This window comes from Triticum urartu, chromosome 6A (genome assembly GCF_056163025.1).
Source record: "Triticum urartu cultivar PI428250 chromosome 6A, HENAU_Tu73, whole genome shotgun sequence".
Lineage (NCBI taxonomy): Eukaryota > Viridiplantae > Streptophyta > Magnoliopsida > Poales > Poaceae > Triticum > Triticum urartu.
In genome coordinates, this window is record NC_141878.1 from 14,230,501 (window position 1) to 14,299,149 (window position 68,649).

Sequence of the window (68,649 nt, forward strand, 5' to 3'; positions counted from 1 at the left end):
GTGTTACTTCTCTTGCTTGCTTGTTTGTTGTTATTGCATCATATAGGTTGCTCACCTAGTTGCACATCTAGACAACCTACTTTGATGCAAAGTTTAATTTGGTAGAGAAAAGTTTAAAATTGTTAGTTGCCTATTCACACCCCCCCCCCCCCCCCCCCCCTCTAGTCAACCATATCGATCCTTTCAAATATGCTTGTCGCAAAGAAATTACATGGTTCCAGCAAAATCAGATTATGGTTCTAGCAAAAAAACATAAATGCAGCAAAGGGTTGTAGCAAAAACATGGTTAGTTCCAGCAAAATCAGAGCATGGTTGTAGCAAAAATCGATTGGAAAAACAAACATTGTCATGGAGATGGATGTAGCAAAAATCAATAAAACACCGGTAGTAACAAAAGCAAAAACGAATGTAGCAAAATGGTTCGCTGGTTCCAACAAAAATCACCGTGGTAACAGATTTTGGGGAGGGAGGGTGGGGGTGAGTGGGTGGTAGCAAAAATATGGGTTGGTTCAAGCAAAATTACATGGTTGTAGCAAAAATCTGATGCAGCGGCCATGGAGAGCAGCGCAACCAGTTGCGGGCGGCCATGGCAACGAGCATTGATTGCAACACCGTCGTGATTGCAGCCCGCTCAGCTCCGGCCATTGTTCCGTTGTATTATAAGAAGGTAGTTGCCTAGTTAATAAAAATCGATGGAAATAAACTACCCAATCACAACGACATGGTTAATCTGAAGTCGAACACACGCTACAACAAGTGACAAACGTCAACATCATCGTCATCGCTCTCAACGAACGGGATTTGTCATAGGTTGCCAACAATGAAAAAAAAACTTAGAAATGGCACCAGGCCGTCGCTAGAGTGTGACATAAAACAAAAAAAAAGCTTCAAATTCAGCAGAAGACACACAATTCAGTCGTCACCTTCATTGTGGCCGCACAAGGGCCACACCAGGAGATTTGTATGCTCTGCCCTGGCAAGAGGACATTGGTCTCCAGATGATGTCGGCCAAAAGGGGAGGGGCACCTAGATGATGCCTCTAGGCACGCGCTCGGGGAATTCTTTTTTACAGGTACTACCAACCAGATGATGGTCACCAATGTTAATGAATCAGCATGGTCTTAACTGTTCCTCCAACAGAAACAGAGCAGGTTTTACACATAGTTTCTAACCATCTTCAGATAGGGTTCGAAAAAGCCCAGCCATTACACGATCATCTCATCTTCCTCAGCTCCCAGACTGCTGCCAACTTCCCCAGCTAGCGACGCTTGATTGGACGGCGACACTGATCTTCCCCCGCCGTCTTAATAGAGAGTCGAGTAATCTCGCGTGCCACGGCTGAAACCATTTCTCTCCTCCAGCGATCATGTAAGCTTGCGTCTGCAGCGGTATAATCCAGCCTGACCGCAGCAGTGCCTTCGGCCCCTTGCGTTTGTATTGCCAGATCTCAGAGCATCCTCAGAATCAATACTATGAATGATACATTGCTGCATCATCCTCAAGTCTTAGGAAGAGTGCATATTTAACTTGTTCCCACCCTAAATATCAATTACCACTCCACACTTGTACTGCAGAAATTGCTCAGGGTTTCAATAAGGTATGCAGCCACAGCCTGGAAATCGCAGAAAAAAGGGAATAAACTTCAGCGCATACCTAGTCAAAGGAGGTGTCAACTTGTCATGAGGAAGTGCAAGTGCATGTCAATGCCCACAGGAGCCTACAAAGCATGGAAGCAGAGCATAATGTGGAAGCCTGGCCGCGGTCTGCATGAAGCATAACAAGCAAATGGAGGGTGAATAACAACATAGCTTTATTCGTACCAGTTAGCTTGCTGAACTTTATTCATAACTGCCCTCTGCTTGCGTCCATACACCAAATTCCTTACACATAAAAAGCTCTATTATGACTGTTTCCGTTAAAGGAAAGCTCTGGTAAGACCAAAAGAAAGGACAAACTATATATTAGTCTGAGTAAATCACCATCAATTAGCTAGCGGCTTTAAATTCCACATCTAATTGCTTACATGGCAAATATATGGATGGAAAACAGAGAAATATGTTTGTTTACATTCGATTATCAACTCCAGAAAAAAGTGATGGCATGCATGGTTGACTCAATAAAACTGTATAGATGAAGATGAAAACACATAATTCACATACTGCATAGCGCCTCGATCATTTGTGGCTTTCTATTAAAATAATAAGCAATTGCAGCACTAGCTGGTGCTAAATTCAACCATCGACTGAACAGCAGCTTCTTTGCCCAAATATTTTCAATAACCCATTCTTCGGCAACAGTGCTCATAGAGGTGGAGTAAAAGCAAAGACCATTTGATAACACTAGAAGTTTCCCTGTGTACAAAAGAAAGTTTAGAGCACAAGTTCCTATCCCAGAGTAAGCGAAAAAGAAAATGTTCTAGTGTGAAAGTAAATTATCATGCAAGTATCAGGTTCAGAAGGATTGCACAACTTGTAAAATTCAGAAGGAGAAAGGCATCATCAACACTTGAATAAATACTTGTAACTGAAGGAAGTCTCAGGCATCATCAACTAACAGAGCCTTCAGAATCATGTGTAGTATAGCAAATCCCCAGCCACCATGCTTGGCTGATCTCCTGAAAGAAGAAGAAAGAACTAAGCATCTATATCTAGTTTCATCACTTCTTCTCAAGAAAGTAAGAAAGCCACATCAATCTACAACATTCAGTAAATCAGTCATGCTTGCCCAGCCAATTCTTACTCAAGGAAACTACTTTAAAAAGAATCATACTCACTTGGCAAGTCACCTCGTTCCTTAATAGACCCCTTCCCCTCGCCTTAATTGCATTAATATTATTTGTATAATTCCCACAGGCTAAACTAGGCACTAGAGAAGAGACACACAACTGATCTTCATTTCAAATCAGAGCTCTGCGCCAATAATAGCATGTGCCCATCTCCTTTGTGTTACTGCAAGCACACAGCTGAGATCTCATTTATTCCAATTTCTACAGCCTAACATATGTTCACCATCCTCTCCTCACACATCTTGATTCTTAATTTGAGGTAGACAAGCATGTCTACAATTTCTGTGTTTGCAATTCTCCAAGATTCTTTAACTACGCTGACAATCTGACAGCTAGTACTTGCATGCCTAGACTGAGATTTAACTGAAAAAAGTGTACGAAAAGATGACATTCACTGTAACTGAGAAAAAAATACTGCATTCTCTTAAATGTTAAGACCAAGCTTGGTTAAGATATCATCTCTGGTACCATCTCTTTGCTAAGGTAACAATCTTCGACATCTTCATTCTCTTTTCTCCAATTCCTGCCTACATGTCTTCAGAAGAGATTGTAACCAACACAACTGAAGCAAATATAGAAGAGCATCTAAAAATGCAAAAATATAAAACAGAGGATGGTACATAAGATCCCTACAAAAATATGCCAAGGCATAAAGATCTCCTAGCATCTATATAAATAGTGCTAATATGGAATAAAAATAGTTAACAAGTATGGCAGAGAATAACATGGTAATGTCATGACCCTTTTTAAGATTACCTTAACATAAGTTCCTTCATAGTGTATGAAATGCACTCTGTTTTTCGGAACCATACCATACAAGCATCATTTTGTGTATCCGCTACAAATACAAGGGTCTTTGAAATATCTGTTAAGTAGTGCTAGATGGGTGGGCTGCCAACAAAATGCTACTAGCCAACTACTGAAGTATTCAGTTTTGACAAAAGACGCTCCGAGGAAAAGCATCAGCGAGTAGCCATCCAAGAATATAAGAGAAAAATAAACGAAAAAACTGATACAAACTACTAGTAAACAATGACCTGCTTTCACAACAGTTAATATCTTACAAACAAAGCTACTGCAGGAAGAATGAAGAGTTTCAGCTTAGAGGAAGCAAATAAACAGACTAGATCAAAACTGCAACCTCAACAGTGACTAACACGTTAATTCCAGATTTGTTTCCACCAAAAAAGATGTTTAACGAATTTTGGGGCTTCATATCATCTTCATGGCAAAAAAGAGAACCTTTTTTCATGGAAAGATAGATTGACTCAGGATTGCATTGAAAGCTGAAATGGCAATTGAGAACATAAACATATAAGGCATGCAGATATACTCTTCATTAATATATTTGAAAGCATTTGCAGAATGCCCTGACAATATGACATCACAATGAACAGGTGAATGCCCTGATGTCACACTCTCTTAGTTCTTCTCTACCAAATCATGTAATGGACATACAAGCACTCTAAAATGAAATTATCAGTTTCATCCAGGATTGGCGACACTTAATTAACATGTACCAGACATACTATAGCAGACAAACAACAACATCTAGTTAGGCATAGAACACTGAGACGAAAATTACCAGCTCACTGCACGTAGACATACGTAGTTACAAATTCACATAGCCCATTATTGGTCTTGTAAATCTGAAACTAGAAGGCACTTCCCTTACAACTGGCAGCATAGGTTTTGGCAAGGTGGGGGCAGCTTCCTTGTATGGGCATACCAACTTTTCCATGAAATTTTTCCCAGTAACCAAGACTGCTGAATAGTAGTTCCACTCGCGCTCTAGCAATCCATTTTCCTGCTTCTTGGTTCATGTAAATGTGAATGTAGCAGGCACCTGCCCTGTGCAAGCAGCTGCATAGTCTTCAGCAAGGTGAGGTGCAGCTTGATTGTGAGGGCATATGAACTTCTCGACAAATACCTTCTCGCGGACCACCACCATACTATAGTAGTCTCTGTCATGATTTAGCAATCCACTTTCCTTAAGAAACCTCATAACATAGTAGCGGGGCCTGAGCCGTCCCTCCAGGCTGCAAGTGAGCATAGCGGGACGATGAGCAATGTAGGCCGGCTCCAACCCCACCTCAGAGATCAGGAAGTCTGACATACGCTGCAGCACGCCATTTGATCTTGTCAGCAAAACCGGAGCCTTGGACACAGCAATGCCAACCTCGGTATCTGACCACCTAAGTGTCCTCTTCAAGTAGTCCACTTTGGCAGCGATCTTGTCCTCGCTGAAGCATGAGACAGTGTGCAGCGCTTGCCTGAACATTCCAGAGTCACGGGGCACACCTAGACGTTCGGTGCACGCAACCATCGCCAGGACACGCCCTGGTTTGGCGCTAATCATCCTTGGCTCACGGATGAACAGCTTAGCAACATCGCTAGCACCTAGCCCGCACTCTGCTAGGAGCTTGACATTGGGCTTGACCACCCTCTCGAGGTGGGAGCCGAGGAAGCCAGAGCAGTGTTTGAGGGGCCGGAGCAAGTTGTCAATGGAGCCGAAGAGCGGCAGGTAGTACTCTAGCTTGGAGACGACGGATGTGTGGCGGAAGTTGCCGGGGGCGAGCGAGACGAGGCGCGCGATCTTACGGTGTGACAGGCCGAGCCCGGTGAGCCCAGCGACGACGGGGGCCAGGGTTCTCTCCACGCCGGCGCAGAGGAACCGCGGGTCCTTGGCGACGACGGCCGCGACATCAGCGCCGGAGAGGCCGAGGCCGGCGAGGAAGGAGAGGACGGCGTCGGGGTTGGCGGGGGACTTGAGGTGGGGGAGCTTGGCGGAGGCCTTGAGTGCCTGGGCACGGGTGAGGCCGCAGGTGGAGACGAGGTACTCCTCCACGGCGAAGCTAGGGTTCGGGGAAACGGCGGGCGCGGCGGTGGCGGCGGCGGAGAGCAGGCGGTGGAGGGAGAGGAGTGGGGAGGTGGAAGGAGAGGGCGCGCCGGAGAGGAGATGGGAGAGGACGCGCTGCCGGAGGAGGAGCATGACGCCGCGACGGCGGCGGCGGCGGTGGGGAATTCGAGTGGCGTTGGACGTGGGGTATTCGAGTGGTGGACGGGGATTCTGAAATGAAACTGAACTTGGCTGAGCTCCATTCAATCCCTGCCACTCAAATAACATCCAACGGCCTATTTCCAACCACACAACACCAGAACCCAAAATAACTTCCCAAGATTGTTTTCACAGTATGGAATATGGATAGATACACGGCGCGTTTAAAATGTTACAAAAAATTGTTCCACGACAGTTTAAAAAAAAAGTTGTTCCACAACTAGAATATCGAACAAACATAATTCATGGCATTTTTTTGGGCCGACAAGCGAGACGGAAGTTCCACGGTGGTAGAGAGTTAGCTGCTTAATAAGGAAAATGATGACGAAAAACCACTCCCGGTCCACAACGGAACAGGGGAAATTCAGACCCGAACACACGTTGAAGAAACGACAAACATCGACACCAGGACAACATCAACGTATTCGCTTTCGAAAAAAATCCAAAGAACCCCATAGTAGCGGCAATTTTTTGACCTACGATGAAAAAGGAAGCTCCGACTTCAATAGAAGAACACAAACCACCACTTAGTATCGTCATTATTGTCACACAAGAGCCATGTGAAGGAGATCTGGGCGGGCACCATAGCAACTAAACAAATCTATACGACATAAGCCAACTCACGAGTGGCAGGGGGGGGGGGGGGGCTCCTGTGCTGCTAAGGGAGCGACCCACGAAGCATCACCATTTGGAAGATCTGGATGGATATGAGGTTTTCCTACAAGGCTCGCGGACTAGGGATAGAGTGTCATGAACCCAACGAATAATATTTTTTCATTTATCATTAACTTTTTTGCTTCAAATTTTGTATAATTATTACACTATATAGATTTGGAAATAGGGAAACGGGAATAGTGGTACAATACAAAAAGAAACATTATATAGTTAGTACATTAAATCTTTTCGGCTGGAAGGTTTTCTTCTACAAAGCCCCATACGTCACTAGTAGAAAAGGGCCATTTGTCCTGATTCTAGAGGGACTAAAAGGCCGTTCACGTGGCCTCTGTCTGGAGCTCCATCTTTAGTCCCGGTTGGTAACACCAACCGGTACTAAAGGTATTTTTACGGAAAAATTGAATTTTTTTATTTTTTTTCAATTTCTGAATTATTTTTCCAATTTAATCTCTAATCACCCCTCGTCACTGCTCTATTTAACCTCTAATCTCTAATCACCCCTCATCATTCCAAATTATCTAACTTCCCCGCCGCTTACCCATCCTCTCATTACTCCAACCTGAGCACGCTTAACTTTCGGGTTCTATTCCCCCTTGTTTTCAAGTCTGCACTTGTTGTTTTTCTGACAATAGTAAGATGTCAATCCTATTAACTCTCAGGAGTTTAGCTTGAGCATGAAGTCACACGTTTCACTGTTTGAGTTTGAAACTATTATTCTAAAAAACAATAATTATTTAGTAACACAAATATTTCTTAAATAAGTAGTTTGACCAGATTTGACCAAAATTCAAAAAAATGAAATAATTATTTAGTAACACTAATATTTCTTGAATAAGTAGTTTGACCATAGTTTGACCATAGTTTGACCAGATTTGACCAAAATTCAAAAAACTGTAATAATTATTTAGTAACACTAATATTTTTGAATAATTATTTAGTAACACTAATACTTCCTGAATAAGTAGTTTGACCAGATTTAACTAAAATTCAAAAAAACTGAAATTTGAGCATAACTTTTTTTTCCTTTTAGAGTTTGAGGATTTAAAAATTTTGCAAACAGGCCTACGGCTGTCAAAATCGGATGCGGATTTTTGTGTAGAGCATTTTGATATATTATACGTTTTTTTCGACATCATATGCAAAAGTTATAGCAGTTTTACTTTTTCATGGCACTTTTTGCAAAACATATCCAAATTTAAGTTTTTTATTTTTCTAACTAGTAGGTGTAGTAACATAACTACATCTCAAAGAATTTTATTTTTTGAAGTTTTTATCATTTTCTTTTGCTTTTTACCAAACTGAAAAGACGATCGGGGCGGGGGGGGGGGGGGGGGGGTAGAGTATGAAAATGGGACCTTTAGTCCCGGTTCGTGTCCCAAACCGGGACTAAATGTCTAATCTTTAGTCCCGGTTTGAGATACGAACCGGGACTAAAGGGCATCGCACCCTTTAGTCCTGGTTCGTGTCTCAAACCGGGACTAAAGGGCTCATTTGAACCGGGACTAATGCCTTTAACCGCATGAACCGGGACCAATGCTCACATTAGTCCCGGTTCATGAATGTACCGAGACTAATGGGCTTATCTGGCCCGAATGAAAGCCTTATTTTCTACTAGTGCATGCCACCCGTCATCGAATTAAAATACAAACATGATATACACTCAACTTCAAAAATCAAGCAAACCAGGCATAGCTCAGATGGTTAGATTCGGCATGGTGGAACCGTCCAACCGGGGTTGAAGTCCTACACTTGGTATTGGTGCTCGCATGTTTATTGAATTTATTTCTGGTGTTCCGGCAGTGTTCATTCAGTGGAAGGAAACAGTTCCGTCAATTACGAGGCGCTTGTGATGACTTCGTCAATCTTAGGATGTTGTGCCATCTCAATATCTCAGAGATGCTCATAGAGATAGGGCATGTATGTGCGTTCATAGGGATGAGTATACATGAGCATCTGCGGTTGTAGTGTGTTAAAAAACCCTCCAAAAATCAAATACAAATTTGAATATTTAATGGATACAAATTCGTTTCTCTTTTTGTACAGATACCAACAACCATACAATGTTCCTCCAACAGAAATGAAACCCACCAGACAACAGCCAGCAGGCAGATAGGGTTCGAAAAAAGGCCCAGCCGTTACATCTTCATCTCATCTTCCTCACCTCCCAAACCGCTGACAACTGACCCCAGATAGCGGCGCTTGATTGTACGACGCTGATCTTCCCCTGCCATCTTCAGAGTGCGTCGAGTAAGCTCGCGCCGCCATGGCTGAAACTTGAAACCAGATCAAGCAACCTTGCGTCTGCGGCGGTGCAATCCAGCCCAACTTCAGCGGTGCCTCCAGTCCTTTGCTATCATATATTGCCGGATCTCAGACCATCCACAGAATCAGTACCGTTGCTCTCATATTGCTGCATCGTTCTCTCATCAGTAGTCCTACCAAAAAGTGCATATTTAACTTGTTCCTGCTTCTCATTTATCTGAGAGAAACCAGGGAAACAAAAGCCTCTCCAAGTAGAATTAGGCGGCAAAGTATTTATCTCCTACTGCAGAAACTGCTCAGGGTTTCAGAAAGGTATGCAGCCACAGCCTGAAAATCACACAAAAAAGGGTGTAAACATACGTAGTAGAGCTTAACATAAGCAAGAAAAACAACACCTAGTCAAAAAGGTGTTTACTTGTTATGAGGAAATTGAAAAAGAAGTGCAGGTTAATGCCGCACAAAGCATGGAAGCAAAACATAATGTGCACAAAAATTGTTAAATATGCCGATAGATTAAGTAACCATGCACATCGGAGGGCGAATAACATGCATACTTATACTTAGTTAGCTTGCTGAACTTTGTTCCTACACATAAAAGGCTCTTTTAAGTCTGTTTCCATTAAAGAAAAGCTCTAGTAAGACCAACAGAGGAAGGCGAACTAAATATTAGTCTGAGTAAACTACCATCAATTAGCTAGCGGCTTTGAATTCCACATCTAACTGCTTACATGTCTTAACTGCTTACATGGCATAAATCTTAACGGAAAACAGAGAAATTTGTTTTTACATCTGATTATCAACTCCAAACTTGTTTTTTATGGAATGTTGACTTAATAAAAATCAAGGGTTACATAGCTCCTTGAGCATTTGCAGCTTTTCTATAAAAATAATAAGAAATTGCACACTGAGCAGCAGCTTCGTTGCCCACATATTTCAATAACCCACTCCGCAGCAGTGCTCATAGAGGTAGAGTAAAAACAAAGACCATTTTATAACACCAGAAGTTTCCCAATGTACAAAAGAAAAGTTCAGAGCACGACTTCCTATCCTAGAGCAGTCCAAAAGAAAAACATGTTCTAGTGTGGATGCAAATTATCATGAAGTATCAAGTTCAGTGTTGATACTTGAGCAGAAACTAACACCATTTAGCTTTTCCCAAACAGGACACCAAATTTTCACTGTATTTGGCTCGATATGGCTTGCTAAACAACATTTGTTTATTACCCTGATTTTGGCTGCAACTAAGTTAATTGTGTAAGTCAACTCACTGCTTATTTTGCCTTATTCACATTTTCAAGTAGAATTAACATATACCAAGTTTAGTCTGAACATTTGCTGAAGTCTCAAAAGGACACAGTAATTACAAGAAGTGAGTTTACAACATACAGTCTCTAGGACAATACAAGAAGGATTGCATAACTTGCAAAATTCAGTAGGAGAAAGGTAGAGTAAAATCAGGGCAAATCAATTAGCTCATTCCACATCTAATTGCTTACATCCAATTATCAACTCCGGTTTTTTTTTATGGAATGCATGGTTGACTTAATAAAATTCACTGGTTACATAGCTCCTTGAGCATTTGCGGCTTTTCTATTAAAAATAATAAGAAATTGCAAACTTTAGCTGGTACTAAATTCAACTGTTGACTGAGCAGCAGCTTTGCTGCCCAAATATTCAATAACCCATTCCGCAGCAGTGCTCATAGAGGTAGAGTAAAATTAAAGACCATTTTAAAACACAAGAAGTTTCCCAGTGTACAAAAGAAAAGTTCAGAGCACAACTTCCAATCCTGTTGCAGTGCAAAAGAAAAACATGTTCTAGTCGGAACATTTGCTAATGATGACTCGAAAGCAATAGCAATTACACAACCATAGAACAATACATGCACCAAGGGTAACATATCTAGAGTTTAATACAATCTCTAGGACCCTACGAGAAGGATTGCATAACTTGCAAAATTCAGAATGCGTCAGGTTATAAATACTTGTTAATGAAGGAAGCTGCAGGGCATCATCAACTAACAAAGCCTTCAGAATCACGTGTAATATAGCAAAGGCCCAGCCACCATACATGGTCGATCTCCTGGAAAGAAGAAAGAACTATGCATCTATATCCAGTTTCATCACATCTTCTCCTGGAAGGAAGAAAGCACCATCAATTTATAACATTCAGTAAATTAGTCAGTATGCTCCTCTTTATTGCCCAGCCAATTCTTACTTGAGGAAAGTACCGTTTTATCAATTCATAATCACCTGGCAAGTCACCTCTTTCATCAAACGACCCCTTCTCCTCACCTTCATTGCATTGAGACACACAACTGATCTTCATTTCAAATCATAGCTCTTTGCCAATAATAGGATGTGCCCATGTCCTTTGTGTTACTGCAAGCACACAGCCGAGATATCATTTCTTCCGATTTCCACAGCCTAACATCAGGAACATACAAATAAATGTGCACCATCCTCTCCTCACAGACACTTGATTCTTAGTTGAGGAACACCAGCTTGTCTACAATTTCTGTGTTCAAAATTCTGCAACATTCTATAACTACACTATATCTGACAGATGGTACATGCGTGCCTAAACTGAGATTTAACTTAAAAGAGAAGAGATGGCATTCAGTATAACTGAGAAAAATACTGCATTACCTTAAATGTTAATATCAAGCTTGGTTAAGATATCATCTCTGTCTGGGACAATCTCTTTTGGCTAAGGTAATAGTATTCGACATCTTCATTCTCTTTTCCCCAATTCCAGCCTACATGTCTTCAGAAGAGATTGTAACCAACACAACTAAAGCAAATATAAAAGTGCATCTAAAAATTCAAAATATAAAACAGAGGATGGTACATAAGATCCACCTCACTATCCCTAAAAATATATGTCAATGGATAAAGGTGACTGCATATATATAAATAGTGCTAATATGGATTAAATTAGTTAACAGGTATGGCAGAGATTAACATGGTAATGCCATGACCCTTTTGGAGATTACCTTAACATAAGTTCCTTCATAGTGTATGAAATGCCCTCTGTTTTTCGGCACCATACCATACAAGCATCAATTTGTGTCTTCGGTACAAATACAAGGGCCTTCGAAATATCCGTTACGTAGTGTGGGCTGTCAACAAATGCTACCGGCCAACTACTGAAGTATTCAGTTTTGACATCAGATGCTCCTATAAAAAGTATCAGCAAGTAGGCTATCCAAGAATATAAGACAAAAATAAATGAAAAAACTGATACAAAGTACTAATAAACGATGACCTGATTTCACAACAGTTAATATCTTGTAAACAAAACTACTGCAGGAAGAATGAAGAGTTTCAGCTTAGAAGAACTAGAGGGAGCAACCAAAAGACTAGATCAAAACTGCAACCTCAGCAGTGACTAACACGTTAATTCCAGATTTGTTCCCACGAAAAAGGACATTCAGCCAATTTTGGGACTTCAGATCATTTTCATGGCAAAAATTAGAACCTTTTTTTCATGGAAAGATAGATTGACCCAGGATTAAGCTGCAATGGCAATTGAGAACATAAACATATAGGGCCTGCAGATATACTCTTCATTAATATATTTGAAAGCATTTGACAATATGACATCAAGATGGACAGGTTAATTGCAGTGTAATTCTTTCTTCTGTACTAAATGATGCAATGGACATACAAGGGCTCACGATAAAATTATCAGTTTCATTCAGGCCCAGCGACGCTAAATTAGCATGTACCTGGCCCAGCGATGCTAAATTGGCATGTACTCCCTCCGTTCCGAATTACTTGTCTTGGATTTGTCTAGATACGGATGTATCTAGACTCATTTTAGCGCTAGATACCTCCGTATCTAGACAAATCTAAGACAAGTAATTCGGAACGGAGGGAGTAGCAGACAACCAACATCCACTCAGGCAATGAACGCAGACAGAGATTACCAGCTCACTACACATAGTGTAAACATTTTTGTGCCATAAGTTACGAATTCTCATGTAACTCTGATATTAGAAGGCACTTCCCTACAAGTTTGAGCATAGTCTTCGGCGAGGTGGGGGCAGCTTCCTTGTGAGGGCATACAAACTTTTCCATGAAAATCTTCTCAGTCACCAAGACTGCTGGATAGCAGTTCCACTCGCGCTCTAGCAATCTATGTTCCTGCTTGTTGGTTCATGTAAATATGAATCTCGAAGGCACTCTGCCTCTGCAAGCGGTTGCATAGTCTTCAGCAAGGTGCGGTGCAGCTTCCTTGTGAGGGCATACGAACTTCTCCAAGAATAGCTTTTCGGTGACCTTGACAATTGTATTATAGCTTAGGTCACGCTTGAGCAATCTATTTTCCTTGAGAAACTTCATAACATAGTAACGGGGTCTTAGCCGGACCTCCACGCCAAGAACGAGCATATTCGGCCGATGAGCAATGTAGGCTGGCCCAAGCCCCGCCTCAGAGATAAGGAACTCGGACCTGCGCTGTAGCATCTTCTTTGAACTCCTCAGAAGAGACGGGGCCTTGGACACCGCAATGCCGACCTCGGCATCTGACCACCTAAACGTCTTCTTCAAGTAGTCCACTCTGGCAGCAATCTTCTCCTCAGGGTCGGCCAATAGATATATGGGGCCCTGGGGCAAGACAGCAATAAGGGCCCCTGTTTACTCAAAATCTCAAAATATTTTATATTTCAAAGGCAAAGTAATATCCAGTACATAGCTTCTTAATTTGGACTCTAAAACTGATAGTACAATTTAATTTATCGATCAAGTGAACTAATGAAATGATGTAGTTCGGCAGAAGCTCGCTTTCCACAATAGCTTGTATTCCTAAATTTGAATGGAGACTTCATTTGTCAGCTGGTTGTTCTTCAACACTTGCTATGGCCAATTGATTCTAGGGGATCTCTAGAAGAACTACCAGGTCTGAAAATTTTGCCAAGTGATCCTTTTAGGGATTTTACCTCTTTTGATTTTTTCTCTTCCTTTTGTTACTACCAAATAAATACTTTCCAGAGGACATGTCAATAAACAAGAACAAGCAGCATAAAATGATTAAAACGGGGAAGAAAAGGCACCTGAATGTGGATGTAGGTGGCCAAATCAGCAGATCCACAGGTTGAAGTCAGCACGAACGAGAACACAACACCATGAACTGAATAATTTGCCCCCCTTCTCTAGTTCAGGAGCTCCCCTAATCTCCTAACTGCCGAGCACTCACACTTAGATCCACTGAAGTCTGAAGAGTATAAAATAAGAAGAAGAGATGTGGAGTCGTTGGAGGGCACATCTACTTAATTGAAAGGAGGAACAGGATTATGAGGAGGAGGAAAAGAAGAACATGTACTATCTCCAAGTCTCCAACATCTAGCTAATGGGGAACGAGCAGAACATAGAAGAAGGAAGGACAGCCCGATTTGTGCCTTTAGTCCCCACTAATGGCCGGCGGCGATCTAGGAATCGGAGGCGCTCGGAACGGCGGCGATCTAGGAATCGGAGACGCTCAGGAACGGCGGCGCTATTTTCGAAGTATGGGATTTGGGGTAGAGGAGACGAGGAGCACGGGAAAGAGCGACGCTGAGCGAGCCCTCTTTACTCTCGTTGTTTTTCTGGGCTTCCTAGTACTATAGAGGAAATAATAATTGGGCTGGGGCCCCTGCCTGCCGGGGGCCCAGGGCGGGCGCCCCGTTTGCCCGGCCTATGGGCCGGCCCTGCTTCTCCTCGCTGAAGTATGAGACAGCCTGCAGCGCTTGCCTGAACATCCGAGATCCACGGGGCACACCTATACCTTCGGCGCACGCAACCATCGCCAGGACACACTCTGGTTTGGAGCTCTGCAACATTGGTACACGGGTGAGCAGCTTGGCAATGTCACGAGCACCTAGCCCGCATTCTCTCAGGAGCTTGACATTTGGCTTGACCGCCGTCTCGAGGTCAGAGTCGAGGAGGCCGGAGCCGTGTTTGAGCGGCCGGAGCAAGTTGTCAATGGAGCCGAAGAGCGGCAGGTAGTACTCTAGCTTGGAGACGACGGATGTGTGGCGGAAGTTGCCGGGGGCGAGCGAGACGAGGCGCGCGATCTTACGGTGTGACAGGCCGAGCCCGGTGAGCCCAGCGACGACGGGGGCCAGGGTTCTCTCCATGCCGGCGCAGAGGAACCGCGGGTCCTTGGCGACGAGGGCGGCGACGTCGGCGGCGGAGAGGCCGAGGCCGGAGAGGAAGGCGAGGACGGCATCGGGATTAGAGGGGAACTTGAGGTGGGGGATCTTGGCGGAGCCGCTGAGTGCCTGGGCTCGGGTGAGGCCGCAGGCGTCGACAAGGTAGTCCTTGACGGCGAAGGCGGGGCTTGCCGGAGTGGGCGGCACCGGCGCCGTGGTTGAGAGGAGGCGGGGGAGAGAGGAGATGGGAGAGGCGGATCGGGAAGAGAGGAGGTGGCTGAGGATGCATCTGCGGAGTCGGAGCATGGCGGCGGCGGCGGCGCCGGGGTTAGCTTTCCGGCGGTGGGGGCGGCGGGTTCAGTGCGCACATGCGTGAGATTGGTGTGCTGCTGCCTTCGTTCCTCAAACGAGACTTGCCTGCTTCCCGTCGTGTGCCCATCCGTACTTCCGTCTACGTGGCTTGATTTGATTGGAACAAAATAAGGCTCGGCCTCACCCCCTTAAAATCAGGGGTAGATGATTAGATTAGAAAGAAAAAAGAAAAAAAGACAACCGTAGAATTAAGTGGGAGCATGGATGGGAGCACGGGGAAGGAGCAGGCAAGCCTCGTCCGAGGAACGAAGGCAGCAAAGCACACCAATCTCACGCATGTGCGCACTGAACTCGTTCCTCTGCATCAACGTCATCCAAAATTCCACAAGTTGTGAAATTTACCAGGGAAAACAATGTAAGTAGTATCTTTCGAGCTTCATATTTTTTCAGAAAAAAGAATCATAAACTAAATTCCATTTGTTTTGTCCTTCGTACCGTTAATATACAGTCGAGCCAAATATCAGATGTCCACCACCACCAGCCGCGATGGGCAAGAAGGCACATGTGGAGAAGACTCAGCGTGGTTGTTGCTCGGCGACTGCTGTTGAGCCTTCGTCCCCTCTACGTAACCATGATGTCTATAATGGACGTTGCGTCAAGGATGAGCCACGGTCTTCATCGCTTCGCCAGCCGGCCATCCAATGATGCCCGCCCCTCTCCGTCTAAGTCGCACGCCCCTCTTGGACCACTAGTTCCTAAATCGTAGGTCGCGCAACTCGACATCATCGTTTGATAGCTCCAAACCCCTCATCCCGATCGATTGGCGTTGTGCCTCCTTCGCGAAAACACTAGTGGCGTCGGACTAGGTCCTCGCCAACCTCGGCCGAGGACCGCTTGAAGACCATATCAAAGAGGGACACCTGTCACTGGAGCCGGACCAGCCATGAGCTATTCTAACTCGGCGTCGCAGAGTCGGAGCATGACACCTACGCCAAGCATGACACCTACGCCAGCCAGAGGCTGGGCGGCTTGGGTGCGAGCGCGTCACCGTGGCTGGCCGGTCCTTTGCAAACGCCCTAACGATGACAACAACGACATGCCAAGTGGCCTCGACGGGCATGCCAAAGAGGTTACCGTGCACTGTTTAATTTAATTTTAGTTTATACTTAAATTGGGGTAGTTTGCATGTAATTTCAATAGCTTGTGTATAATATATCATACTTTGTTAAAATTCATCCTTTTGATTTTGGTTGGGGCAGGGGGAGGGGGGCATTTGAGGGAGATGGCTTCTATTCGGTCACACCCCCATTTCAAAGATGTGAAATTTGCGTGAGATTTGAAAACAAAAGTAGTCTAAAACATCCAAACACACCTTTGAAATGGAATCACCTTGCAATTCCAAGCTCGGCACCGTCATCTATATGTGTTATAATTCATCATATTTGTTTGAAATTTAACCTATAATTTTTTTTCAATTTGTGATATTTAATATTTTTTTTGTATACTTAGGACATGGGTAATAGATTTGACGTTGTGATTTTTTTAAACAAAAATGACATTGTATTTTTTTTGTTTCATGCATGATCACTAGTAGAAAACAGGGCTATGGTCCAGGCCGGCTCAGCCCATTAGTCCCGGTTCAGTGTAGAACCGGGACTAATGTGGGCATTGGTCCCGGTTCGTGAGCCCAGGGGGCCGGCCGGGCCACGTGGGCCATTGGTCCCGGTTCGTCTGGACCTTTTGGTCCCGATTGGTGGGACGAACCGGGACCAATGGGCCTCGCTCCTGGCCCACCACCATTGGTCCCGGTTGGTGGCCTGAACCGGGACCAAAGGCTCCCCTTTAGTCCCGGTTCTTACCACAAACCGGGACCAATGAGGTGCCTATATATACCCTCGCCCGCGAGCAGAGCACTCCAGTGCTCTGTTTTTCTCTGGCCGGCGAGGGGAGGGGTTTGTGGTGCTCTAGCTCACCTCCTATGCACATGAGGTGTTTGATGGAATGCTCGAGCCACACTACTTAAACTTTCTCCTCTCGAAGCTCGACCTCCAAGCTCCATTTTCCTCGAGATTTGTCTAGATTTAGCGGTCCGTCACGCCCCGTCCCCGTCTTCACCGCCGTCGATCACCCGCGCTGATCTCATCACCGACACCACCGTGGTGAGCCTCTTGTTCTTATCTTCTTTCTGAAAGGAAAAATATTCTTACTTGTCTGTTTAGATAGATACTTGTATCATTTTCTTACATTTATTATTGCATCTTATATAGTGCGATGGTTTTGGTATCCGCCCCCGTCGGCCCTCGTCCTGTCTATGATTCGGATTTGGTATGTATATTATCTTCATAACTATTGGTTCATTTATTGTTTATGAAAATTATGCCGACCAACGTGACATAGATTTTATTTATCTAGGATGTATGTGAATCGGAAATGCCAACCGACCCTATTGTCGAGAGGTTAAATTTAGTTGAAGAAGAAAACAATTTGTTGAAGGAAAAAATAAAAAAAATTGAGGAGGAGAAGATGATATTGGAGTTGCATGTTGCGGATGTCGTCGATGATCACAAGATCAAGATGGATGCAATGCGCTTGAAGATTAGAAAGATTAGAAAATATGCCATTCATACCGAGGCTTGGTATCATTATGCCGTTGGATCAATTGTTACCTTGGTTGCGATTATGATCGCATTTGTTTTCGCATTGAAATGTTTTACATAGTTTCAATGTATGGTTTAATTAATTAGATGCTCTGGAGAGCTATATGTTGTTAGATGAGAACTATGTATGCACTTTGGTTTTAATGTGATGATGAACTTCTATTAATTTGGACACTTAATTATATATAATGCACGCAGATGAACCGGCAATGGATGTACGGTGACAGACACACCCGCGAGTACATTAAGGGCGTGCATGAGTTTCTCGATGCGGCTGAGGCAAACAAGCAGAATGATTTTATGTGTTGTCCATGCACTGAATGTGGGAATACAAGGTCTTACTCTAACCGGAAAATCCTTCACTCCCACCTGCTTTACAAGGGTTTCATGCCACACTATAATGTTTGGACGAGGCACGGAGAAATAGGGGTTATGATGGAAGACAGCGAAGAAGAAGAGTACGATGACAACTATGTGCCCCCTGAATACGGTGATGCTGCAACGGGGGGAGCTGGTGAAGATCAAGAGGAACCAGACGATGTGCCCAATGATGCTGCCACGGGTGAAGCTGCTGAAGATCAAGAGGAACCATACGATGTGCCCGATGATGATGATCTCCGCCGGGTCATTGTCGATGCAAGGACGCAATGCATTAGTCAAAAGGAGAAGCTGAAGTTCGATCGCATGTTAGAGGATCACAAAAAAGGGTTATACCCCAATTGCGAAGATGGCAACACAAAGCTCGGTACCGTACTGGAATTGCTGCAGTGGAAGGCAGAGAATGCTGTGGCTGACAAAGGATTTGAGAAGCTACTGAAAATATTGAAGAAGAAGCTTCCAAACGATAACGAATTGCCCGACAGTACATACGCAGCAAAGAAGGTCGTATGCCCTCTAGGATTGGAGGTGGAGAAGATACATGCATGCCCTAATGACTGCATCCTCTACCGCGGTGCATACAAGGATCTGAACGCATGCCCGGTATGCGGTGCGTTGCGGTATAAGATCAGACGAGATGACCCTGGTGATGTTGACGGCGAGCCCCCCAGGAAGAGGGTTCCTGCGAAGGTGATGTGGTATGCTCCTATAATACCACGGTTGAAACGTCTGTTCAGAAACGAAGAGCATGCCAAGTTGATGCAATGGCACAGTGAGAACCGAAAGAAAGATGGGAAGTTGAGAGCACCCGCTGACGGGTCGCAGTGGAGAAAAATCGAGAGAAAGTACTGGGATGAGTTTGCAAAGGACCCAAGGAATGTATGGTTTGCTTTAAGCGCGGATGGCATTAATCCTTTCGGGGAGCAGAGCAGCAATCACAACACCTGGCCCGTGACTCTATGTATGTATAACCTTCCTCCTTGGATGTGCATGAAGCGGAAGTTCATTATGATGCCAGTTCTCATCCAAGGCCCTAAGCAACCCGGCAACGAAATTGATGTATACCTAAGGCCATTAGTTGAAGAACTTTTACAGCTGTGGAATGGAAACGGTGTACGTACGTGGGATGAGCACAGACAGGAGGAATTTTTAACCTTAAGGCGTTGCTGTTCGTGACCATCAACGATTGGCCCGCTCTCAGTAACCTTTCAGGACAGACAAACAAAGGATACCACGCATGCACACACTGTTTAGATGACACTGAAAGTATATACCTGGACAAATGCAGGAAGAATGTGTACCTGGGCCATCGTTGATTTCTTCCGACCAACCATCAATGTCGAAAGAAAGGCAAGCATTTCAAAGGCGAGGCAGATCACCGGAAGAAGCCCGCCATGCGCACCGGTGTTCACGTGCTTGCTATGGTCAATGATTTACACTACGTAATCTTTGGAAAGGGTCCCGGTGGACTAGCTGTTCCGAATGACGCTGAGGGACACACACCCATGTGGAAGAAGAAATCTATATTTTGGGACCTACCCTACTGGAAAGACCTAGAGGTCCGCTCCTCAATCGACGTGATGCACGTGACGAAGAACCTTTGCGTGAACCTGCTAGGCTTCTTGGGCGTGTATGGGAAGACAAAAGATACACCCGAGGCACGAGAGGACCTGCAACGTTTGCACGAAAAAGACGGCATGCCTCCGAAGCAGTATAAAGGTCCTGCCAGCTACGTTCTTACGAAAGAAGAGAAAGAAATCTTCTTTGAATGCCTGCTCAGTATGAAGGTCACGACTGGCTTCTCGTCGAATATAAAGGGAATAATAAATATGCCAGAGAAAAAGTTTCAGAACCTAAAGTCTCATGACTGCCACGTGATTATGACACAACTGCTTCCGGTTGCATTGAGGGGGCTTCTACCGGAAAACGTTCGATTAGCCATTGTGAAGCTATGTGCATTCCTCAATGCAATCTCTCAGAAGGTGATCGATCCAGAAATCGTACCAAGGCTAAGGAGTGATGTGGCGCAATGTCTTGTCAGTTTCGAGCTGGTGTTCCCACCATCCTTCTTCAATATCATGACGCACGTCCTAGTTCATCTAGTCGACGAGATTGTCATCCTGGGGCCCGTATTTCTACACAATATGTTCCCTTTTGAGAGGTTCATGGGAGTCCTAAAGAAATATGTCCGTAACCGCGCTAGGCCAGAAGGAAGCATCTCCATGGGCCATCAAACAGAGGATGTTATCGGGTTTTGTGTTGACTTCATTCCTGGCCTTAACAAGATAGGTCTCCCTAAATCGCGGTATGAGGGGAGACTGACTGGAAAAGGCACTCTGGGAAGAGACTCAATAATATGCAGGGACGGATATTCTTGGTCTCAAGCACACTACACAGTTCTACAGAACTCTACCTTGGTGACCCCGTATGTCGATGAACACAAGAACAGTCTGCGCTCCAAACACCCGAAGCAGTGCGACGACTGGATTACATGTGAACACATCAGGACTTTCAGCAGTTGGTTGGAAACACGTCTCAGAGGTGACAACACTGTTTGTGATGAGTTGTACTTGTTGTCCAGGGGACCATCTTTGACTGTATTGACTTACAAAGGATACGAGATAAATGGGAATACATTTTACACGATCGCCCAAGATCAAAAGAGCACCAACCAAAACAGCGGTGTCCGCTTTGATGCAGCAACCGAGAGCGGAAAGGACACATATTATGGTTACATAGTGGACATATGGGAACTTGACTACGGACCTGATTTTAAGGTCCCTTTGTTTAAGTGCAAATGGGGCAATCTGTTAGGCGGCGGGGTACAGGTAGACCCACAGTACGGAATGACAACAGTGGATCTGAAAAATCTTGGGTACACTGACGAACCGTTCGTCCTAGCCAATGATGTGGCACATGTTATCTATGTGAAGGACATGTCTACCAAACCGAGAAAAAGAAAAGATAAGGAAGCGAATACATCATACGATGAGCCAAAGCGCCACATAGTTCTTTCAGGAAAAAGGGACATCCTGGGAGTGGACGGCAAGACAGACATGTCTGAAGATTATGAAAAGTTTCATGAAATTCCTCCCTTCAATGTCAAGGCTGACCAAGCATCCTGATAAACAATGAAGATTATCCATGGTTACGGCTCAATAAGCAAATGACACAATCGAAGAAAAAGTGAAGACTTTCTCCCGCAATAAGCAAATGCTATGTGGGTGAAATTATGATACCATCCCAACTTTCAACTTTTTCAGAGTTCATTTGAAATGCTTTCATGTCTTATGGTTCGAAACTTTGATACTTCGAAAGTGATTGTCCATTTTGTACACGAAGTGCATCAAGTTTTTGTCGTAACCCTCTCTACTTTTTGGAACATGCTATGTGGGTGAAATGATGATACCATGCCAACTTTCAACCTTTTCAGAGTTCATTTTGAAATGCTTTCCAATTTCAAAGTCATTTAGCTCAAAGAATGAATTAATAGCAAACAGAATGAACTACAAAACTTTTATGAAAATAAAAACAATCAATTAAAATATTATGTTATGATCAACTAAAATAAAACTATAATATTCTTCAATAGCAAAAAGAATATAATTTGTGTGACCTAAAATCAAACTATAAGTATTTAATTGTAAGTATAAATAAAAAATAAATAGCAAAGAAGAAAAAAATTCTAATTTTATAGTAAAGTTATTCATAAACTAGTGATTCACACAAATTTTTAAAAATTCAAATTTAAACTATTTAAAATTTAAAACTAATGGCACTAACAGAAAGTTTATAATTTTTGTGACCTAAAAGCAAAAAGAAATCACTAAAAAACTGTAAGTATTTAGTTTTAAGTAGAAATAAAAAATAAATAGAAAAAGAATTCTAATTTTATAGTAAAGTTATTCATAAACTAGTGATTCACACAAATTTTTGAAAATTCAAATTTAAACTATTTAAAATTTAAAACTAATGGCACTAACAGAAAATTTATAATTTTTGTGACCTAAAAGCAAAAAGAAATCACTAAAAAACTGTAAGTATTTAGTTTTAAGTAGAAATAAAAAAAACCAAAAAAAATGTAGAAATAAAAAAGAAAAAACCAAAAAAAATGCCACCTACTGGGCCTCCACGGCCTGAATACGACTAGAAACCCTACATGGGCCAGGATTCAGGCCCACACAAGGCCCAATAGGCCCACAGGCAAAGCAGTGTCAAATTAGGCCCATAGGCCTGCAGTTTAGAGGAGTTCGAGAGGGAGGAGGCAGCAGAGCTTATAAACTGGTGTTGGGCGCTGTCAACTAGCGATGTGGGACTAAACTTATGGGGGCGGGGCAGCACAAGGGTATTGGTCCCGGTTGGTGGCACCAACCGGGACTGAAGGGGGCATTGGTCACGGTTTGTGGCACCAACCGGGACCATTGCCCACCTTTAGTCCCGGTTGGTGCCACCAACCGGGACCAAAGGCCGCCGCTTCCCGCCCTTTGGGCTGCCGAAAATTGGCCTTTGGTCCCGGTTGGTGGCACCAACCGGGACTAAAGGGGGGCATTGGTCCCGGTTTGTGGCACAAACCGGGACCAAAGCCTTTTCTATATAAGCAGAGACTTAGCGTTTTTTCAGATTTCATCGCCAGTTCCCCGCCCCGACGACGCCGCCAGGCTGCCCGAGCTCGCCCCGACGACGCCGTCAGGCTGCCCCGCCATCGCCGTCGCCTCGCCCGTGCCCGTCGTCGCCCGCGCCCTCGCCGTCGCTCGCCGTCGCCCGCGCCCTCGCCGTCGCCCGGGCCCCTGCCCCGGCCCGCCCCTGCCCCGACGCGGCCGCCCCGGCCCGCCCCCGTCGCCGTCGCCCGTGCGCCGCCCCGGCCCGCCCTCGCCGTCGCCCGCGCCCCCTGCCCCGACGCCATCCTCGCCGCCGACCTCTCCTTAGCTTGGTCCGGCCGCCGGCGCCATCCCTTTGCAAATTTTTGTTCATAGATGATAGAGATCAAATGATGATTTTTTTGTTCATAGATGCATGATAGATGATCAAATGATGTTTTTTTTTGTTCATAGATGATCATATGATTTTTTTAGGTTATTTTCATTTGTAGAATTTTTTTATGTATCTAGGAATATTTTTGTTTATAGATGATAGATGATCAAATGATGAATATTTTTGTTCATAGATGATAGATGATCAAATGATGATTTTTTTGTTCATAGATGATAGATGATCAAATGATGTTTTTTTTGTTCATAGATGATCATATGATTTTTTTAGGTTATTTTCATTTGTAGAAATTTTTTATGTATCTAGGAATATTTTTGTTCATAGATGATAGATGATATATATGATGATGATATATATGATGATGTTTTTTTTCATATATGCATTTTTTCATATATATGATGATGTTAGTGGAGAGGAAAAAGTAAAATAAGGAAAAGGAAAATAAGTAGAGAAAGAAGGAGAAGAAGAAGGAGAAGACGAGGAGAGGAAGAAAAGGAAGAGGAGAAGAAGAAAGGAATAGAGGAGAAGAAGAGAAAATTAGAATATATATATTCTATTTTCTCTTTTCTCCTCTATTCCTTTCTTCTTCTCTTCTTTTTTTTCTTCGACACATGGGGGGGGGGGTCGAGAACGTCGGACATTCATGAGAGAGGCGAGGAAGAAGGGGAAGAAGAGGGAGAAGAAGAGGAGAGGAAGAAGAGGAAGTCTTCTCCTCTATTCTTTCTTTTCTTCTTTTTTCTTCTTCTTCTTCCTCTTTATTTTATCGGGAACGAGGGTTGTCGAGAGGTCGAGGAGCGGTAGAGGAGAAACCCTAAATAAAAAGTATCGTCGGTGTGAGATACATGTACCGTCGGTGTCGGACACTACACCCATATCCCACAAGTGGCGCGGGCTTCGACGCCCACGTCACTTGTTGGACGTGGATGTAGTGTCCGACACCGAAGGCCACATGTATCTCACACCCACGAAACTTGCTAGCTATTTAGGGTTTCCTCTACCGAAAAGAAGAGGAGAAATAAATAAGAAGAAGAAAAAAGAAGAAAAAGAAGAGGAGAAGAAGAAAGGAATAGTGGAGAAGAAGAGAAAATAGAATATTCTATTTTCTCTTCTTCTCCACTATTCCTTTCTTCTTCTCCTCTTCTTTTTCTTCTTTTCTATTTTCTCTTCTTCTCCACTATTCCTTTCTTCTTCTCCTCTTCTTTTTCTTCTTTTCTTCTTCTTCTTCTTCTTCTTCTTCTTCTTATTCTTATTAGCCGGAAGTAGAGAGAGGTTTCCTAGTGTCAAAGTATTGAAGAAATCCATGCCTTCATCATTAGCCGGAAGTAACCAGGGCATGTTGGTACGAAGTTCTGCAAAGTTGTTTTGGAATGGAGTCCCGGATAGAATAATCCGCCTTTTGGTACCAATTCAGCAAAGGCCTTCCAAATAGCGATATTCGGAAGGCTCTTGCTGAACTTTGTACCAAAAGGCGGATTATCCTATCTGGGAGTCCGTTCCAAAACAACTTTGAAGAGCTTCGTACCATCATGCACATGTTACTTTCGCCTAATGATGAAGACATGGTTTTGTTGAATCCTGAGACACTACGCAACCTCCCGACCCCTCGGCGATCCTATCGAACATGAGAGGAAGAAGAGGATAAAAAAAGAAGAGGAAGAAGAAAAAAAGAGGAGAAAAAGAATAGAGGAGATCTTCTCCTCTATTCTTTCTTCTCCTCTTATTTTTCTTCTTCTTCCTCTTTTTTTATCGGGAACGAGGGTCGTCGAGGGACATAGATGTAGTGTCGTCGTTGTCGATATATACCCCCTCCCGATAGCTTACTATGATTAGGTAGCTAGTTCTACGTTTGGCACTAATATATCCATCTATCATGTTTGAATAATAATTGCCATGTTGTAAATATTTGTAGAAACTATGGACACCGCCCTAGACGAAGCAACAAAAGAAGCGTTGTTGAGGGACATAATCGCAGAAGGAAGTGATGCCATCTCGTTGTTTCTCAACGAAACCGATGGTCTGGAAGGAGAGGGTGAACAAGCTGGCTACGGTGACCTAATGCCGGTGCAAGAAGAAGAACATGAGGACGGCTCCGGTGACCGAACCGAGTCCGGCCAGGTATATATATTAGTTAAGCCTATGCTAACTAGCTGATTGATGCATTCATTGTTTTGGTATGTACACATATTAATTAAGTCTTTGTTCTTTTTTCTAGCCCTCCGGATCGAGCACAACTTCGGTAAAGAGACGAGGCCCGAAGAAAAAGTTGAGCTCGGATGAAAAGTTTGAGATCATAGCAATCGCGCCCGACGGCCAACCTATTGAACCCCTCTGGACAAAGAGCGCATTTGTTGCTCAGTGCGGGGTTCTGGTTAGGGACAAGATCCCGATAAGCATCCAGCAATGGTTTAAGCCGGCTACAGAAGACCCTGAGGTCTCTTATGTCAATGATATGCAGAAAAATGATCTTTGGACTGAGCTGAAGTCAAATTTCACCCTACCGCCTAAGGATAATCCAGAGAACCCAGTTAAAGAGAAATTAATCAAGTCTTTTGCTCTGAAGAGGATGGCAGAACTATTCAGGAGGTGGAAGAAAGAGCTGAATAAGTTTGTCAAAAATAATGAGAGACCAGAATTTAAGGGCAGATATGAGAATATCAGAGATCACTGGCCCGCATTTGTGGCCCACAAGACATCAGAAAAGAGTAAGAAGATGTCGGCGACAAACAAGCAAAATGCTGCGAAGAAGAAGCTTCACCATCGCACGGGGTCAGGTGGCTACCTCGTAGCCCGGCCTAAGTGGTCCAAGACTGAGAATGATCTGGTTCATAAAGGGATCGAACCAGAGACAATTAACTGGCCAGACCGTTGCCGGACTTGGTTCTTCGGGGCTGGCGGAACACTGGACCCTGTAACAGGGAAGTGCATTTGGACGAACGATCAAATGGACATACCAGTCAGTAAGCTTAAGCAGTATATCGAAGCAGCGCAGGAAGGGACGTTCTTTCCAGACAGAGAGAACGCCGAGCTCACAATGGCCCTCGGGAATCCTGAGCACCCTGGACGGACACGAGGCATGCCAGGCTCCATTCCGTGGAAGGTTGGGTTTCCGGACGCAGGCGGTTACAAATCCCATGAGAGGAGGAAAAAAGTGCAGTAGACCCAAATGCAGGCGCTGCAAGCAAGGGTAGACGCGATAGAGGAACGAGAAGCAAATCGCAGCAAACGTACTGCCGAAGCCTCCCCCGAAGCTACCCCGCCATCTCAGCGCAGAAGCAGCGTGGCTTCCACCGAGCTGCTTCAGCCGGAGCATGCCTTGACGGCTCCTGCCAGCTATCCCGTGGATGCTATAACAGAGTCTCAAAATTGCCACCTTATGACGCAATGGATGAATTTGAAGGTCAAGGCGGCTGTTGGCTCTGTTTATCCTACTGAACCCGGCGCAACTTTTCACTGCCGGCCGATTCCAGAAGGATATGCTAGGGTGATGGTGGATGAGATAACGGAGGGATTTGAGGACCTCCAGCTTGACCACCCTACCGGTGAAGGGGAGACTCGGCTGGGGTCTGCTCTGAAGACTCCATGCCTATGGCGGAAGGAACTCATCAACCTTCCGAACTGGACGCCACCGCCTCCTCCTCCTCCGGCGAGTCAGGGCACTCCGCCTCCACCGCCTCCTCCTCCGGTGAGTGACGATCAGGGCCCTCGGCCGGCTCCTTCTCCGGCGCGCGGCGGCACTCCGCCTCCTTCTCCGCCTGCGCCGACGCGCCCGAGCAGCCCGCCTCCTCCTTCTCCGCCTCGTCAGCAAGGGCGGAAGAGACCTGCCGCCGCTCCAGCTGCTCCGGCGCGTCGTAGTCCTTCTCCTCCGCCTCTTAAGCAAGTAAAGAAGACAACCGCTACGTCTGCTCGGTCGGCGTCTAGCAGTACAACCAGAGGCGGGAGGACATACAGATTCGGTCCTTCTCTGAAGACTCCAGAGAAGTTACCATACGAGAGGACCCAGGAGGAGAACGCCGAGATCGCGCGAGAAGAAGTGAAGAAATTCTTTGAAGGGGTGAAAGCAAAGAAACATCCACCTCCGGAGGAGAAGGTAGATCGGGTGAAAGTGAAGCGCACTCTGGCTGCCCTGACAAAACCACCGAAGTCTGATTCGCCGAAAGGAAACTATGACCGCATTATTGGAAAGGAATTTGCCGAAGCGGAGCGGTCGGGAAGTACTGTCAGTGATCAAAGGCTGAAACAACGACGAGCTGGGAAACAAATTGCCCAGCTCGGCGAACAAGCGAAGCAATCGTGCCCCCCGCTCAAGGTGCCTAGCCACAACGTCGATAATGATCCGAGGATGGTGCCCGGTTATAGCAATCCTGCAGATTACCTGCCCGACGAAGTACATTATGACCCCATGGACGTGCAGATACAAAGATACGAGTACGGGAAGCCTCTCGTCAAAGATGAAAGATCTCTATCAACGATGATGCGAAGATTGCATGATTGGTACTTGAAAATCTGCAGAGACTCTGGGGGGAGGAGTACTTTGTATGCAAGAGTTAAACCGGAGCATGACCTCGTTGGAATTGATCTGTTGCCTGTTCCATTTGAGGAGTTCTATCAGTTCTTCAATCAATTGGCCCTCGATAAAGCAACTGTCACCTGCTACTGTCTGTAAGTAGTACTACTTCTGTCATTAAGTTTCTCTATATAGCTTAGCTCTTTCATTGCATGTATTTATAATCATCCTCACTATATTATGCAGATTGAAGATCATCGAATTGAAGAAAAGACAAGTCGGTGATATTGGGTTCATTAACACAAATATCATAGATGCAACTTAGGTTAAATTTCATGTCGCAGATACCGAGGCCAACTTGCTACGATAGTTGGTAATAAATGAAAACAAAGATATAATACTCTTTCCTTACAACTTCAAGTGAGTGTTACTGTCTTGTGCATATTCGGTTTCCCTTATGTATTAGTCAAGGTTATAGTAATGTAATTGATGAGTTATGCATGCGTGTGCAGTTTCCACTATATTCTCCTAGAGATTAAGCTTGAGCAGGGACTAGTAACTGTCTTAGACTCAAGACGAAAAGATCCCCAGGACTATGCGGACATGACTCAAATGCTCGAGAAGTAAGTTAAATCGATCATTATCCAACATATCAGCAACTTTGTTCATTTCCTGATATATCAAGTAATTGTTTTCTTTGTCTGGCAGGGTTTGGAAAAAATTCACCAAAAAAGCTCCGGGACTCCCGAAGAAGCTGCAATTTAGACACCCGAAAGTAAGTACTATAGTAGCATGTTCCGCACATCTCCTATTGATTCAAGCGCTAGTTTCATCAATACCATTTGGCATTCTTGCTTATCAGTTTGATTGACCTCTATTTCTTATAAAGTGGTTGTGGCAGGAACAAGGGAATGATTTCTGTGGATACTACATTTGCGAGTCCATCCGCCACACGACCTGTGAGCGGGGCTACTCTGACGAACAATATGAAGTGCGTAATAAACAACATTCACAATTTTATTTTATTACCATCATTTGTGTTGAGTTTCATTCATTCATATATATATATATATATGTATTGACCCCCTTCTTCAAATTAGATGTTTCGGAAGCGGGATGAACTCCTTGCACCAGCTCGCATGCGAGCAATTCAAGAGGAATTGGCGGCATTCTTTCTTGACCATGTGATCCCTGAAGACGGAGAATTCTATGTGGACCCTGAGTCCGTATGATTACATTTGTAAGAGATAATTATTGTATATATGTAGCCGGTAGTGTCAGATAGATATACGAGAACTTGTTGTTCGACCAATCTCTCGGAGAAGGAGAGGTGGTCGATATCACTTCTCTCTGTATATATGCATATATGTTCATGACGATCTTCTGTTTCCTTCGTTTGCTTACTAGCTAGCTAGCGTGTCTAGTCCTCTCTATATACGTATGTATAGTACGTAGCGTCGACCAAGCACGGACATAAGAGAGGACACTTCTCTCTATTAATTATAACTAGCTAACACAATATATGAAACACCTAAATTAACCCCGCAAAACCACCAACCCCCACCCCCTTTCAAAAAAAAAACAAAAACCCCAGCCACAGAAGTGCTGACGCGTGGATGCCTATTGGTCCCGGTTGGTGCCACCAACCGGGACCAAAGGGTCTCCTGACTGGGCTCTGCGCAATGCCCACGTGGAGGGCCTTTAGTCCCGGTTCTGGATTGAACCGGGACTAAAGGGGGGAGGTATTAGTACCAACACTTTAGTCCCGGTTCCGGAACCGGGACAAAGGCCCTTACGAACCGGGACTATAGGCCCTTTTTCTACCAGTGGATGCATCCTACGATCGTGTTCAAAGGATTTCAGTACAAATATGAACACTGAATATTACAAGTACAAATTTGTATTTCAGTTAAAGCATTCTTCACATGAAGAAAATAAAAAGACGCTTCCGTGCAACTATCTAATCTACACAGGGGAAAATTTTCAGGTAAGATATACCCATTTCCACGCCCAATGCCCTACCAAAATTCACTTACCTGAAAAAAATCAAGATAAGATATATCCATTTTCCACAACCAGTTTGCGAAATGACCGTTGTCATACCAAGTGTTGAACATTGTCCTTTTCCATCCATTTCTAGATACATTCCTTTCATCCGTTTCTATCCATTTATGCGACAAATAATTCGGGACAGAAGGAATATAATAGAATTAAACTTAGGTAATGGATGAAGCTTTTGCTACACGGCGGCTGCCTTGAGATAACATGGTACTTGATAAAAGATAGCATAGGTTCAAGCATCTCCAGTTGAGCATACACACCATTATATCACATTCATCCCAAATTAACCTGACACACCATAGACTCATTACTAACTGACACTAGTACATCACAACAGCTACTAACTAACAACATTGCAACAAAGCATCTTCAACATCATCCAAAATGAACATCTTGACCACATCTTCAGCATGTTAACTTCTGAAATATCACTTTTTCAATATGACCACAACAACAACAACACCTAGCACTACCACAACACCAACCAGTATCTTCATGAGCTTCACCAGCTCCCTCCCTGACATCATCAATGCACAAGCTTGCTGCCTACTCATCCCATGGCTTACTTCATTATTCACAGCCATGTTGCACGTGCTGCTGGATGTATTCATCAATGCTAGCTCTTGTAATGCTTCTCAGTCGTCGAGACGTACATGCGCACCTTCTCCTTGCAGCTAGGGCAGCAGATCAGGGGCAGCGCCAATGCCCTACAGCGGACAACAGAGACGGAGGAGCTTGCGGCAGACATGAGCAGCGAGGGGAAAGAAGAACGGGGTGGGATGAAGGTGGTGGCGGCGGCGAACAAGGTAGTGGCGGAACAACATGCGAGAGAGTGGAGGCTAGGGATTGAAGATGGGGCCGCCGTCGGCTAGGGATTTGATGAATTAGAGATTTCTGTACACAAAACCCTTTCATACAAGATTGGCCTAATCAGAGAAGAGAACGTGGCGGTCAACAAGTGGTCAAACCGAGCTTGTACGCACCGGATACGCGCAACAATGACCGTATTTTTATATCCCATCATATACAATGACCGTAACAAGTGTATTTCAAAGTTTGGTGACCGTATCGTGCTTTCGACTCAATTTTAGTGACTGTGAGTGTATTTATCTCGATCAGTAATCAGGGGATGGAGAAGATGGATGGATTGCTCGTGCGTGCGCCAGTGCGTGGTGTAGGCAGGGAACGTACGTATGAGACCGATCGAATCATTTTGTGTGCCCTGTGGCATTGTTGCTGGCCTACCCTGATGCCTTGGGCTTTATAGCGTAATAATCAGAACTAATTCTCCTCAAAAAGAAAAAAAATATAGTTTGCACCTTCTCAAAAGAAAAAACTATAGTTTGCAACGTTAAGGATATGTTTTTTTTGCGGAGGGTAAAGCTTTATTGATTACCCTGACTGATAGTCTTGCTTACAAAGATCAGGCACATCGCCTGGACCAGAACCGAGCCACACAGCAGTGCGCTCTTCTACTCTACCAAAGTTTGCAAGGAAATGACTAACTGTATTTTGATCACGAGGGATGTGAGCTAGTCTCACTTCTCGTCCTCCCATCATGAGGCGTTTGGTCTGATCTATCAACATAACATAACGGGAGCGGTCAACAATGTTACCCCTCAACTTATTGATGCCAACTAGGCAATCAGTCTCGATCTCCACCGGCAGAGGTGTCCATTGAAGTGCCAAGTTTAAACCCTCCACACACGCGGACGGCTCCGCCTCCAGTGCATCCGCACAAGTCCAAAGTTGGCGGCATGATGAGAAGATGATCGTGCCCGAGCTGTCCCGGAGCACCATGCCCGCTCCAGCCGATCCCGTCGAGGGGCAAAAGGACCCATCAACATTGAGTTTGGCCCAACCCGCTGGGGGAGGTGACCATCTGGCAGGGGGCGGGATGCTCGTCGGAGTCCGAGCAGGCGACGTCATGTGCAGCAACTCCACCGCTTGCTTGCCCTTCACCGGGTCAGCCTCCGGCCGGTTCTGCGCTCCGATGATGGACTCCACGAAGCTCAACAGGAAGCGGCAAGAAACCTCGACAGGGGTCGGCTTCTTGTCGTGCGTGAGTTCGTTCCGAACGTGCCAGCAGTGCCATAGCAGCATCATCATCTCCAGCCACTCCCGGTCCGGGAGATCACAAAGGCTTTGGGCAAGCCACTCCAACCCCGTCCTCCGGAATGACCGTACCTCAGGGATGCGCCAGCGTTCTCCCATAGCTTGCCATAGCCCGACAGCCTGTGGGCACCTGCTAAACGCGTGAAACGTGTCCTCTGGCTCGGAAGCACAGAGAGGGCACAAGTCAGAAACCTCGAGACCCCGACGTTTCTTGTTCACCCAGGTGGGTAGACAATCAGTGACGAGTCTCCAAACAAAGGTGCGCACCTTGGGAGGGCAGGGCACCTCCATATAAAAGACCAGACGGCCCGTCGCCCGTCCGGTGCCCTGCTCGCCGCGACTGATGAAGGCCTCAAACGAACCTCCAGAGCTAGTCGATAAGCACTCCGAACCGTGAAGGTGCCACTTCTCTCCGGAGCCCATGCAATAATGTCCTCGCCCAACCGGGGAGACGTTCTTATCTTCAGTATCTCTTCCGCATCAACCGGGTAGAAAACTTGGTTTATCACGGCCGTCCTCCAAGCACCATGGTTTTCAAGGAGGTCCGCCACTCGCCTCAATCTGCATCTGCCCTGCGGGGTGATAGGTTTGCCGGAGCCATTCCTCGGGATCCAGCTACCGCGCCATATACGAATGGACTCCCCGTTCCCCACACGCCAAATAAGCCCTTGTTTCAACAATTCCAAACCATATTGCACCCCTTGCCACGTAGCCGAAGCTCCCGACGGAAATACTGTGTCCTCCAGCTTGCCATTGGGATAATACCGCGCCTTTAGAAGCCGCGCACACAAGCTGTCTGGGTTGGACAGCAGCCTCCAAGCTTGTCGTGCCAGTAGAGCTTGATTGAAGAGCCTTAGATCTCGGAAGCCGAGACCGCCTTGTGCTTTCGGTTTGATCAGGTGAGTCCACGCCTTCCAATGCATCTTCTTCTTGCCCTTCTCCACGCCCCAGTAGAAATTACGTATCATCCGCATAAGATCCTCACAGGTGGAGGCGGGGAGGCGAAACACACTCATAATGTATGTGGGGATCGCCAAGGCCACCAACTTGACCAAGACTTCTCTCCCACTTTGAGCTAGCATTTGTGCCGCGTCCCACTCAACCATTCTCTTTGTAAACTTCTGCTGCAAGTTCTGGAACTTATCCCTGGTCATGCGTCCGGATGGGGTGGGTAACCCAAGGTAGCGTTCTTCGAAACTATGCTGCTGTACCCCCAACACTTGCTTGACCTCCTCTCGAATATTAGCAGGACAGTGCTCCCCGAACAAGATGGAGCATTTATGCGGATTGATAAGTTGGCCAGTAGCTCGGGCATAAGAATTCAGTGCCTCCTTGACGTTGTTTGCTTCAGCTGCAGTCGCGTGAAAGAATAGCAAAGTATCAGCGGCAAACAACAGATGCGAGATGCCGGGTGCCCTTGGGCAGACCCTTACGGGCGTGATCTCTTGGACCTGCACTTTCTGACGCAAGATGGCAGCAAGACCGTCAGCCACTAAGAGAAATAAGAAAGGGGAAAGGGGATCTCCCTGCCGAAGCCCGCGCGTCGGTGCAAACGAATCTGAGAGGGTTCCGTTAAGATTTATGCAATACCGAACCGAGGTGACACATGCCATAATCCACTTCACCCATTGGCTCGCAAAACCCATTCTCTGCATCACTTGCTCGAGAAATCTCCAATCCACTCTATCGTAAGCTTTTGACAAGTCCAGCTTGTAAGCACAAAAACTCCTCTCCGAGTCCTTTTCCTGCCTTATATAGTGTGTACACTCGAATGCAATGAGGGCATTATCGGTGATGAGCCTCCCGGGGACAAAGGCACTCTGCTCCTTAGACACCACATCACCAAGGATAGGCCTGAGCCGGTTGACCAGACATTTTGAGATGATTTTGTACACCATATTGCATAAGCTGATGGGCCTAAACTCCGTCATCATCTTTGGGTTGTCCACTTTTGGAATGAGGACAATTGTAGTGGCATTTACTCCCTCCGGCATAATACCCGTAGCAAAGAACTTGCTGACTGCTGCAATGATATCATCCTTGAGAATGCTCCAATGGCGCTGAAAGAACCTGGCCGGGAGGCCGTCCGGTCCCGGCGCCTTGAGGGGGCCGATCTGAAATAACGCGTCACTGATTTCCTTTTCGGAGAACTGGCCACAGAGCTTTGTATTCATCTCGGCCGTGATCACCTCCTCAAACAGCGGCACTACAGTCTCAGGGAGCAAAGTTTGGTCAGCTTCAAAAAGGTTCCGAAAATAGGCGAGCGCCATACCTTGAGCTGTTTGGTAATTTCCCTCAGCATCAAGCAGCCCCTTGATCTTATTCTTGCGTGCTCTCCACCTGGCCTTGCGGTGAAAGAACTTAGTGTTTCGATCACCATGCTTTAGCCATTCTACTCACGATCATTGAAGCCACATCATTTCCTCCTTATACAGCAGTTCGTTCATATGATCAGATTCCCTCTGTATCTCATTACGGTCTGCATTCATGTTGGTGAGCTCCTCCAATCTTGTTCTGGATTTCTCAATTTCCTTTGTGATGTTACCCACCTTCTTGCTGCTCCACTTGTGTAACACCAGCTATGTCGACCGTAGGGCCGCACTGATATTGCCCCGGTGGCCCTCTGCACCGGTTGCTTTCCAGGCCGCTTTGACTACCTCCGGCAGTGCCCGTTCTCTTTCCCACATAACTTCGTATCTACGCGTCTTTCCGGTGCGCACCCGAGTCTCCCGCACACATCGTAGGATGATGGGGCAGTGATCCGAGCAGGGGGACGTGAGGTGCGCCACTTCGCACTCCGGGAATAGGTCACGCCATTGGCTATCCGCCACCGCCCGGTCCAGCCGCACTTGGACGTTGGCCTGTCCACCGCGTTTGTTATCATATGTGAACGGGTGGCCCGCAAATCCCAAGTCTGCAAGCTGGCAGACCTCTAAGCATTCCCTGAAAGCGACCATTTGATCTCGGGGGGAGGAGTCGACGACAAGTGTTCAAAGTCCCACATAGCCTCATTGAAATCCCCGGCCACCAGCCATGGCAAATCTGAGTTGCCTCTTAGTCTGCATAAGCCCTCCCACATGAAATGCCTGTTTTCCACCCTTGGTTCTCCATAAACAAACGTCACCCGCCATAACGGTTCGTCATCAGAAAGTTTTACGAGAACATCAATCCACCTTTCATTTATATCCTCAATGTTGACCGACAAGGATTCATCCCAATACAAGGCTAAGCCACCACTCTTTCCCTGACTACTTACACCATCAAAACCCTTCAGTCCAAGTCTGTTACGTACTCTCTCCATTTTCTGTTTTGGTTGTCTAGTTTCACATAAAAACACCAGCTTCGGGGAATGGGCTCGACAAAGAGCCTGAAGGTCACGAACTGTACGAGGGTTCCCCGCCCCTCGACAGTTTCAGAATAAGCAACTCATTGTGACTGACGGGGCGCCTCACTTGGCCCCGTCAGCTTACCAGCGGCCCCAAGACTGGTTGCCTCCCGATCCTCCTCACGCTCTAAACTTTTAACCTCATCCTCGATGTACTGCACCCCTAACTTCCCTCTTTCTTGGTCTCCTCCCTCTGACATTTCCTCGAAAGGCACTACTGCATTGCCATCATGTGCTATCAAGTGACGGCCCCTCAGGCTTTCCATATGTCTCTTGCCCAACAGGGAATCATTAAAGTCCATCGACTCCCGAACACTGCCGAAGGACACCTCCAGATTGTCCAGATGATGCAACGCTGGTATCATATCGTCCCTTCCTAGTTGAGTATCTCTCCGCACCATCGTCCCACTCTTCTTGATCGCCGCCGCCTTTTTTTGCCCCCCGGCCGGCTTCTTCCGGTGTTGCTTTGGCGTAACCCCTGTCCCGGCCGCTGAATTAGCTTCAAACTGCTTCTTCATATGTTGAACCTTGCTACACTCTGGCCTTTCTTTCTCAAGCCTCAACCTCAGCCCTTCAACATGTCTTGCAAGTAGCTCATCCGCCTCCATCGCACCCACACCTTCAGTGTTCTAAAAAACCATCATGCGCATCTACTCTGGGAGGGATCTCGGGTTGTTGTTGTTGTTGTTGTTGTTGTTGCTGGCTCCTGCTCGTCTCTGATCGCGCCGAGTACTGTGACGCCGATCCCGCACTTCCCAGGGAGAAGTCCATCGCCCGGCGGGCTCTAGGTTGACCCGGCGATGGGGTGTACGCCGGCCTCTGCTCAAACTTCTTAAACAGGGAGCAGCGGAGAGTGGAATCATATCCTTTGGTGGCCATCCCTATTCTCCTCTTCTCGCACGCATCTTTGTCATGGCCCATAAAGCCACAGTGGAAACAAAAGTGAGGCACCCTTTCATACTTGAGCTTGAAAGTACTACGCTTGATCACCCCCTTGGCCTTATATTCCAGCGTTATCTCTTTCTGCAGTCGTCTATTATAGGGCAGCTTGATGCGGATACGCAAAAACTCATTAGTGCCGTGGCCGTTCTCCGGAGCATCCACCTCCAGCACTTCCCCTAGTGCACCTCCTACTGCATTACCATTTGCCCGCGTCTGCTTTTTCCACGGGATATCAAAGACCCTCACCCAAACAGGAACTGCGTCCAGCTGAGTCTCCGATGGCCTAGCCTCATTGTCAAACGGAGCAACTAGCAGCGCGTCACCATCATAGATCCAAGGCCCCCCTCTTGCGAAGAACTTGTAATCACCCTCGGAGAAGAGAGTAATGGTGTAGAAATTGTTCCTGATCGGCTGAAACTCGACCCCCGTTCTGAGTTGCCAAATCTTCTCAAAGTGTTTTGATAGGGTTTTTGCACTAGGCCGTCTTTGCGATCTGTACAGGCTCATGAACTTCCACGTCTCCTGCGCGCTTTCTTCTTCCTCCTCCTCATCGAAATCAACCGAGACGAAGGCCACATCACCCTTACAAATCAACCGAGACGTAAAGGATATCTTAAAGGAGGTGATGTTCATCTGGTTCTCTTATTTGCTATACGTTTGTACAAATATATGTGTTCATGTACCTTTAATTAAGGGAATAAACGTATCCAGTGAATACATTTGTGACAAACTTAAGAAAATGAGCTAGTACAACTTTAGTGAAGATACTATTGTTTCTCCACGGATTTTTCTTCCTAACTTGCACTTGTGCAAATCGACATCCAGGATCAGTACACAGTGTGATCTAGTATATTCTAATCACTCTCCGTAGCTAACTGAAGTGCAGTGCTGCTATTGTACATAAAAGCTAAGATCAATGGAAGAAGGTTACTCTCCACTGAGTAGGTTGAGCAGCGCCACCCTCGCGTTCACAAGCGCGCGGTGCACCTTCTCGCATCCATCCTCGCCCGCCACGACACACTCCTCCAGGCTCCGTAGCCGCTCCATGGCCTTTGCGGGAGACGCAGCCATTGTGGAGGTCGATGCTTTCAGGGTAGAGGAAGACAAGGAGATCGCGAGCCCGGCTAAGATGGGGGCGGACGCAGCAGCTACCGCGCACGTGGCGTGCTCAACGGCCCTAGCGAGCGAGACCTCACCGGAACCAGCCGTGGCCGCGGTGGGGAAGGAAGCACGGAGTGAGAAGCCACGCAAATTGAAGGCAAGGTTGGAGAAAGTGCGGTCAAAGCTGCGGCGCCCGTGCAGCGCGGCCGCGAGGCGCGCGGCGTCACAATGGCGCACCGCGGCCTGCACCTCGATGAGGAGCAGGTTCAGGGACTGGAGCACCTCGCGGAAGCAAACATGTGCGTCAACGAGGACAAGGAGGTCTTGAAGCAACTGCCCCATCCACGGCGATGCCATGATCTGCGGGTGGCGGAGCTGGTCGACCAGGCCCTCCAGAAGGCGGCTCAGGTGGTCCACCCCTTCGCCAATCCACACGGTGCGTGATGCCTCTGCCGGTGCCTTGGTCCACTCGAGTATGGCGTTGGCGGAGTTGTGGAGGGCGACGATGGCCGGGTCGGAGCAGCGGTGAAGGCTGGTGGAGCAAGCGCGGGCGGTGGTCAGAGCCGCGAGCCGTCGGCGGAACCCCACTTTGCTAGTGAAGTGAAGATGTTGCCAGCGTATGTGGATGTGGACTTGCTTGCTACTGTTGTTAGAGTTGAGCTTGGGCTTGGGCTTGGTGCCTTCTGTTGGGCGGCAGATGTCTTTTATAGGACACGACGACTCTCCGGAGCCAACGTGCTCCTACACGACTGAGCAAACTTATCTCAATAAATAAATAAAAATGAGTGGACAACCATGGGCCCCTAGTGTCCTCGTGTCTAATTATGTAGCCTACCACGTGTCTCGTCATCCGCCTTTCCTCAAAGAAATTTGGCAACTTTGTAGTGTGGCGCACATCTCAATCAAAAACAGAACACATGACACGGCATAACTAACGCGACGTCGGCAAAGGTTGGTATCTGTTTTTGAATAGAAGATGGATCTGGAAGTAACCAGAACCTTTCATTAATTTTTGCATTTCAGTACACCTGAGTTGAGGACCTCTGGATAAAACTAAATTACAACCTAGTCTAGAAACTTTACGGAAAATTCCGTGGATAGAAGCTGTAGATTGCAATCCGGTCCATCTTCTAGAAGGCTCCAATAACGGGCTGAAATCTTAGGGGCGCTACCACTCTGGACAAAGAGTTCACTATCGCTCCGCCACCTACACTTGCCGGAAAGAAGAGCAAGGGATGCCGATTTGTTGCCAAACTGCCTGATTGTGTAGCCTACCACGTGTCTCGTCATCAACCTGCCCTGAAAAAAATTGGCCACGTTTTGGCATGTCATACGTCTCAATCAAAAACAGAAAATGATGCGGCACAACTAACATGACGTCGACGAAAGTTGGCATTTTTTAACAGAAGATGCGTCTGGAAGGACCAGGAACCTTTCATTCATTTTGCATTTCAGTACAGCTGAGTTGAGGACCTCTGGATAAAACTAAATTACAAAATAGTCCAGAAATATTACAGAAAAGTCCTTGGACAAAAGTTGTAGATTGCAATCCGGTCCATCTTCCACAAGGCCCCAACATCGGCCTGAAATCTTTCTGCCAGTGATGCTACCACTTTGGGCAAAAAGTTCGTCATCGCTCTGCCGCCTACACTTGCCGGAGAGAATTGCAACGGATGTCGATTTGTTGCCAACCTGCCTGATTGTATAGCCTATCACGTGTCTCGTCATGAACCTACCCTGAAAAAAATTGGCCACGTTTTGGCATGGCACACATCTCAATCAAAAACAGAACATGATGCGACACAACTAACATGACGTTCCCAAAAGTTGGCATTTTTTTTAATAGAAGATGGGTCTAGAAGGACCCAGAACCTTTCATTCATTTTGCATTTCAGTACAACTGAGTTGAGGACCTCTAAATAAAACAAAATTACAACCTACTTCAGAAAACTTTACAGAAAAGTCCTTGGACAGAAGCTGTAGATTGCAACCCGATCCATCTTCCACAAGGCTCCAACATCGGGCCGAAATTTTTACTGCCACGGACGCTACCACTCTGGGCAAAGAGTTCACCGTCGCTCCGCCGCCTACACTTGCCGAAGAGAAGAGCAACGGACGCTGATTTGTTGCCAAACTGCCTGATTGTGTAGCCTACCATGTGTCTCGTCATAAACCTGCCCTGAAAGAAATGGGCCACGTTTTGGCATGGCACACGTCTCAATCAAAAACAGAACATGATGCGGCACGACTAACATGACATTTGCGAAAGTTGGCATTTTTTTGAACAAAAGATGGGTCTGGAAGGACCCAGAACTTTTCATTCATTTTGCATTTTAGTACAGCTGAGTTGAGGACCTCTAGATAAAACTAAATTGCAACCTAGCACATAAACTTTATAGAAAAGTCCTAGGACAAAAGCTGTAGATTGCAATCCGGTACATCTTCCAGAAGGCTCCAACATCGGGCCAAAATATTTATTGCCAGTGGCGCTACCACTCTGGGCAAAGAGTTCGTCGTCACTCCGCGGCCTACACTTGCTGAAGAGAAGAGCAACGAACGCTGACTTGTTGCCAAACTACCTGATTGTGTAGCCTACCATGTGTCTCGTCACGAACCTGCCCTCAAAGAAATTGGCCATGATTGGCATGGCACACATCTCAATCAAAAACAGAACATGATGCGGCACAACTAACATGACGCCCACGAAAGTTGTTTTTTTCCTTTTGAACAGAAGACGGGTCTCGAAGGACCAGAACCTTTCATTCATTTTGCATTTTAGTACAGCTGATTTGAGGACCTCTGGATAAAACTAAATTACAACCTAGTACAAAAACTTTACAAAAAAGTCCTTGGACAGAAGCTGTAGATTGCAATCCGGTCCATCTTCTAGAAGGCTCCAAAATCGGGCCAAAATCTTTACTACCATGGACGCTACCACTCTGGGCAAAGAGTTCACCATCACTCCGCCGCCTACACTTGCCGGAGAGAAGAGCAACAGAAGCCGATTTGTTGCCAAACTGCCTGATTGTGTAGCCTACCACGTGTCTCATCATGAACCTGCCCTGAAAGAAATTAGCAACGTTTTGGCAGGGCACACGTCTCAATCAAAAACAAAACATGACATGGCACAACTAATGCGAGTTCGGCGAAAGTTGGCATTTTTTTTGAAAGGAAGATGGGTCTGGAAGGACCCATACCTTCTCATTCATTTTGCATTTTAGTACAAGTCAGTTGAAGACCTCTGGATAAAATTAAATTACAACCTAGTCCAGAAACTTTACAAAAAAGTCCTTGGACAGAAGGTGTAGATTGCAATCCGGTCCATCTTCCACAAGGCTCCAACATCGGGCTGAAATCTTTACTGCCAGGGACGCTACCACTCCGAGCAAAGAGTTGTCATCGCTCCCCCGCCTACATTTGCCGGAGAGAAGAGCAACGGACGCCGATTTATTGCCAAAATGCCTGATTGCCTAGCCTACCACGTGTCTCATCATCAGTCTGTCCTGAAAAAAATTGGCCTCATTTTGGCATGGCACACGTTTTAATAAAAAAACAAAAGATGACGCAGTGCAACTAACATGAGTCGGTGAAAGTTAGCATTGTTGAGATCAATCTGTACTAGGCTACTAGCAACCGATGGTTCTGACCTCCACTTCTGCTTCGGTAAACCCCCTTTAAACACAAGGACGGTTCAGATTAGCTGATACCTCTTCATAAGAAAGGGCATGATGGTCATATTTCATAAACTTTTCGCGTATACGCTCTATAGAGAGTAGTTTTTTGTTTTTTTAACCTTCAAAATAAGGCTCGGCCTCACCCCCTTAAAATCAGGGGTAGATGATTAGATTAGAAAGAAAAAACAAAAAAAGACAACCGTAGGATTAAGTGGGAGCATTGATGGGAGCACGGGGAAGAAGCAGGCAAGCCTCGTCCGAGGAACGAAGGCAGCAGAGCACACCAATCTCACACATGTGCGCACTGAACTCGTTCCTCTGCATCAACGTCATCCAAAATTCCACAAGTTGTGAAATTTACCAGGGAAAACAATGTAAGTAGTATCTTTCGAGCTTCATATTTTTTCAGAAAAAAGAATCATAAACTAAATTCCATTTGTTCTGTCCTTCGTACTGTTAATATACAGTCGAGCCAAATATCAGATGTCCACCACCACCAGCCGCGATGGGCAAGAAGGCACATGTGGAGAAGACTCCGCGTGGTTGTTGCTCGGCGACTGCTGCTGAGCCTTCGTCCCCTCTACGTAACCATGATGTCTATAATGGACGTTGCGTCAAGGATGAGCCACGGTCTTCATCGCTTCGCCAACCGGCCATCCAATGACGACCGCCCCTCTCCGTCTAAGTCGCACGCCCCTCTTGGACCACTAGTTCCTAAATCTTAGGTCGCGCAACTCGACATCATCGTTTGATGGCTCCAAACCCCTCATCCCGATCGATTGGCGTTGTGCCTCCTTCGCGAAAACGCTAGTGGCGTCGGACTAGGTCCTCGCCAACCTCGGCCGAGGACCGCTTGAAGACCATATCAAAGAGGGACACCTGTCACTGGAGCCGGACCAGCCAGGAGCTATTCTAGCTCGGCGTCGCAGAGTCGGAGCATGACACCTACGCCAAGCATGACACCTACGCCAGCCAGAGGCTGGGCGGCTTGGGTGCGAGCGCGTCGCCGTGGCTGGCCGGTCCTTTGCAAACGCCCTAACGATGACAACAACGACATGCCAAGTGGCCTCGACGGGCATGCCAAAGAGGTTACCGTGCACTGTTTAATTTAATTTTAGTTTATACTTAATTTGGGGTAGTTTGCATGTAATTTCAATAGCTTGTGTATAATATATCATACTTTGTTAAAATTCATCTGTTTGATTTTGGTTGGGGCAGGGGGAGGGGGGCATTTGAGGGAGATGGCTTCTGTTCGGTCACACCCCCATTTCAAAGATGTGAAATTTGCGTGAGATTTGAAAACAAAAGTAGTCTAAAACATCCAAACACACCTTTGAAATGGAATCACCTTGCAATTCCAAGCTCGGCACCGTCATCTATATGTGTTATAATTCATCATATTTGTTTGAAATTTAACCTATAATTTTTTTTTCAATTTGTGATATTTAATATTTTTTTTGTATACTTAGGACATGGGTAATAGATTTGACGTTGTGATTTTTTTAAACGAAAATGACATTGTATTTTTTTTGTTTCATGCATGATGCATCCTACGATCGTGTTCAAAGGATTTCAGTACAAATATGAACACTGAATGTTACAAGTACAAATTTGTATTTCAGTTAAAGCATTCTTCACATGAAGAAAATAAAAAGACGCTTCCGTGCAACTATCTAATCTACACAGGGGAAAATTTTCAGGTAAGATATACCCATTTCCACGCCCAATGCCCTACCAAAATTCACTTACCTGAAAAAAATCAAGATAAGATATATCCATTTTCCACAACCAGTTTGCGAAATGACCGTTGTCATACCAAGTGTTGAACATTGTCCTTTTCCATCCATTTCTAGATACATTCCTTTCATCCGTTTCTATCCATTTATGCGACAAATAATTCGGGACAGAAGGAATATAATAGAATTAAACTTAGGTAATGGATGAAGTTTTTGCTACACGGCGGCTGCCTTGAGATAACATGGTACTTGATAAAAGATAGCATAGGTTCAAGCATCTCCAGTTGAGCATACACACCATTATATCACATTCATCCCAAATTAACCTGACACACCATAGACTCATTACTAACTGACACTAGTACATCACAACAGCTACTAACTAACAACATTGCAACAAAGCATCTTCAACATCATCCAAAATGAACATCTTGACCACATCTTCAGCATGTTAACTTCTGAAATATCACTTTTTCAATATGACCACAACAACAACAACACCTAGCACTACCACAACACCAACCAGTATCTTCATGAGCTTCACCAGCTCCCTCCCTGACATCATCAACGCACAAGCTTGCTGCCTACTCATCCCACGGCTTACTTCATTATTCACAGCCATGTTGCACCTGCTGCTGGATGTATTCATCAATGCTAGCTCCTGTAATGCTTCTCAGTCGTCGAGACGTACATGCGCACCTTCTCCTTGCAGCTGGGGCAGCAGATCAGGCACTAGTAGAAAACAGGGCTATGGTCCAGGCCGGCTCAGCCCATTAGTCCCGGTTCAGTGTAGAACCGGGACTAATGTGGGCATTGGTCCCGGTTCGTGAGCCCAGGGGGCCGGCCGTACCACGTGGGCCATTGGTCCCGGTTCGTCTGGACCTTTTGGTCCCGGTTGGTGGGACGAACCGGGACCAATGGGCCTCGCTCCTGGCCCACCACCATTGGTCCCGGTTGGTGGCCTGAACCGGGACCAAAGGCTCCCCTTTAGTCCCGGTTCTTGCCACAAACCGGGACCAATGAGGTGCCTATATATACCCTCGCCCGCGAGCAGAGCACTCCAGTGCTCTGTTTTTCTCTGGCCGGTGAGGGGAGGGGTTTGTGGTGCTCTAGCTCACCTCCTATGCACATGAGGTGTTCGATGGAATGCCCGAGCCACACTACTTAAACTTTCTCCTCTCGAAGCTCGACCTCCAAGCTCCATTTTCCTCGAGATTTGTCTAGATTTAGCGGTCCGTCACGCCCCGTCCCCGTCTTCACCGCCGTCGATCACCCGCGCTGATCTCATCACCGACACCACCGTGGTGAGCCTCTTGTTCTTATCTTCTTTCTGAAAGGAAAAATATTCTTACTTGTCTGTTTAGATAGATACTTGTATCATTTTCTTACATTTATTATTGCATCTTATATAGTGCGATGGTTTTGGTATCCGCCCCCGTCGGCCCTCGTCCTGTCTATGATTCGGATTTGGTATGTATATTATCTTCATAACTATTGGTTCATTTATTGTTTATGAAAATTATGCCGACCAACGTGACATAGATTTTATTTATCTAGGATGTATGTGAATCGGAAATGCCAACCGACCCTATTGTCGAGAGGTTAAATTTAGTTGAAGAAGAAAACAATTTGTTGAAGGAAAAAATAAAAAAAATTGAGGAGGAGAAGATGATATTGGAGTTGCATGTTGCGGATGTCATCGATGATCACAAGATCAAGATGGATGCAATGCGCTTGAAGATTAGAAAGATTAGAAAATATGCCATTCATACCGAGGCTTGGTATCATTATGCCGTTGGATCAATTGTTACCTTGGTTGCGATTATGATCGCATTTGTTTTCGCATTGAAATGTTTTACATAGTTTCAATGTATGGTTTAATTAATTAGATGCTCTGGAGAGCTATATGTTGTTAGATGAGAACTATGTATGCACTTTGGTTTTAATGTGATGATGAACTTCTATTAATTTGGACACTTAATTATATATAATGCACGCAGATGAACCGGCAATGGATGTACGGTGACAGACACACCCGCGAGTACATTAAGGGCATGCATGAGTTTCTCGATGCGGCTGAGGCAAACAAGCAGAATGGTTTTATGTGTTGTCCATGCACTGAATGTGGGAATACGAGGTCTTACTCTAACCGGAAAATCCTTCACTCCCACCTGCTTTACAAGGGTTTCATGCCACACTATAATGTTTGGACGAGGCACGGAGAAATAGGGGTTATGATGGAAGACGGCGAAGAAGAAGAGTACGATGACAACTATGTGCCCCCTGAATACGGTGATGCTGCAACGGGGGGAGCTGGTGAAGATTAAGAGGAACCAGACGATGTGCCCAATGATGCTGCCACGGGTGAAGCTGCTGAAGATAAAGAGGAACCAGACGATGTGCCCGATGATGATGATCTCCGCCGGGTCATTGTCGATGCAAGGACGCAATGCATTAGTCAAAAGGAGAAGCTGAAGTTCGATCGCATGTTAGAGGATCACAAAAAAGGGTTATACCCCAATTGCGAAGATGGCAACACAAAGCTCGGTACCGTACTGGAATTGCTGCAGTGGAAGGCAGAGAATGCTGTGGCTGACAAAGGATTTGAGAAGCTACTGAAAATATTGAAGAAGAAGCTTCCAAACGATAACGAATTGCCCGACAGTACATACGCAGCAAAGAAGGTCGTATGCCCTCTAGGATTGGAGGTGGAGAAGATACATGCATGCCCTAATGACTGCATCCTCTACCGCGGTGCCTACAAGGATCTAAACGAATGCCCGGTATGCGGTGCGTTGTGGTATAAGATCAGACGAGATGACCCTGGTGATGTTGACGGCGAGCCCCTCAGGAAGAGGGTTCCTACGAAGGTGATGTGGTATGCTCCTATAATACCACGGTTGAAACGTCTGTTCAGAAACAAAGAGCATGCCAAGTTGATGCGATGGCATAGTGAGAACCGAAAGAAAGATGGGAAGTTGAGAGCACCCGCTGACGGTTCGCAGTGGAGAAAAATCGAGAGAAAGTACTGGGATGAGTTTGCAAAGGACCCAAGGAATGTATGGTTTGCTTTAAGCGCGGATGGCATTAATCCTTTCGGGGAGCAGAGCAGCAATCACAACACCTGGCCTGTGACTCTATGTATGTATAACCTTCCTCCTTGGATGTGCATGAAGCGGAAGTTCATTATGATGCCAGCTCTCATCCAAGGGCCTAAGCAACCCGGCAACGAAATTGATGTGTACCTAAGGCCATTAGTTGAAGAACTTTTACAGCTGTGGAATGGAAATGGTGTACGTACGTGGGATGAGCACAGACAGGAGGAATTTAACCTTAAGGCGTTGCTGTTCGTGACCATCAACGATTGGCCCGCTCTTAGTAACCTTTCAGGACAGACAAACAAAGGATACCACGCATGCATGCACTGTTTAGATGACACTGAAAGTATATACCTGGACAAATGCAGGAAAAATGTGTACCTGGGCCATCGTCGATTTCTTCCGACCAACCATCAATGTCGAAAGAAAGGCAAGCATTTCAAAGGCGAGGTAGATCACCGGAAGAAGCCCGCCATGCGCACCGGTGATCACGTGCTTGCTATGGTCAATGATTTACACTACGTAATCTTTGGAAAGGGTCCCGGTGGACTAGCTGTTCCGAATGACGCTGAGGGACACACACCCATGTGGAAGAAGAAATCTATATTTTGGGACCTACCCTACTGGAAAGACCTAGAGGTCCGCTCCTCAATCGACGTGATGCACGTGACGAAGAACCTTTGCGTGAACCTGCTAGGCTTCTTGGGCGTGTATGGGAAGACAAAAGATACACCTGAGGCACGAGAGGACCTGCAACGTTTGCACGAAAGAGACGGCATGCCTCCGAACCAGTATAAAGGTCCTGCCAGCTACGCTCTTACGAAAGAAGAGAAAGAAATCTTCTTTGAATGCCTGCTCAGTATGAAGGTCACGACTGGCTTCTCGTCGAATATAAAGGGAATAATAAATATGCCAGAGAAAAAGTTTCAGAACCTAAAGTCTCATGACTGCCACGTGATTATGACGCAACTGCTTCCGGTTGCATTGAGGGGGCTTCTACCGGAAAATGTCCGATTAGCCATTGTGAAGCTATGTGCATTCCTCAATGCAATCTCTCAGAAGGTGATCGATCCAGAAATCGTACCAAGGCTAAGGAGTGATGTGGCGCAATGTCTTGTCAGTTTCGAGCTGGTGTTCCCACCATCCTTCTTCAATATCATGACGCACGTCCTAGTTCATCTAGTCGACGAGATTGTCATCCTGGGGCCCGTATTTCTACACAATATGTTCCCCTTTGAGAGGTTCATGGGAGTCCTAAAGAAATATGTCCGTAACCGCGCTAGGCCAGAAGGAAGCATCTCCATGGGCCATCAAACAGAGGATGTTATCGGGTTTTGTGTTGACTTCATTCCTGGCCTTAACAAGATAGGTCTCCCTAAATCGCGGTATGAGGGGACACTGACTGGAAAAGGCACTCTTGGAAGAGACTCAATAATATGCAGGGACGGATATTCTTGGTCTCAAACACACTACACAGTTCTACAAAACTCTACCTTGGTGACCCTGTATGTCGATGAACACAAGAACAGTCTGCGCTCCAAACACCCGGAGCAGTGCGACGACTGGATTACATGTGAACACATCACGACTTTCAGCAGTTGGTTGGAAACACGTCTCAGAGGTGACAACACTGTTTGTGATGAGTTGTACTTGTTGTCCAGGGGACCATCTTTGACTGTATTGACTTACAAAGGATACGAGATAAATGATAATACATTTTACACGATCGCCCAAGATCAAAAGAGCACCAACCAAAATAGCGATGTCCGCTTTGATGCAGCAACCGAGAGCGGAAAGGACACATATTATGGTTACATAGTGGACATATGGGAACTTGACTACGGACCTGATTTTAAGGTCCCTTTGTTTAAGTGCAAATGGGTCAATCTGTTAGGCGGCGGGGTACAGGTAGACCCACAGTACGGAATGACAACAGTGGATCTGAAAAATCTTGGGTACACTGACGAACCGTTCGTCCTAGCCAATGATGTGGCACAGGTTATCTATGTGAAGGACATGTCTACCAAACCGAGAAAAAGAAAAGATAAGGAAGCGAATACATCATACGATGAGCCAAAGCGCCACATAGTTCTTTCAGGAAAAAGGGACATCCTGGGAGTGGACGGCAAGACAGACATGTCTGAAGATTATGAAAAGTTTCATGAAATTCCTCCCTTCAATGTCAAGGCTGACCCAAGCATCCTGATAAACAATGAAGATTATCCATGGTTACGGCGCAATAAGCAAATGACACAAGCAAAGAAAAAGTGAAGACTTTCTCCCGCAATAAGCAAATGCTATGTGGGTGAAATTATGATACCATCCCAACTTTCAACTTTTCCAGAGTTCATTTGAAATGCTTTCATGTCTTATGGTTCGAAACTTTGATACTTCGAAAGTGATTGTCCATTTTGTACACGAAGTGCATCAAGTTTTTGTCGTAACCCTCTCTACTTTTTGGAACATGCTATGTGGGTGAAATGATGATACCATGCCAACTTTCAACCTTTTCAGAGTTCATTTTGAAATGCTTTCCAATTTCAGAGTCATTTAGCTCAAAGAATGAATTAATAGCAAACAGAATGAACTACAAAACTTTTATGAAAATAAAAACAATCAATTAAAATATTATGTTATGATCAACTAAATAAAACTATAATATTCTTCAATAGCAAAAAGAATATAATTTGTGTGACCTAAAATCAAACTATAAGTATTTAATTGTAAGTATAAATAAAAAATAAATAGCAAAGAAGAAAAAAATTTCTAATTTTATAGTAAAGTTATTCATAAACTAGTGATTCACACAAATTTTTAAAAATTCAAATTTAAACTATTTAAAATTTAAAACTAATGGCACTAACAGAAAGTTTATAATTTTTGTGACCTAAAAGCAAAAAGAAATCACTAAAAAACTGTAAGTATTTAGTTGTAAGTAGAAATAAAAAATAAATAGAAAAAAAATTCTAATTTTATAGTAAAGTTATTCATAAACTAGTGATTCACACAAATTTTTAAAAATTCAAATTTAAACTATTTAAAATTGAAAACTAATGGCACCAACAGAAAATTTATAATTTTTGTGACCTAAAAGCAAAAAGAAATCACTAAAAAACTGTAAGTATTTAGTTTTAAGTAGAAATAAAAAAAATAAAAAACCAAAAAAATATAGAAATAAAAAAGAAAAAACCAAAAAAAATGCCACCTACTGGGCCTCCACGGCCTGAATACGACTAGAAACCCTACATGGGCCAGGATTCAGGCCCGCAGAAGGCCCAATAGGCCCACAGGCAAAGCAGTGTCAAATTAGGCCCATAGGCCTGCTATTCAGAGGAGTTCGAGAGGGAGGAGGCAGCAGAGCTTATAAACCAGTGCCGGGCGCTCTCAACTAGCGATGTGGGACTAAACTTATGGGCGCGGGCAGCACAAGGGCATTGGTCCCGGTTGGTGGCACCAACGGGACTAAAGGGGGGAATTGGTCATGGTTCGTGGCACCAACCGCGACCAATGCCCCCCTTTAGTCCCGGTTGGTGCCACCAACCGGGACCAATGGGCTTCGCTTCCCGCCCTTTGGGCTGCCGAAAAGAGGCCATTGGTCCCGGTTCGTGGCAGCAACCGGGACTAATGCCCACCTTTAGTCCCGGTTGCTGCCACGTACCCGGACTAAAGCCTCTGCTATATAAGGCCACACTTTGCAATTTTTCATTCTCATCTTGCAGTTGCAGTTGCCGACGCCGCCAGGCTGCCCCGACGCCGCCCGCCCCCATCGTCGCCGTCGCCCGCGCCCATCGTCGCCGTCGCCCACGACGCGCGCCGCCCCGGCCCGCCCCCGTCGCCGTCGCCCTCGTCCCTGCCCCCGTCGCCGCGCCCCCATTGCCCCCGTCGCCGTCGCCCTCGTCCCTGCCCCCGTCGCCGCGCCGGCCGGCCCCTTGCCCGACGCCCGCCGCCCCGGCCCGCCGTCGCCGTCGCCCGCGTCTCCTACCCCAAGCGCGCGCCCACTGCGCCGTCGCCATCCTCGCCGCCGACTCCGCGGTCCTCCTCTGGTCCGGCCGGCGCCCTAGATTTTTTTCATATATATATGCTTGTTTTTCATATATATATGCTTGTTTTTTATATATATGTATACATATGTTCTCTGTGTATATATCTATGTTCATGTATATATGCAAAAGATTAGGATTAGAAGAGGGAGAAGAATATTAGGATTTTTTATATATATGTATACATATGTTCTCTGTGTATATATATATATATCTAGCTATGTTATATATGCAAAAGATTAGGATTAGAAAAATTAGGATTTTTTTCTGTTCATAGATTTTTTCTGGTGATATTAATTATTGTAAATATGAAAATGTTTGTATATTCATATGAACAAATGAATTAGAAGAGGGAGAAGAAGAGGGGGTCGAGGGTCGTCGAACATGAGAGGAGGAAGAGGATAAAAAATGAAGAGGAATGAGAAAAGAAAAAAGAGGAGAAGAAAGAATAGAGGAGAAGATCTTCTCCTCTATTCTTTCTTCTCCTCTTTTTTTCTTCTTCTTCCTCTTTTTTTATCGGGAACGAGGGTCGTCGAGGGTCGCCGAGCGGTAGAGGAAGAAGAGGATAAAATACAAGAGAAAGAAAAAAAGAGAGGGGTCGACGGTCGCCTAGGGGTTGAGGGTCGAGAGGGGGTCTAGGGTCGCCGAGAGGGGAGAGGAAGACGAGGAGAAATAAATAAGAAGAAGAAAAAAGAAGAAAAAGAAGAGGAGAGGAAGAAAGGAATAATGGAGAAGAAGAGAAAATAGAATATATTCTATTTTCTCTTCTTCTCCACTATTCCTTTCTTCTTCTCCTCTTTTTTTTCTTCGACACGTGGGGGGGGGGGTCGAGAACGTCGGACATTCATGAGAGAGGCGAGGAAGAAGGGGAAGAAGAGGGAGAAGAAGAGGAGAGGAAGAAGAGGAAGTCTTCTCCTCTATTCTTTCTTTTCTTCTTTTTTCTTCTTCTTCTTCCTCTTTATTTTATCGGGAACGAGGGTCGTCGAGAGGTCGAGGAGCGGTAGAGGAGAAACCCTAAATAGAAAGTATCGTCGGTGTGAGATACATGTACCGTCGGTGTCGGACACTACACCCACATCCCACAAGTGGCGCGGGCTTCGACGCCCACGTCACTTGTGGGACGTGGATGTAGTGTCCGACACCGAAGGCCACATGTATCTCACACCCACGAAACTTGCTAGCTATTTAGGGTTTCCTCTACCGAAAAGAAGAGGAGAAATAAATAAGAAGAAGAAAAAAGAAGAAAAAGAAGAGGAGAAGAAGAAAGGAATAGTGGAGAAGAAGAGAAAATAGAATATATTCTATTTTCTCTTTTCCCACTATTCCTTTCTTCTTCTCCTCTTTTTTTTCTTCTTTTCTTCTTCTTCTTCTTCTTCTTCTTCTTCTTCTTCTTCTTGTTCTTCTTCTTCTTCTTATTAGCCAGAAGTAGAGAGAGGTTTCCTAGTGTCAAAGTATTGAAGAAATCCATGCCTTCATCATTAGCCGAAAGTAACCAGGGCATGTTGGTACGAAGTTCTGCAAAGTTATTCTGGAATGGAGTCCCGGATAGAATAATCCGCTTTTTGGTACGAATTCAGCAAAGGCCTTCCAAATAGCGATATTCGGAAGGCTCTTGCTGAAATTTGTACCAAAAAGCGAATTATCCTATCTGGGACTCCGTTCCAGAACAACTTTGAAGAGCTTCGTACCATCATGCACATGTTACTTTCGCCTAATGATGAAGACATGGTTTTGTTGAATCCTTTGACACTAGGCAACCTCCCGACCCCTCGGCGATCCTCTCGAACATGAGAGGAAGAAGAGGGTCGTCTAGGGGTCGAGGGTTCCAGGGTCGTCGAGGGTTCGAGGGGTCGAGGATCGCCGAGGGGTCGAGAGAGGTTTCCTAGTGTCAAAGTATTGAAGAAATCCATGCCTTCATCATTAGCCGGAAGTAACCAGGGCATGTTGGTACGAAGTTCTGCAAAGTTGTTTTGGAATGGAGTCCCGGATAGAATAATCCGCCTTTTGGTACCAATTCAGCAAAGGCCTTCCAAATAGCGATATTCGGAAGGCTCTTGCTGAACTTTGTACCAAAAGGCGGATTATCCTATCTGGGAGTCCGTTCCAGAACAACTTTGAAGAGCTTCGTACCATCATGCACATGTTACTTTCGCCTAATGATGAAGACATGGTTTTGTTGAATCCTGAGACACTACGCAACCTCCCGACCCCTCGGCGATCCTATCGAACATGAGAGGAAGAAGAGGATAAAAAAAGAAGAGGAAGAAGAAAAAAAGAGGAGAAGAAAGAATAGAGGAGATCTTCTCCTCTATTCTTTCTTCTCCTCTTATTTTTCTTCTTCTTCCTCTTTTTTTTATCGGGAACGAGGGTCGTCGAGGGACATAGATGTAGTGTCGTCGTTGTCGATATATACCCCCTCCCGATAGCTTACTATGATTAGGTAGCTAGTTCTACGTTTGGCACTAATATATCCATCTATCATGTTTGAATAATAATTGCCATGTTGTAAATATTTGTAGAAACTATGGACACCGCCCTAGACGAAGCAACAAAAGAAGCGTTGTTGAGGGACATAATCGCAGAAGGAAGTGATGCCATCTCGTTGTTTCTCAACGAAACCGATGGTCTGGAAGGACAGGGTGAACAAGCTGGCTACGGTGACCTAATGCCGGTGCAAGAAGAAGAACATGAGGACGGCTCCGGTGACCCAATGCCGGTGCAAGAAGGAGACCGTGATGACGGCTCCGGTGACCGAACCGAGTCCGGCCAGGTATATATATTAGTTAAGCCTATGCTGACTAGCTGATTGATGCATTCATTGTTTTGGTATGTACACATATTAATTAAGTCTTTGTTCTTTTTTCTAGCCCTCCAAATCGAGCACAACTTCGGTAAAGAGACGAGGCCCGAAGAAAAAGTTGAGCTCGGATGAAAAGTTTGAGATCATAGCAATCGCGCCCGACGGCCAACCTATTGAACCCCTCCGGACAAAGAGCGCATTTGTTGCTCAGTGCGGGGTTCTGGTTAGGGACAAGATCCCGATAGGCATCCAGCAATGGTTTAAGCCAGCTACAGAAGACCCTGAGGTGTCTTATGTCAATGATATGCAGAAAAATGATCTTTGGACTGAGCTGAAGTCAAATTTCACCCTACCGCCTGAGGATAATCCAGAGAACCCAGTTAAAGAGAAATTAATCAAGTCTTTTGCTCTGAAGAGGATGGCAGAACTATTCAGGAGGTGGAAGAAAGAGCTGAATAAGTTTGTCGAAAAAAATGAGACACCAGAATTCAAGGGCAGATATGAGAAGATCAGAGATCACTGGCCCGCATTTGTGGCCCACAAGACATCAGAAAAGAGTAAGAAGATGTCGGCGACAAACAAGCAAAATGCTGCGAAGAAGAAGCTTCACCATCGCACGGGGTCAGGTGGCTACCTCGTAGCCCGGCCTAAGTGGTCCAAGAGTGAGAATGATCTGGTTCATAAAGGGATCGAACCAGAGACAAATAACTGGCCAGACCGTTGCCGGACTTGGTTCTTCGGGGCTGGCGGAACCCTGGACTCTGAAACAGGGAAGTGCATTTGGACGAACGATCAAATGGGCATACCAGTCAGTAAGCTTAAGCAGTATATCGAAGCAGCGCAGGAAGGGACGTTCTTTCCAGACAGAGAGAACGACGAGCTCACAATGGCCCTCGGGAATCCTGAGCACCCTGGACGGACACGAGGCACGCCAGGCTCCGTTCCGTGGAAGGTTGGGTTTCTGGACGCAGGCGGTTACAAATCCCATGAGAGGAGGAAAAAAGTGCAGCAGACCCAAATGCTGGTGCCACAAGCAAGGGTGGACGCGATAGAGGAACGAGAAGCAAATCGCAGCAAACGTACTGCCGAAGCCTCCCCCGAAGCTACCCCGCCATCTCAGCGCAGAAGCAGCGTGGCTTCCACCGAGATGCTTCAGCTAGAGCATGCCTTGACGGCTCCTGCCAGCTATCCCGTGGATGCTATCACGGAGTCTCAAAATTGCCACCTTATGACGCAATGGATGAATTTGAAGGTCAAGGCGGCTGTTGGCTCTGTTTATCCTACTGAACCCGGCGCAACTTTTCACTGCCGGCCGATTCCAGAAGGATATGCTAGGGTGATGGTGGATGAGATAATGGAGGGATTTGAGGACCTCCAGCTTGACCACCCTACCGGTGAAGGGGAGACTCAGCTGGGGTCTACTCTGAAGACTCCATGCCTATGGCGGAAGGACCTCATCAACCTTCCGAACTGGACGCCACCGCCTCCTCCTCCTCCTCCTCCGGCGAGTCAGGGCACTCCGCCTCCACCGCCTCCTCCTCCTCCGGCGAGTGACGATCAGGGCCCTCGGCCGGCTCCTTCTCCGGCGCGCGGCGGCACTCCGCCTCCTTCTCCGCCTGCGCCGACGCGCCCGAGCAGCCCGCCTCCTCCTTCTCCGCCTCGTCAGCAAGGGCGGAAGAGACCTGCCGCCGCTCCAGCTGCTCCGGCGCGTCGTAGTCCTTCTCCTCCGCCTCTTAAGCAAGTAAAGAAGACAACCGCTACGTCTGCTCGGTCGGCGTCTAGCAGTACAACGAGAGGCGGGAGGACATACAGATTCGGTCCTTCTCTGAAGACTCCAGAGAAGTTACCATACGAGAGGACCCAGGAGGAGAACGCCGAGATCGCGCGAGAAGAAGTGAAGAAATTCTTTGAAGGGGTGAAAGCAAAGAAACATCCACCTCCGGAGGAGAAGGTAGATCGGGTGAAAGTGAAGCGCACTCTGGCTGCCCTGACAAAACCACCGAAGTCTGATTCGCCGAAAGGAAACTATGACCGCATTATTGGAAAGGAATTTGCCGAAGCGGAGCGGTCGGGAAGTACTGTCAGTGATCAAAGGCTGAAACAACGACGAGCTGGGAAACAAATTGCCCAGCTCGGCGAACAAGCGAAGCAATCGTGCCCCCCGCTCAAGGTGCCTAGCCACAACGTCGATAATGATCCGAGGATGGTGCCCGGTTATAGCAATCCTGCAGATTACCTGCCCGACGAAGTACATTATGACCCCATGGACGTGCAGATACAAAGATATGAGTACGGGAAGCCTCTCGTCAAAGATGAAAGATCTCTATCAACGATGATGCGAAGATTGCATGATTGGTACTTGAAAATCTGCAGAGACTCTGGGGGGAGGAGTACTTTGTATGCAAGAGTTAAACCGGAGCATGACCTCGTTGGAATTGATCTGTTGCCTGTTCCATTTGAGGAGTTCTATCAGTTCTTCAATCAATTGGCCCTCGATAAAGCAACTGTCACCTGCTACTGTCTGTAAGTAGTACTACTTCTGTCATTAAGTTTCTCTATATAGCTTAGCTCTTTCATTGCATGTATTTATAATCATCCTCACTATATTATGCAGATTGAAGATCATCGAATTGAAGAAAAGACAAGTCGGTGATATTGGGTTCATTAACACAAATCTCATAGATGCAACTCAGGTTAAATTTCATGCCGCAGAAACCGAGGCCAGCATGCTAGAATCGTTGATAATAAATCAAAACAAAGATATAATACTCTTTCCTTACAACTTCAAGTGAGTGTTACTGTCTTGTGCGTATTCGGTTTCCCTTATATATTAGTCAAGGTTATAGTAATGTAATTGATGAGTTATGCATGCGTGTGCAGTTTCCACTATATTCTCCTACATATTAAGCTTGAGCAGGGACTAGTAACCGTCTTAGACTCAAGACGAAAAGATCCCAAGGACTATGCAGACATGACTCAAATACTCGAGAAGTAAGTTAAATCGATCATTATCCACCATATCAGCAACTTTGTTCATTTCCTGATATATCAAGTAATTGTTTTCTTTGTCCGGCAGGGTTTGGAGAAAATTCACCAGAAAAGCTCCGGGACTGCCGAAGGAGCTGCAATTTAGACACCCGAAAGTAAGTACTAGCTATAGTAGCATTTTAAGCGCATCTACTAGTCATTCAAGCGCTAGTTTTATCAATACCATTTGGCATTCTTGCTTACCAGTTTGATTAACCTCTATTTCTTGTAAAGTGGTTGTGGCAGCAACAAGGGAATGATTTCTGTGGTTACTATGTTTGCGAGTCCATCCGCCACACGACCTGTGAGCGGGGCTATACTGACGAACAATATGAAGTACGTAAATAACAACATTCACAATTTTATTTTATTACCATCATTTGTGTTGAGTTTCATTCATTCATATATATATGTATTGACCCCCTTCTTTAAATTAGATGTTTCGGAAGCGGGATGAACTCCTAGCACCAGCTCGCATGCGAGGAATTCAAGAGGAATTGGCGGCATTCTTTCTTGACCACGTGATCCCTGAAGACGGAGAATTCTATGTTAACCTTGAGTTCGTATGATTATATTTGTAAGAGATAATTACTGTATATATGTAGCCGGTAGTGTCAGATAGATATACGAGAACTTGTTGTTCGACCAATCTCTCGGAGAAGGAGAGGTGGTCGATATCACTTCTCTCTGTATATATGCATATATGTTCATGACGATATTCTGTTTCCTTTGTTTGCTTACTAGCTAGCTAGCGTGTCTAGTCCTCTCTATATACGTATGTATAGTACGTAGCGTCGACCAAGCACAGACATAACAGAGGACACTTCTCTCTATTAATTATAACTGGCTAACACAATATATGAAACACCTAAATTAACCCCCTAAAACCCCCAACCCCCCCTTTCAAAAAAAACCCCAGCCACAGAAGTGCTGACGCGTGGATGCCTATTGGTCCCGGTTGGTGCCACCAACCGGGACCAAAGGGTCTCCACGTGGTGGAGGTATTAGTACCGACACTTTAGTCCCGGTTCCTGAACCGGGACTAAAGGCCCTTACGAACCGGGACTATAAGCCCTTTTTCTACCAGTGAGGGGCAGCGCCAATGCCCTACAACGGACAACAGAGACGGAGGAGCTTGCGGCAGACATGAGCAGCGAGGGGAAAGAAGAACGGGGTGGGATGAAGGTGGTGGCGGCGGCGAACAAGGTAGTGGCGGAACAACACGCGAGAGAGTGGAGGCTAGGGATTGAAGATGGGGCCGCCGTCGGCTAGGGATTTGATGAATTAGAGATTTCTGTACACAAAACCCTTTCATACAAGATTGGCCTAATCAGAGAAGAGAACGCGGCGGTCAACAAGTGGTCAAACCGAGCTTGTACGCACCGGATACGCGCAACAATGACCGTATTTTTATATCCCATCATATACAATGACCGTAACAAGTGTATTTCAAAGTTTGGTGACCGTATCGTGCTTTCGACTCAATTTTAGTGTCTGTGAGTGTATTTATCTTGATCAGTAATCAGGGGATGGAGAAGATGGATGGATTGCTCGTGCGTGCGCCAGTGCGTGGCGTAGGCAGGGAACGTACGTATGAGACCGATCGAATCATTTTGTGTGCCCTGTGGCATTGTTGCTGGCCTACCCTGATGCCTTGGGCTTTATAGCGTAATAATCAGAACTAATTCTCCTCAAAAAGAAAAAAAAATATAGTTTGCACCTTCTCAAAAGAAAAAACTATAGTTTGCAACGTTAAGGATATGTTTTTTTTTGCGGAGGGTAAAGCTTTATTGATTACCCTGACTGATAGTCTTGCTTACAAAGATCAGGCACATCGCCTGGACCAGAACCGAGCCACACAGCAGTGCGCTCTTCTACTCTACCAAAGTTTGCAAGGAAATGACTAACTGTATTTTGATCACGAGGGATGTGAGCTAGTCTCACTTCTCGTCCTCCCATCATGAGGCGTTTGGTCTGATCTATCAACATAACATAACGGGAGCGGTCAACAATGTTGCCCCTCAAATTATTGATGCCAACTAGGCAATCAGTCTCGATCTCCACCGGCAGAGGTGTCCATTGAAGTGCCAAGTTTAAACCCTCCATACACGCGGACGGCTCCGCCTCCAGTGCATCTGCACAAGTCCGAAGTTGGCGGCATGATGAGAAGATGATCGTGCCCGAGCTGTCCCGGAGCACCATGCCCGCTCCAGCCGATCCCGTCGAGGGGCAAAAGGACCCATCAACATTGAGTTTGGCCCAACCCGCTGGGGGAGGTGACCATCTGGCAGGGGGCGGGATGCTCGTCGGAGTCCGAGCAGGCGACGTCATGTGCAGCAACTCCACCGCTTGCTTGCCCTTCACCGGGTCAGCCTCCGGCCGGTTCTGCGCTCCGATGATGGACTCCACGAAGCTCAACAGGAAGCGGCAAGAAACCTCGACAGGGGTCGGCTTCTTGTCGTGCGTGAGTTCGTTCCTAACGTGCCAGCAGTGCCACAGCAGCATCATCATCTCCAGCCACTCCCGGTCCGGGAGATCGCAAAGGCTTTGGGCAAGCCACTCCGACACCGTCCTCCAGAACGACCATACCTCAGGGATGCGCCAGTGTTCTCCCATAGCTTGCCATAGCCCGACAGCCCGTGGGCACCTGCAAAACGCGTGAAACGTGTCCTCCGGCTCGGAAGCACAGAGAGGGCACAAGTCAGAAACCTCGAGACCCTGACGTTTCTTGTTCACCCAGGTGGGTAGACAATCAGTGACGAGTCTCCAAACAAAGGTGCGCACCTTGGGAGGAGCAGGGCACCTCCATATAAAAGACCAGACGGCCCGTCGCCCGTCCGGTGCCCTGCTCGCCGCGACTGATGAAGGCCTCAAACGAACCTCCAGAGCTAGTCGATAAGCACTCTGAACCGTGAAGGTGCCACTTCTCTCCGGAGCCCATGCAATAATGTCCCCGCCCAACCGGGGAGACGTTCTTATCTTCAGTATCTCTTCCGCATCAACCGGGTAGAAAACTTGGTTTATCACGGCCGTCCTCCAAGCACCATGGTTGTCAAGGAGGTCCGCCACTCGCCTCAATCTGCATCTGCCCTGCGGGGTGATAGGTTTGCTGGAGCCATTCCTCGGGATTCCAGCTATCGCGCCATATATGAATGGACTCCCCGTTCCCCACACGCCAAATAAGCCCTTGTTTCAACAATTCCAAACCATATTGCACCCCTTGCCACGTAGCCGAAGCTCCCGACGGAAATACTATGTCCTCCAGCTTGCCATTGGGATAATACCGCGCCTTGAGAAGCCGCGCACACAAGCTGTCTGGGTTGGACAGCAGCCTCCAAGCTTGTCGTGCCAGTAGAGCTTGATTGAAGAGCCTTAGATCTCGGAAGCCGAGACCACCTTGTGCTTTCGGTTTGATCAGGTGAGTCCACGCCTTCCAATGCATCTTCTTCTTGCCCTTCTCCACGCCCCAGTAGAAATTACGTATCATCCGCATGAGATCCTCACAGGTGGAGGCGGGGAGGCGAAACACACTCATAATGTATGTGGGGATCGCCAAGGCCACCGACTTGACCAAGACTTCTCTCCCACTTTGAGCTAGCATTTGTGCCGCGTCCCACTCAACCATTCTCTTTGTAAACTTCTGCTGCAAGTTCTGGAACTTATGCTTGGTCATGCGTCCGGATGGGGTGGGTATCCCAAGGTAGCGTTCTTCGAAACTATGCTGCTGTACCCCCAACACTTGCTTGACCTCCTCTCGAATATTAGCAGGACAGTGCTCCCCGAACAAGATGGAGCATTTATGCGGATTGATAAGTTGGCCAGTAGTTCGGGCATAAGAATTCAGTGCCTCCTTGACGTTGTTTGCTTCAGCTGTAGTCGCGTGAAAGAATAGCAAAGTATCAGCGGCAAACAACAGATGCGAGATGCCGGGTGCCCTTGGGCAGACCCTTACGGGCGTGATCTCTTGGACCTGCACTTTCTGACGCAAGATGGCAGCAAGACCGTCAGCCACTAAGAGAAATAAGAAAGGGGAAAGGGGATCTCCCTGCCGAAGCCCGCGCGTCGGTGCAAACGAATCTGAGAGGGTTCCGTTAAGATTTATGCAATACCGAACCGAGGTGACACATGCCATAATCCACTTCACCCATTGGCTCGCAAAACCCATTCTCTGCATCACTTGCTCGAGAAATCTCCAATCCACTCTATCGTAAGCTTTTGACAAGTCCAGCTTGTAAGCACAAAAACTCCTCTCCGGGTCCTTTTCCTGCCTTATATAGTGTGTACACTCGAATGCAATGAGGGCATTATCGGTGATGAGCCTCCCGGGGACAAAGGCACTCTACTCCTTAGACACCACATCACCAAGGATAGGCCTGAGCCGGTTGACCAGACATTTTGAGATGATTTTGTACACCACGTTGCATAAGCTGATGGGCCTAAACTCCGTCATCATCTTTGGGTTGTCCACTTTTGGAATGAGGACAATTGTAGTGGCATTTACTCCCTCCGGCATAATACCCGTAGCAAAGAACTTGCTGACTGCTGCAATGATATCATCCTTGAGAATGCTCCAATGGCGCTGAAAGAACCTGGCCGGGAGGCCGTCCGGTCCCGGCGCCTTGAGGGGGCCGATCTGAAATAACGCGTCACTGATTTCCTTTTCGGAGAACTGGCCACAGAGCTTTGTATTCATCTCGGCCGTGATCACCTCCTCAAACAGCGGCACTACAGTCTCAGGGAGCAAAGTTTGGTCAGCTTCAAAAAGGTTCCGAAAATAGGCGAGCGCCATACCTTGAGCTGTTTGGTAATTTCCCTCAGCATCAAGCAGCCCCTTGATCTTATTCTTGCGTGCTCTCCACCTGGCCTTGCGGTGAAAGAACTTAGTGTTTCGATCACTATGCTTTAGCCATTCTACTCACGATCATTGAAGCCACATCATTTCCTCCTTATACAGCAGTTCGTTCATATGATCAGATTCCCTCTGTATCTCATTACGGTCTGCATTCATGTTGGTGAGCTCCTCCAATCTTGTTCTGGATTTCTCAATTTCCTTTGTGATGTTACCCACCTTCTTGCTGCTCCACTTGTGTAATGCCAGCTATGTCGACCGTAGGGCCGCACTGATATTGCCCCGGTGGCCCTCTGCACCGGCTGCTTTCCAGGCCGCTTTGACTACCTCCGGCAGTGCCCGTTCTCTTTCCCACATAACTTCGTATCTACGCGTCTTTCCGGTGCGCACCCGAGTCTCCCGCGCACATCGTAGGATGATGGGGCAGTGATCCGAGCAGGGGGACGTGAGGTGCGCCACTTCGCACTCCGGGAATAGGTCACGCCATTGGCTATCCGCCACCGCCCGGTCCAGCCGCACTTGGACGTTGGCCCGTCCACCGCGTTTGTTATCATATGTGAACGGGTGGCCCGCAAATCCCAAGTCTGCAAGCTGGCAGACCTCTAAGCATTCCCTGAAAGCGACCATTTGGTCTCGGGGGCGAGGAGTCAACGACAAGTGTTCAAAGTCCCACATAGCCTCATTGAAATCCCCGGCCACCAGCCATGGCAAATCTGAGTTGCCTCTTAGTCTGCATAAGCCCTCCCACATGAAATGCCTGTTTTCCACCCTTGGTTCTCCATAAACAAACGTCACCCGCCATAACGGTTCGTCATCAGAAAGTTTTACGAGAACATCAATCCACCTTTCATTTATATCCTCAATGTTGACCGACAAGGATTCATCCCAATACAAGGCTAAGCCACCACTCTTTCCCTGACTACTTACACCATCAAAACCCTTCAGTCCAAGTCTGTTACGTACTCTCTCCATTTTCTGTTTTGGTTGTCTAGTTTCACATAAAAACACCAGCTTCGGGGAATGGGCTCGACAAAGAGCCTGAAGGTCACGAACTGTACGAGGGTTCCCCGCCCCTCGACAGTTTCAGAATAAGAAACTCATTGCGACTGACGGGGCGCCTCACTTGGCCCCGTCAGCTTACCAGCGGCCCCAAGACTAGTTGCCTCCCGATCCTCCTCACGCTCTAAACTTTTAACCTCATCCTCGATGTGCTGCACCCCTAACTTCCCTCTTTTTTGGTCTCCTCCCTCTGACATTTCCTCGAAAGGCACTACTGCATTGCTATCATGTGCTATCAAGTGACGGCCCCTCAGGCTTTCCATATGTCTCTTGCCCAACAGGGAATCATTAAAGTCCATCGACTCCCGAACACTGCCGAAGGACACCTCCAGATTGTCCAGATCATGCAATGCCGGTATCATATCGTCCCTTCCTAGTTGAGTATCTCTCCGCACCATCGTCCCACTCTTCTTGATCGCCGCCACCTTTTTTTGCCCCCCGGCCGGCTTTTTCCGGTGTTGCTTTGGCGTAACCCCTGTCCCGGCCGCTGAATTAGCTTCAAACTGCCTCTTCATATGTTGAACCTTGCTACACTCTGGCCTTTCTTTCTCAAGCCTCAACCTCAGCCCTTCAACATGTTTTGCAAGTAGCTCATCCGCCTCCATCGCACCCACACCTTCAGTGTTCTCAAAACCATCATGCGCATCTACTCTGGGAGGGATCTCGGGTTGTTGTTGTTGTTGTTGTTGTTGTTGTTGTTGCTGGCTCCTGCTCGTCTCTGATCGCGCCGAGTACTGCGACGCCGATCCCGCACTTCCCAGGGAGAAGTCCATCGCCCGGCGGGCTCTAGGTTGACCCGGCGATGGGGTGTACGCCGGCCTCTGCTCAAACTTCTTAAACGGGGAGCAGCGGAGAGTGGAATCATATCCTTTGGTGGCCATCCCTATTCTCCTCTTCTCGCACGCATCTTTGTCATGGCCCATAAAGCCACAGTGGAAACAAAAGTGAGGCACCCTTTCATACTTGAGCTTGAAAGTACTACGCTTGATCACCCCCTTGGCCTTATATTCCAGCGTTATCTCTTTCTGCAGTCGTCTATTATAGGGCAGCTTGATGCGGATACGCAAGAACTCATTAGTGCCGTGGCCGTTCTCCGGAGCATCCACCTCCAGCACTTCCCCTAGTGCACCTCCTACTGCATTACCATATGCCCGCGTCTGCTTTTTCCACGGGATATCAAAGACCCTCACCCAAACAGGAACTGCGTCCAGCTGAGTCTCCGATGGCCTAGCCTCATTGTCAAACGGAGCAACTAGCAGCGCGTCACCATCATAGATCCAAGGCCCCCCTCTTGCGAAGAACTTGTAATCACCCTCGGAGAAGAGAGTAATGGTGTAGAAATTGTTCCTGATCGGCTGAAACTCGACCCCCGTTCTGAGTTGCCAAATCTTCTCAAAGTGTTTTGATAGGGTTTTTGCACTAGGCCGTCTTTGTGATCTGTACAGGCTCATGAGCTTCCACGTCTCCTGCGCGCTTTCTTCCTCCTCCTCCTCATCGAAATCAACCGAGACGAAGGCCACATCACCCTTACAAATCAACCGAGACGTAAAGGATATCTTAAAGGAGGTGATGTTCATCTGGTTCTCTTATTTGATATACGTTTGTACAAATATATGTGTTCATGTACCTTTAATTAAGGGAATAAACGTATCCAGGGAATACATTTGTGACAAACTTAAGAAAATGAGCTAGTACAACTTTAGTGAAGATACTATTGTTTCTCCACGGATTTTTCTTCCTAACTTGCACTTGTGCAAATCGACATCCAGGATCAGTACACAGTGTGATCTAGTATATTCTAATCACTCTCCGTAGCTAACTGAAGTGCAGTGCTGCTATTGTACATAAAAGCTAAGATCAATGGAAGAAGGTTACTCTCCACTGAGTAGGTTGAGCAGCGCCACCCTCGCGTTCACAAGCGCGCGGTGCACCTTCTCGCATCCATCCTCGCCCGCCACGACACACTCCTCCAGGCTCCGTAGCCGCTCCATGGCCTTTGCGGGAGACGCAGCCATCGTGTAGGTCGATGCTTTCAGGGTAGAGGAAGACGAGGAGATGGCGAGCCCGGCTAAGATGGGGGCGGACGCAGCAGCTACCGCGCACGTGGCGTGCTCAACGGCCCTAGCGAGCAAGACCTCACCGGAACCAGCCGTGGCCGCGGTGGGGAAGGAAGCACGGAGTGAGAAGCCACGCAAATTGAAGGCAAGGTTGGAGAAAGTGCGGTCGAAGCTGCGGCGCCCGTGCAGCGCGGCCGCGAGGCGCGCGGCGTCACAATGGCGCACCACGGCCTGCACCTCGATGAGGAGCAGCTTCAGGGACTGGAGCACCTCGCGGAAGCAAACATGTGCGTCAACGAGGACAAGGAGGTCTTGAAGCAACTGCCCCATCCACGGCGATGCCATGATCTGCGGGTGGCGGAGCTGGTCGACCAGGCCCTCCAGAAGGCGGCTCAGGTGGTCCACCCCTTCGCCAATCCACACGGTGCGCGATGCCTCTGCCGGTGCCTTGGTCCACTCGAGTATGGCGTTGGCGGAGTTGTGGAGGGCGACGATGGCCGGGTCGGAGCAGCGGTGAAGGCTGGTGGAGCAAGCGCGGGCGGTGGTCAGAGCCGCGAGCCGTCGGCGGAACCCCATTTTGCTAGTGAAGTGAAGATGTTGCCAGCGTATGTGGATGTGGACTTGCTTGCTACTGTTGTTAGAGTTGAGCTTGGGCTTGAGCTTGGTGCCTTCTGTTGGGCGGAAGATGTCTTTTATAGGACACGACGACTCTTGGGAGCCAACGTGCTCCTACACGAGTGAGCAAACTTATCTCAATAAATAAATAAAAATGAGTGGACAACCATGGGCTCCTAGTGTCCTCGTGTCTAATTATGTAGCCTACCACGTGTCTCGTCATCCGCCTTTCCTCAAAGAAATTTGGCAACTTTGTAGTGTGGTGCACATCTCAATCGAAAACAGAACACATGACGCGGCATAACTAACGCGACGTCGGCAAAGGTTGGTATCTGTTCTTGAACAGAAGATGGATCTGGAAGTAACCAGAACCTTTCATTAATTTTTGCATTTCAGTACACCTGAGTTGAGGACCTCTGGATAAAACTAAATTACAACCTAGTCCAGAAACTTTACGGAAAATTCCGTGGATAGAAGCTGTAGATTGCAATCCGGTCCATCTTCTAGAAGGCTCCAATAACGGGCTGAAATCTTAGGGACGCTACCACTCTGGGCAAAGAGTTCACTATCGCTCCGCCACCTACACTTGCCGGAAAGAAGAGCAAGGGATGCCGATTTGTTGCCAAACTGCCTGATTGTGTAGCCTACCACGTGTCTCGTCATCAACCTGCCCTGAAAAAAATTGGCCACGTTTTGGCATGTCATACGTCTCAATCGAAAACAGAAAATGATGCGGCACAACTAACATGACGTCGACGAAAGTTGGAATTTTTTAACAGAAGATGCGTCTGGAAGGACCAAGAACCTTTCATTCATTTTGCATTTCAGTACAGCTGAGTTGAGGACCTCTGGATAAAACTAAATTACAAAATAGTCCAAAAATATTACAGAAAAGTCCTTGGACAAAAGTTGTAGATTGCAATCCGGTCCATCTTCCACAAGGCCCCAACATCGGCCTGAAATCTTTCTGCCAGTGATGCTACCACTTTGGGCAAAAAGTTCGTCATTGCTCCGCCGCCTGCACTTGCCGGAGAGAAGAGCAACGGATGTCGATTTGTTGCCAACCTGCCTGATTGTATAGCCTATCACGTGTCTCGTCATGAACCTACCCTGAAAAAAATTGGCCACGTTTTGGCATGGCACACATCTCAATCAAAAACAGAACATGATGCGACACAACTAACATGACGTTCCCAAAAGTTGGCATTTTTTCTAATAGAAGATGGGTCTAGAAGGACCCAGAACCTTTCATTCATTTTGCATTTCAGTACAACTGAGTTGAGGACCTCTGGATAAAACAAAATTACAACCTACTTCAGAAAACTTCACAGAAAAGTCCTTGGACAGAAGCTGTAGATTGCAACCTGATCCATCTTCCACAAGGCTCCAACATCGGGCCGAAATTTTTACTGCCACGGACGCTACCACTCTGGGCAAAGAGTTCACCGTCGCTCCGCCGCCTACACTTGCCGAAGAGAAGAGCAACGGATGCTGATTTTTTGCCAAACTGCCTGATTGTGTAGCCTACCATGTGTCTCGTCATAAACCTGCCCTGAAAGAAATGGGCCACGTTTTGGCATGGCACACGTCTCAATCAAAAACAGAACATGATGCGGCACAACTAACATGACATTTGCGAAAGTTGGCATTTTTCTGAACAAAAGATGGGTCTGGAAGGACCCAGAACTTTTCATTCATTTTGCATTTTAGTACAGATGAGTTGAGGACCTCTAGATAAAACTAAATTGCAACCTAGCACATAAACTTTATAGAAAAGTCCTAGGACAAAAGCTATAGATTGCAATCCAGTACATCTTCCAGAAGGCTCCAACATCGGGCCAAAATATTTATTGCCAGTGGCGCTACCACTCTGGGCAAAGAGTTCGTCGTCACTCCGCGGCCTACACTTGCTAAAGAGAAGAGCAACGAACGCTGACTTGTTGCCAAACTACCTGATTGTGTAGCCTACCATGTGTCTCGTCACGAACCTGCCCTCAAAGAAATTGGCCATGATTGGCATGGCACACGTCTCAATCAAAAACAGAACATGATGCGGCACAACTAACATGACGCCCACGAAAGTTGTTTTTTTTCTTTTGAACAGAAGACGGGTCTCGAAGGACGAGAACCTTTCATTCATTTTGCATTTTAGTACAGCTGATTTGAGGACCTCTGGATAAAACTAAATTACAACCTAGTACAAAAACTTTACAAAATAGTCCTTGGACAGAAGCTGTAGATTGCAATCCGGTCCATCTTCTAGAAGGCTCCAAAATCGGGCCGAAATCTTTACTACCATGGACACTACCACTCTGGGCAAAGAGTTCACCATCACTCCGCCGCCTACACTTGCCGGAGAGAAGAGCAACAGATGCCGATTTGTTGCCAAACTGCCTGATTGTGTAGCCTACCACGTGTCTCATCATGAACCTGCCCTGAAAGAAATTAGCAACGTTTTGGCAGGGCACACGTCTCAATCAAAAACAAAACATGACATGGCACAACTAATGCAAGTTCGGCGAAAGTTGGCATTTTTTTGAAAGGTAGATGGGTCCGGAAGGACCCATACCTTCTCATTCATTTTGCATTTTAGTACAAGTCAGTTGAAGACCTCTGGATAAAATTAAATTACAACCCAGTCCAGAAACTTTACAAAAAAGTCCTTGGACAGAAGGTGTAGATTGCAATCCGGTCCATCTTCCACAAGGCTCCAACATCGGGCTGAAATCTTTACTGCCAGGGACGCTACCACTCCGAGCAAAGAGTTGTCATCGCTCCGCCGCCTACATTTTCCGGAGAGAAGAGCAACGGGCGCCGATTTATTGCCAAAATGCCTGATTGCCTAGCCTACCACGTGTCTCATCATCAGTCTGTCCTGAAAAAAATTGGCCTCATTTTGGTATGGCACACGTTTTAATAAAAAAACAAAAGATGACGCAGTGCAACTAACATGAGTCGGTGAAAGTTAGCATTGTTGAGATCAATCTGTACTAGGCTACTAGCAACCGATGGTTCTGACCTCCACTTCTGCTTCGGTAAACCCCCTTTAAACACAAGGACGGTTCAGATTAGCTGATACCTCTTCATAAGAAAGGGCATGATGGTCATATTTCATAAACTTTTCGCGTATACGCTCTATAGAGAGTAGTTTTTTGTTTTTTTAACCTTCAAAATAAGGCTCGGCCTCACCCCCTTAAAATCAGGGGTAGATGATTAGAGAAAAAAGAAAAAAAGACAACCATAGGATTAAGTGAGAGCATGGATGGGAGCACGGGGAAGGAGCAGGCAAGCCCCGTCCGAGGAACGAAGGCAGCAGAGCACACCAATCTCATGCATGTGCGCACTGAACTCGTTCCTCTGCATCAACGTCATCCAAAATTCCACAAGTTGTGAAATTTACCAGGGAAAACAATGTAAGTAGTATCTTTCGAGCTTCATATTTTTTCAGAAAAAAGAATCATAAACTAAATTCCATTTGTTTTGTCCTTCGTACCGTTAATATACAGTCGAGCCAAATATCAGATGTCCACCACCACCAGCCGCGATGGGCAAGAAGGCACATGTGGAGAAGACTCGACGTGGTTGTTGCTCGGCGACTGCTGCTGAGCCTTCGTCCCCTCTACGTAACCATGATGTCTATAATGGACGTTGCGTCAAGGATGAGCCACGGTCTTCATCGCTTCGCCAGCCGGCCATCCAATGACGCCCGCCCCTCTCCATCTAAGTCGCACGCCCCTCTTGGACCACTAGTTCCTAAATCGTAGGTCGCGCAACTCGACATCATCGTTTGATGGCTCCAAACCCCTCATCCCGATCGATTGGCGTTGTGCCTCCTTCGTGAAAACGCTAGTGGCGTCGGACTAGGTCCTCGCCAACCTCGGCCGAGGACCGCTTGAAGACCATATCAAAGAGGGACACCTGTCACTGGAGCCGGACCAGCCAGGAGCTATTCTAGCTCGGCGTCGCAGAGTTGGAGCATGACACCTACGCCAAGCATGACACCTACGCCAGCCAGAGGCTGGGCGGCTTGGGTGCGAGCGCGTCGCCGTGGCTGGCCGGTCCTTTGCAAACGCCCTAACGATGACAACAACGACATGCCAAGTGGCCTCGACGGGCATGCCAAAGAGGTTACCGTGCACTGTTTAATTTAATTTTAGTTTATACTTAATTTGGGGTAGTTTGCATGTAATTTCAATAGCTTGTGTATAATATATCATACTTTGTTAAAATTCATCTGTTTGATTTTGGTTGGGGCAGGGGGAGGGGGGCATTTGAGGGAGATGGCTTCTGTTCGGTCACACCCCCATTTCAAAGATGTGAAATTTGCGTGAGATTTG

General features: G+C 46.6%; 2 protein-coding genes, 1 long non-coding RNA gene and 1 pseudogene across 4 annotated transcripts; all 4 read right to left on the bottom strand.

Annotated features, from left to right (window-relative positions):
• Nucleotides 1-869: 869 nt before the first annotated feature.
• LOC125513936 (transcription termination factor MTERF15, mitochondrial) lies at nucleotides 870-5,817 on the bottom strand. 2 transcript variants are annotated; one of them, XM_048679171.2, is made up of 4 exons: nucleotides 4,716-5,817; nucleotides 1,821-4,648; nucleotides 1,654-1,717; nucleotides 870-1,568 (listed from the first exon to the last, which is right to left on the bottom strand). In XM_048679171.2, the coding sequence occupies exons 1-2, from the start codon at nucleotides 5,775-5,777 to the stop codon at nucleotides 4,577-4,579; spliced, it is 1,134 nt and encodes a 377-aa protein (XP_048535128.2). In that variant the 5' UTR covers nucleotides 5,778-5,817; the 3' UTR covers nucleotides 870-1,568; nucleotides 1,654-1,717; nucleotides 1,821-4,576. The 2 variants fall into 2 exon arrangements, with proteins under 2 accessions (XP_048535128.2, XP_048535112.2); XM_048679155.2 differs by having other exon boundaries at nucleotides 1,821-5,817.
• A 2,690-nt stretch (nucleotides 5,818-8,507) lies between these two features.
• On the bottom strand, nucleotides 8,508-12,540 carry LOC147963214 (uncharacterized). The gene is made up of 5 exons (XR_015608443.1): nucleotides 11,776-12,540; nucleotides 11,429-11,546; nucleotides 11,033-11,161; nucleotides 10,765-10,914; nucleotides 8,508-9,107 (listed from the first exon to the last, which is right to left on the bottom strand). It is a non-coding gene; the product is annotated as an uncharacterized LOC147963214 (long non-coding RNA).
• A 110-nt stretch (nucleotides 12,541-12,650) lies between these two features.
• On the bottom strand, nucleotides 12,651-15,293 carry LOC125516819 (uncharacterized). Its single transcript, XM_087527063.1, has 2 exons — nucleotides 14,452-15,293; nucleotides 12,651-13,354 (listed from the first exon to the last, which is right to left on the bottom strand). Exons 1-2 carry the CDS (start codon nucleotides 15,217-15,219, stop codon nucleotides 12,941-12,943), a joined length of 1,182 nt encoding a protein of 393 aa, XP_087383189.1. The 5' UTR covers nucleotides 15,220-15,293; the 3' UTR covers nucleotides 12,651-12,940.
• Nucleotides 15,294-31,206: 15,913 nt separating this feature from the next.
• Nucleotides 31,207-36,889, bottom strand: LOC147963215 (uncharacterized; annotated as a pseudogene).
• Nucleotides 36,890-68,649: the final 31,760 nt, after the last annotated feature.

Coding starts and splice junctions, on each gene's coding strand:
- LOC125516819 (XM_087527063.1), bottom strand. CDS start 15,219: ATGCTCCGACTCCGCAGATGCATCCTCAGCCACCTCCTCTCTTCCCGA. Junction 13,355..14,451: donor AGGGCCGGCCCATAGGCCGG/GCAAACGGGGCG, acceptor CCTGAGGAGAAG/ATTGCTGCCAGAGTGGACTA.
- LOC125513936 (XM_048679155.2), bottom strand. CDS start 5,777: ATGCTCCTCCTCCGGCAGCGCGTCCTCTCCCATCTCCTCTCCGGCGCG.